We start from the raw sequence: 72,089 nt of genomic DNA, 5'->3' as shown, positions 1-72,089 counted from the left end.
AGAGAGAGAGAGAGAGAGAGAGAAAGAGAGAGAGAGAGAGAAGAGAGAGAAGAGAGAGAGAAGAAAACAAAGTGCCAAGTTTGTAAAAAGCGCCAATAATTGATAGATATTATTCATGGTGCGTGTGAGTTAAGGAAATGTCTCAGACATCTTAGTAAAAGGACTTTTCAAGGGCTCCTGCTGGCTCGGTGTTCAAGGGCTGCTCTTGCAGTGCTTTGAGGACTAGGAGGTGCTGGGAATGGAACAAACACAAAGCTTTCACATCCAGAACATTCACTTCGGCCCATCTGCCCTCTCCCTGGCCCTTGAGTTTCCCTTCTGCAGCAGGAAAGAGAAGGGATTCGACCGTTTGATGTCTTTTCTGAATTGTCAGTAGCTTCACTGCAACCTCTACTGTTTTGAGTTCATCTTTCCTGAGAAGTTCATAAATGGTTTTGTGGATACAATGACTACCCTGCAATTATCTCTGATGCATGAGTCAAGGGCTTTTCCAGAGTAATTTTAATTAAAGGCAATTTTTTCCTTTGAAGATGCCTCTGCCTCTGCCCTAGGATGGGACAATCATGGAATAACTGAAATAGGTGAGCAGGGGGTTAGAAGTAGACATGGGAGGAGTTGAAAATGGGGCACATGAGTTGAACAGGACTATAGCAAGCATTGAAGTAGAGAATACAGTATTAGTGTTTCTTAAACTTTATTTATTCATTGATTGATTGGTTGGTTGTTGGGCCACATCCAGTGGTGCTCGGGGGTTACTCCTGGCTCTGCACTCAGAAATCGCTCCTGGCAGGCTGGGGGACCATATGGGATGATGGGAATCGAACTGGGTCCCTCTTGGGTCAGCCACATGCAAGGCAAATGCCCTACCATTCTGCTATCTCGAGTACAGAGGAGAGAAGCGTGAAGAATACTTAGTAGATTAGTTGTAGGGAAATAGCACTAACTTGCAGGATTTTGTGGGGCATGGAAGACCCATCACCTATTTCTGCAGACTGGTCCATTGTGTTCTAGAAGACACAGAAATACAGAAATAGATATATACAGAAATATTTCTTTTCTTTTCTTTTTTTTTTTTTTTTTTGGTTTTTGGGCCACACCCGGCAGTGCTCAGGGGTCACTCCTGGCTGTCTGCTCAGAAATAGCTCCTGGCAGGCCATGGGGGACCATATGGGACACCGGGATTCGAACCAACCACCTTTGGTCCTGGATCAGTTGCTTGCAAGGCAAACACCGCTGTGCTATCTCTCCGGGCCCAATACAGAAATATTTCTATATAGAAATAGAAACAACCGATATCCTTAACTAACTTTTTTTTTCTTTTTTTGTCTTTGTTTTTGGGCCACACCCAGTGACACTAAGGTGTTACTCCTGGCTCTTCGCTCAGAAATTGCCCCTGCCTAGGGGGACCATATAGGACTCCGGGGATCGAACCCAGATTTGTCCTAGGTCAGCCACGTTCAAGGCAAATGCCCTACTGCTGCACCACTGCTCCAGCCCCCAACTAGCATTTATTTTTGAGGATACACAAATGATCCTGTTCTAAACCTCTGTAGCAGCTGTTTCTTTTACCTCTGGTTCTTGTTTTCTTTTACCTCTGGTTCTTGTTTTCTTTGAGTGGGGCTGGGGAGAGGGGACCTACCCCGGGTGCTCAGAGGTTACCCCTGACTCTGTGCTTAGGAGTCACTCCTAACAGACCAGATGGGGAGTCAAGGATTGAACCCTGATTCTTTGAGTGCCAAGGACGTGCCCTACCCACTGTACTATCTCTGGTTCTTACATTGAATGTATAGAAAAACATTTCTGAGCTTCTCCACTTCTGAACCTTTGGCCTTTGCCACACTGACACTTAGCATGTTTCTCTTGGGGGGTCTGACCACTCTTCAGTCTGCGAGTCTCATTATCAGTCCTCGTTCTCCCTCTGAAGCCAGTTCCTCTTCTGACATCCTTGTTTCTGGTCACAAACATTATTCTTGTCAGCGCGTGATAAAATCTTAGCTGATCTGGGATTATTTGCTGTTTAACTCTTTAAATGGATCTGTTACCAAATTGCTCTAAGAGTTTACTCTAAGAACAAAGTGACAGTACTGTGAATAGGGTGCTTGTCTTACATGCAGATGGAACCCAGATGGTCCCCCTAGGACTCCAGAAATGATTCTTCGGGCCAGAGCCAGGAGTAACCCCTGAGCATTGCTGGGTGTGGCCCAAAACTTAAAAATAAAAAAGCATGGGCCCAGAGTGATAGCACAGCGGCGTTTGCCTTGCAAGCAGCAGATCCAGGACCAAAGGTGGTTGGTTCAAATCCCGGTGTCCCATATGGTCCCCCATGCCTGCCAGGAGCTATTTCTGAGCAGACAGCCAGGAGTAACCCCTGAGCAAGGCCGGGTGTGGCCCAAAAACCCAAAAATAAATAAATAAATAAATAAATAAATAAATAAATAAATAAATAAATATAAAGAAGCATGTATGTACGTGTTTGTGTTGCCAGGAATCCAACCTAAGACCTTTCCCATGCCAGACAACTGCTCAATTCCTAGCTATACCCCCTGCCCATGCAATTTCTTATATCTCTTGTCTGAGTTGCTCTCTTCCATTTTATTACCACTATCTTTTTTTTTTTTTTTTTTTTTTGGTTTTTGGTTTTTGGGTCACACCCGGCAGTGCTCAGGGGTTACTCCTGGCTCGATGCTCAGAAATCACTCTTGGCAGGCTCAGGGGACCATATGGGATGCCAGTATTCAAACCGCCGTCCTTCTGCATACAAGGCAAGCGCCTTGCCTCCATGCTATCTCTCTGGCCCCTTAGTGCCACTATCTCAATTCACATATTTTGGCCTCATAACTGTATACTATTAAACTTTTCTTCCAAGTTTACTTACTCACCTTAAGCTCAAATCTTCCAAAAACTAACTGTATATATTAATATATATGTATATATATGGATGTATCTGTGTATATACATATACATATATGTATTTACATGTATGCATATATATTTGGTTTGGTTGGGAATATAAGTGCTAAGGGCTTATAACCCTGTGCTCAGAGATCCCTCTTGAAAGGGATAGGGTGAATATGGGGTGCCAGGAACCAAAATGAGGTCTGCTATGTGTAAGGCAATTGCCCTACTACTATTGTACAATTTCTCCAGCCCCCATTCTATGCATTTGTTATGATATACTTACCTGGTTAAAAATGTTTAGTATTGGGGCCGGAGAGATAGCACAGTGGTGTTTGCCTTGCAAGCAGCCTATCCAGGACCTAAGGTGGTTGGTTCGAATCCCGGCGTCCCACATGGTCCCCCGTGCCTGCCAGGAGCTATTTCTGAGCAGACAGCCAGGAGTAACCCCTGAGCAACGCCGGGTGTGGCCCAAAAAATCAAAAAAAAAATTTAGTATTGGAACTGGAGATATAGCATGGAGGTAAGGCGTTTGCCTTGCATGCAGAAGGACATCGGTTCGAATCCCGGCATTCCATATGGTCCCCTGAGCCTGCCAGGAGTGATTTCTGAGCATAGAGCCAGGAGTAACTTCTGAGGGCTGCCGGGTATGACCCAAAAACCAAAAAAAAAAAAAAAAAAAAGTTTAGTATTAGGGCCACAGAGATGATAAAGGGGTTAAAATCTAACTCCCATACCTAGCTTGACCCTGATTTGATCCTCAACTTTGCATATGGCTCTCTGAGCACTGCCAGGAATACAGAAATGATGGCCGGAGTAAGCCCTAAGTACTCTTGTTTGGCCAAAGTTGACTCATTTCTCATTTCCTAAAAGATAATGGCCATTTTTTGGCTGTAATTTAAATTACAGAATTTTTTTTTTTAGTTTCCTTCGAACTAGAGACTGCTATGTGCTGTTAAATCTAGTCGAAACAGAACATTTTGTCAGTAAGTTTGGTGTGTTTGTCAGAAGTAAGGTAAATATGCAGATAAGTTGATGTGATAGAATGTGATAACCAATTCTAGGTTGCAAATATATACATTGTGCATTTACTATCCTGTTAAAAAGTAATGGGTTTTAAGAAAACTCATTTTCAGTCATTAGAAATTAATACTCACTTGATTAAAAGCTGCAGCAATTAGAGGTCAGAGAGATAGCACAGCAGTAGGGCATTTGTCTTGCACGCGGCCAACCCAGGACAGACCTGGGTTTGATTCCTGTTATCCCATATGTCCCCCGAGCCAGGAGCAATTTCTGAACACAAAGCCAGGAGTAACCCCTGAGTGCTGCCAGGTGTGACCCAAAAAACAAAACAAAACCAACAAAAGCTGTAGCAATTGAATGGACACAGAGGACATATTTCATCCTAACACTGATACCCTTTACCCAAGTGGAATGCGGATATGATGGGCTCCCTAAGTTGGGTTTCCCAGTAAAGTGCCAAAACATTTCCTTAGAGCAGATCAACCACCACGAAGAAGTGGACTTGTTTTCTGAATGATAGGAATGAAGGAAAACACCATTATTTGCAGAAGAAACCAAATACTTCTCTAGAAACCAAAAATTAGAGAACTGACCAGTCATGACTCATGTAATACATTCCTCAGTATCCTTTTTTTTATTTTAAATTTTTAGACCACATCTGTCTGTGCTCAGGCAGGCTTGGGGTACCATATGGGATGCTGAGGATCAAAACCTGATCAGCTTTATGTAAGGCAAATGCCCTACCTGCTGTGCTATTGCTCTTACTCCTCAGTCTACAATTTTGGAGTGTTTATTGTGATCCTTGATGTATATATGAAGAATTTAAAACTCAAAAGTGGCAACACCAGAACTTAAGCTTGGATCTGTTTCACTTCATAAGCTTGTTCTACTTTACCTCCCTGGAGACTTTTTGTCCTTGAAAAACCTTGGAATAAAAATAATTCTTGGGGCCGGAGTGGTGGCACAAGGAGTAAGGCGTCTGCCTTCCGAGAGCTAGCCTAGGATGGACCTCGGTTCGATCCTCCAGCGTCCCATATGGTCCCCCAAGCCAGGAGCAATTTCTGAGCACATAGCCAGGAGTAACCCCTGAGCATCATCGGGTGTGGCCCAAAAACCAAAAAAAAAAAAAAAAAATTGCTTGATCTGTTTTGGTCACATTCAAACGATACCAAATTATTAAATTCCCCCCCCATCATATTTAGAAGACAAAATTAAGAAGACAAACTACAAGGTTTCTTTCTGAGCGTCATGGAAATAACACACACACAACACACACACACACACACACACACACACACACACACTTTCCTTCCCTTTGTTACTATTGCTGCAATTACTGCATGAATGCAAACCTCTGGGGAGTGAAACGATGGTGAAATGGTTCTAACATACTTGGCTATTGTGCTCCCCAAGGGTTACACACAATTTGTGGGAGTCTTCCATGCTCACTAGGGGTTGCATTCATTTTGTTGTGCTTGTTTACATTCTGGTTGTAGTGGTCACACAGATATATATTTTTCCCCTTAGAGCAGGTGGTGTTTCTTGGAGCACTTCCTGAGGCACTTTTTTTTTTTTGGGTCACACCCAACAGCTCAGGGGTTACTCCTGGCTCTATGCTCAGAAATCGCTTCTGGCAGGCTCGGGGGACCATATGGGATGCCGGAATTCAAACCACTGACCTTCTGCATGCAAGGCAAACGCTTTACCTTCATGCTATCTCTCTGGCCCCACTTTTATATATATATAATAATATATTATATATATATATTATTATATATATATATCTTCACCAGTGCAATATTGCCATCACCAATGTCCCAAATGCCCCTCCTCCCCTCCCCACCTCGGCCTGTGCTCTAGACAGGCTTTCTACTTCCCTCATGCATTCACCTCATGCATTCCCATTGTTAAGATAGTTCTCAGTGTAGTTATTTCTCTAACTGTACCCATCACTCTTTGTGGTGAGTTTCATGTCATGAGCTGGACCTTCCAGTCCTCCTCTCTTTGTCTCTGAGAATCATTGCACAAATGTCTTTTATTTTTCTCAAATCCCATAAATAAGTGAGACCATTCTGTGTCTTATCTCTCTCCCTCTGACTTATTTCACTCAGCATAATAGATTCCATGCCCATCCATGTATAGGAAAATTTCATGACTTCATCTCTTCTGATGGCTGCATAATATTCCATTGTATATATGTACCACAGTTCCTTTAGCCATTCATCTATTGAGGGGCATCTAGGCTGTTTCCAGAGTCTCGCTATTGTAAACATCGCTGCAATGAATATAGGTGTGTTCCTATGGTACTTAGCTAACTGGGCTGGACAGTTCTGTGTTCAAATGTGCAGACAGGGTGATGATGCTTCGAAGTGCTGGGACCCATGAGGTACATCATTTTAGTTACATTGCTTGCTAGTGGGCTGCATACTTGGTTGCAGTGATTGCAGATATCCATACAGGCATTGGGAGTTGCACAACCTTGTGGTACTAAGGGCTCCAGAGAGCGGATATATTGTGAGTGGCACTGGGATCAAACTCATGGCCTAATTCATAGAGCTCTTGTTAGGTGAGCCAAGAGCTAAGCCCCCTTTATGAATTTATGTTTCTGTTGTTCAGGATGAGTTAAGTTAGGAGCAAATAAAAACTAAAGACATTGGGGGGGGAGAAGGAGAGAGAGAGAGAGAGAGAGAGAGAGAGAGAGAGAGAGAGGCCAGAGTCTATTTGAGAGTCAAAGAAAACATGGTATCACAAAACCGTGATGTCCCAGAAAGTAGATTAGACTGGATCTTAGAAGACATAAATGTTAGACCTAATTTTATCATTTAACTGATTCTTCAACAATGCCCTTAATAATTCTGGCCACAGTTTTTATCTGTTAAAAAAAGAAAGGATGAATTAGATTATCTATATGGTCTAATTGTTTGAAGATTCTGCTGCCATACCAGACATTGTTTTCTGGGGTTGATGGTGGACAGGGCTTCATCCAGCATTAACACATGAAAGATTTTTGTTTGTTTGTTTTAGTTTTGGTTTTTGGGTCACACCCAGCAGCACTCAGGGGTTACTCTCCTGGCTCTAAGCTCAGAAATAGCTCCTGGCAGGACCATATGGGATGCCAGGGTTTGAACTACCATCCTTCTGCATACAGGGCAAACACCCTACCTCCATGCTATCTCTCTGGCCCCCACATGAAGGGTTTTGTAGTCAGGCTTCTTCTAAAATTATGGCACATAAATCATTTTACTGGAAATAAAGTCAGTCCACGTGTTTTTGTTCCTTCTTTGGAGTCATTGACAAATTATGGTGACAGTTATTTCAGAAAAGCCAAAATTTAGAGGAATGACAGTTAAGTGATACAGACAGACATTTCAGTGAGATACGTTATGATTTTATTGATATGAAAATAAGGCCAGTTAACAGATAAACTTGAAATGGTTCCTACTTCTGGTATTTTTTTGTTTTGTTTTTTTGGGTCACACCCGGCAGTGCTCAGGGGTTCCTCCTGGCTCTATGCTCAGAAATCGCACCTGGCAGGCTCGGGGGACCATATGGGATGCCGGGATTCAAACCACTGACCTTCTGCATGCAAGGCAAACTCTTTACCTCCATGTTATCTCTCCAGCCCCTCTTCTGGTATTTTCTATATTAAAAATTGGATGGATGGATGGATGGATGGATGGATGGATGGATGGATGGATGGATGGATGGATGGGTGCATGGGTGGGTGGGTGGGTGGGTAGGTGAGTTTATGGATGGATGGGTGGGTGGACATATGGAAGGATGGGTGGGTGGGTGGGTTGTTTGGCCATACTTGGCAGTACTCAGGGCTTATTCCTGGATCTATCCTGAGGGATCACTGCTGGTGGTTAGACCATAGTCAGGGCTGAAGACATATTGCACGGGATAAGGTGTTTACCTTACCCAAATCTGACCTAGGTTCAATCCCAGCACCCATATGATCCCAAGACACACACACCCAAGAGTCATCCATGAGCCCAGAGCCATAAGCCCTGAGCATAGCTGACTGTGTTCCAAAACAAAAATGTGTACATGTAAAAACTATTTATTAATGCTTTCATTGATGCTTATTTTAGTATTTTAACCAATGTAGTTCTTCTGTTTGTTTTTGTCTCTGGTGAGAATATGCAAAAGGGTGTAAACTGATAACCAGATAGACAGACCAATTTTATAATAGCGTTTGTGTTAAATTGCCCTCATTTGGTGAGGAGAAGGAGAGAGGGAGAGAGGGGGGGTGGGCCAGAGTCTATTTGAGAGTCAAACAAAGCATGGTATCACAAAACCGTGATGTCCCAGAAAGTAGATTAGACTGAATCTTAGAAGACATGAATGTTAGATCCTAAATTTTATCAATTAAACTGATTCTTCAACAATACCCTTAATAATTTCTGGCCACAAGTTTTTATCTGTTAAAAAAAAGAAAGGATGAATTAGATTATCTATATGGTCTTATGCAATGTTACGAAACATTTTATAATGTTTTTCCACCACACAGTTCCTAAGACTGATGAATAAAATTAGGGTTGATAAGGAAATCTTTGGAATCATATTACCTAGATATAAATCCAGTTTCAGCCAGAGATGCTGCCAGTGAGACTGAACGATAGTTAATGAGCCTCTCTACATTAGTTTTCCTATCTATAAATGGGAATGACGATAAGTCATTGGTGATGTCACCAAAAGTTGTGAGCTTGGGGCCGGAGAGATAGCATGGAGGTAAGGCGCTTGCCTTTCATGCAGAAGGTCATTGGTTCGAATCCCGGCATCCCATATGGTCCCCCATGGCTGCCAGGAGCGACTTCTGAGAGTAGAGCCAGGAGTAACCCCTGAGCACAGCTGGGTGTGACCCCAAAACAAAAAAAAAACAACAAAAACAAAAGTTGTGAGACTTCAGTATATCAGTTACTTCAAACTTGAAGCACTTTCAAAGTATGATTGGAATACTTCGATCTTTTTCTTTTTCTTTTTTCTTTTTTGGTTTTTGGGCCACACCCGGCGGTGCTCAGGGGTTACTCCTGGCTTCTGCTCAAAATAGCTCCTGGCAGGCACGGGGGACCATATGGGACACCGGGGGATTCCGGAACCTACCAACTCTTTGTTCCTAGATTAACTGCTTGCAAGGCAATTGCCGCTGTGCTATCTCTCCCGGGCCCGATATTTTCCTTTTTCGTTACTATTTTTTGCTTAACTTTTTCTTAGAAAACTGAGCTATAAAATTCTCAGGTGGGGATGGTTAATTTGATAAGATTTATTCTCATTTCTGTACTAAAATATAAATATAAATCCAGAAAAAGCTGGCAGCCTAGAATCTGCTTCAAATAGCAAGCATAATATTTTGAGTAGAGTATTGATTGTATTTTCAATGTTGGCTTTAAAAAATTATTAGCCTTATTATTAAAAACTGCTTTCCTCTTCTTCCTTCCTCTTTTTTACTTCCTTTTTCCTTCTTCCTTCCAACATCCTGAGTCCAGAGCTAGTTTCCTGAGGTCCTCTTCGAGTCTTTCTTGGTAGTTTTACATAGCAGGCATCTCCATCCCTTCGCATTGTCGTTTTCTCCTAAATATATTTATTCATATCATATTTCAGGAGACTGACTTTACAATCTCTAAAACTATTTCAAAACCTTTTTTTTGTTTCTATAATGGTGTCCTATATAGGTGTCTCCCAATTTTTTTTTTTTTATGGATGCCAGTCCTGTTAGACTAGGAACCACACTCCTGATTTCATACATAGATAATTGCCTCTTCAAAGACTGGTTTCTAAGTATAGTCACATTCTGAGATACAGTGGATTCAGTTAGGATTTTAGCACCCTGTATTTTAAAAGGGGAGGGGATACCATTTCTCCAGTAACTCATGGACACACAGGGATCCAAAGAGTCCAATCATATCCTTTCACCTAGAAAACCATTGATTTGGCCATTTTAGACAAGCTTATATTTCATAGAATTCAGTAAAATAAGAATCCTTTGTTGCCTTTTGTTTTGTTTTGGAGATCACACCCATAAGTACTAGTACTCAGGGCATTCTGGGTAGGCATTCAGAGATCATTCTTGGTGGGCTCAGGTGACCATATGGGACGCAGAAAATGGAATCTGGGTCGACTAGATGCAAGGCAAGTGCCCTTCCTGTTGTACTACCTCTCTGGCCCCGGGATTATTTTTGTACCTTGATTTTGAATCTTTTTAATAAATGTACAGCAGCTTTACTTTTGTGATATAAAATACTTTTCTGATAGTACCCTGACATGTTTTTAGTCTATAAACTAATTCTAACATGCCAGAATAACAGTGGAAAGTGGAGTTAGGAATGTTGACACTCTTAGCCCCAAATTCCTCAGTCATCCTTCTGAAAAACTTAAAGTGACAGAGTGCTGAAACTGGACTTGGGGTGGGGGGGTAGGGCCTGAATCAACATCTTCCAACTCCCTCCCCAGTAGGGCCTACCTTGGCTACAGTTTTTTTAATAGCTGTGCATTTTTGTCCATATTTAGATTTAGTATTTATAATGCGAGATCTTCATTTTTTTTTTTTTTTTTGGTTTTTGGGCCACACCCGGTGGTACTCAGGGGTTACTCCTGGCTGTCTGCTCAGAAATACCTCCTGGCAAGCACGGGGGGACCATATGGGACACCAGGATTCGAACCAATCACCTTTGGTCCTGGATCGGCTGCTTGCAAGGCAAACGCCACTGTGCTATCTCTCTGGGCCCGAGATCTTCATTTTATTTTTAAATTTCACACATGGTAAGTTGTGTGTAAGGAAGTTCTTTATCAACTGGAAAGCTGTCAAGAAATTCCCATTTTGTCTGTTAGTGCTGACTCTTTGAATCTTAATCATTATTTGGTCTCATTCATATTTTGGTTTTGCTTATGTGTCTGTGAAACAACCCTGATTTAATGGGGGGGCTTGCTGTATGTCTTTGTTCATATCATCAGTAATTCTTTTTTTTTTTTTTTTATTGTGGCCAAAGTGAATTTCAAATCTTTCAAAGTAATATTTAAGGTACAAAGTGACGAATCATCAGTAATTCTAAAATTTATTGATTGGCCTAAATCTCCATCTATTGTAGCCCTAGTAAATTTCTTATACACACACATAGATAGATAGATAGATAGATATACATGTAATTATATCATAGAAAAGTGATTGCTCTCTGAGTATTTTGTTTTATGAAAAGAGTAATTTTGACCCATTTTTGCAATGGTGATTCTCTTTGGTAATGATCTTTTTTATTGACAAAATTGATTTTGTTTTTCATTAAAAAATAGATCTATGTAGAGTTTTTGAGGTATTTCAATGTCAGGAAATAGTTCACACTTTTCTAAAAATGGTTTCCCTCTTCATGTTTCATGTCTCACACGCACTTAGAAAGCTTTTGGTTCCACATAAAGACACACAGACAAACTAGATAGACAAGCATCTTACTTAAACTCCACCCTGCCCTGCCCTGCTGCCGACATAGTGAAGAAACTGTTTTGGGGTGTTGCTTTTTCTGCCACCCAGTCTCTATGTGGCAAGTTGTCAACAAAGCCTGCTATTCTATAGAACTTCAAGTTCCGGAACAGATTCTGGGACTTTCTCAAGAAAGAAAAGGCAAAACGAGAGAGCATGGACCTTGGAGATTATCTGATTAGGGAAAAGGTTAGAATAGAATGAGCAGAGCCTAAACCACTGTTACACACCCAGATGAAATCAGCACTGCTGTTTAGGAGGTACAGTGTGGGGAATGCAGGAGGGTGGCTTCCATAATACTCATGACCATTGTTATAGGAAAATTTATATAGAAAGACTCATTCTCTGGGCCAGAGAGATACCAGAGTTGGTAGGGCATTTGCCTTGCACATAGCCAACTTGGATTTGATCCCTGGTATTATACATGGTCTCCTGAGCACTGCCAGGAGGGATTCCTGAGTGCTGAGCCAGGAGTAAACCCTGAGAACACAGGATATAGCGCAAAAACCAAGGGGGGAGAGAGAGAGAGAGAGAGAGAGAGAGAGAGAGAGAGAGAGAGAGAGAGAGAGAGAGAGAGAGAGAGAGAGATTCATTCTCTATTTATGGTTCTCTGTTGGTGTGTTGTAGCATGTGAATACAGCAGTGTCTCTCAACTCTTTTCTGACTTTATTTCCTTCCTCTGTCCTCCCTGGACTGCTTTTTGGTCCCCTAGTCTTATACCATGTCCCTCCCCCGCCTCACTTCCCCTCCCCACCCATGTATGTGATTTTTACCTGTATCCCTGTTGAAGTATCTTGGAGGCCAATGGGGATGGGGTGGGAAGCTTATGGCAATAGGCAAGTTCATTTGTGAAATTCCATGCTGGTAACAAGAATAAATTTCAGCCATAGCTGGTGTGGTTATTCTTAGCAGGGTATTAAAATATGCTAACTTTATCTTTTCAAATTTGTGTTTCTGAATGCATGTTTTGGTTGAGGAAAAATAGTGACCTGTGACATAGCTATGACTATCTCTACCAGAGTGTCGAAGAATGTATCCAGACAACTTGTCTGTGCACAAGTAGTTTTTACTTCCAATGTCTAAACTAGTTTCCTTAGACCAAAAATATCTGTGCCTAACCTCTGGGAAAAGTTGGGCCTGGGAGTCTTTTTAATGGATGAGGACACTGACAACTAACAACTCATTTAGAAAATAAGTAGAGAGTGAGACCGTACACTATAATATGGCCTGCCAGAAACCTGGCAGTCAATTCTGATAATGAATATAGAGCTCGAAACAGCCATTTTCTGAAAATCTGGGGCCACATAATTTATATATTGGCCAGAAATTGTGGCTCGAGCTAAGTTAGTGGTTTGCCTCTGTCGGTTCTTTCTTACCCAACTGTGCAGAAAACTCACACTCGTTTTCTTAAATGAAAAGATTCTTGACTAGTTTAATGACTTAATTCTTGATTGAATGAAGCAACCACTTACTGCTGCAGTATATCCTTCCTTTGACACTGTTTAAGTCCTGTTAAGTTTCGGCCACTCAAATAGGTTGTCAGACTTCAAGTCTTAAAATCCAAGACAAGACAGAAATGTAGCTCAGTAGAGAAAGTGCTTCCTGAAACTATCTACCAAAAAGAAAACCAAAACATTTTCTTAATCAAACACACACAAAAAAAATTATTTTAGCAAATATAAACAAATGTTTGTTTTGTTTATTTGGGGGAGTCTCACAATGATTAGGGCTTGCTCCTGGCTCTCTGCTCAGGGATTATGCCTGGTAGTGTTTAGGGTTCCATATGGGGATCCAACTGGTGTCAGCCATGTGCAAGTTAAGTGCCTTAACCCTGATCTGTCTCTCTATTAGTTCATGAGTCTCATATAATATTAGGGAAAATATAAACAAAATTTGCATAGAATTTACCTTTCAATATTTGAAAGTGAATAGGTAAATAGATAGACACACTAGAGCAGAAAAATGAACCTTGAAGACAATGTCAAGATGGTGATGGGATGATTGGTTTGTTTATTGATTGGCAGAGGGTGAAGGGATGAAAATTTGCCTTACATGAGGATAACAGTTTGAAAAGTCTATCTGTAATTATGTTCTTTTTCTGTATTGTGAGTCATTTGGAATAATTCGAGCAGATGGGTCAAGTGAGGGAAATAAAATTAACTTTATTAATTCTTAATTAATAAAAATAAATATTTTATTTATTTATTTATTTATTAAATAAAATAAATATTTATGTATTATTAAAATAAATATTGAGTATTTTATACTTATAAATCAGTTTCTGGAATGAACATCTTTGAGTAAAAAAAGCTTATTAAAGCCTTCACCATCCCTACCAAAAATTGCAAAAGAAAAGCCCAATTCTTGGTATTTTTCCTGTATTACTCAGTCTCAACTTGAAGAAATGGCTATTTTTTTTCCTTATTTATATCAACCTACATAACAAATGTCAGGATTCGTCAGCTGGGATGACAGTTGACATTTATGAAATTCGCCAAATTGTTTATAATGTGGCCACACGAATAATAAATTTCTTATTATTTTGCAGCATTTGGACACTTTTCCACCATGCTAGTGACATTTTAAGCACATCTGTTAATTTCCCCTGATTTTATCGAAGAAAACCGGAAGAGCTTCTGCTTGGGGATTGAAGTATTTATTTGCCAATTATCAGGTCAGTAGTGCCCTGATCCCCCAGGAATGTCATTGCCATCCTAAAATGCAATTGTTTTTCTTCCTTTCTTTTTTCCTTTCCCCTAGTTTTTTCAAAGCTTTCTTATCTCATTCAAAATTATGTTGCTATGCCCTGTATTTTGTTTAGATACAAATATCTACAATGGCAAAGAACGGTTACATTTTTTGTTTGTTTGATTGTTTGGGGGTCACAGCAGGTGGTGCTCAGGGCTTATTCCTGGCTCTGCACTCAGAAATCATTCCTGGCAGGGCTGGAGAGATAGCACAGAGATAGGGTGTTTGCCTTGCATGCAGCCAACCTGGGAGGGACCTGGTTCAATACCCGGCATCCCATATGGTCCCCCAGTCTGCCAGGGGTGATCTCTGAGTGCAGCCTGCCAGGGGTGATTTCTGAATGCAGGACCAGAAGTGACCCCTGAGCACCTCTGAGTGTGGCCCCCCAAAAAAACAATCAGGAAGGAAGGAAGGAGGAAGGAAGGAAGGAAGGAAGGAAGGAAGGAAGGAAGGAAGGAAGGAAGGAAGGAAGGAAGGAAGGGAGGGAGGGAGGGAGGGAGAAAGGGAGGGAGGGAGAAAGGGAGGGAGGGAGGGAGGGAAGAAGGAAGGAAGGAAGGAAGGAAGGAAGGAAGGAAGGAAGGAAGGAAGGAAGGAAGGAAGGAAGGAAGGAAGGAAGGAAGGAAGGGAGGGAGGGAGGGAGGGAGGGAGAAAGGAAGGGAGGGAGGGAGGGAAGAAGGAAGGAAGGAAGGAAGGAAGGGAGGGAGGGAGAAAGGGAGGGAGGGAGGGAGGGAGGGAAGAAGGAAGGAAGGGAGAAAGGGAGGGAGGGAGGACAGGAGGTGGGAGGGAGGAGGGAAGAAAAGAAGGAAGGGAGGGAGGAAGAAAGGGAGGAAGGAAGGAAGGAAGGAAGGAAGGAAGGAAGGAAGGAAGGAAGGAAGGAAGGAAGGAAGGAAGGGAGGGAGGGAGGAAGGGAGGGAGGGAGGGAGGGAGGAAGGAAGGGAGGGAGGGAGGGAGGAAGGGAGCGAGGGAGGCAGCAAAGAAGGGAGGCAGGTAGGAGGGAAGAAAAGAAGCAAGGGAGGGAGGACGAAAAGGAAGGGAGGGAGGACAGGAGGTGGGAGGGAGGAGGGAAGAAAAGAAGGAAGAGAGGGAGGAAGAAAGGAAGGGAGGGAGGGAAAGAATGAAGGAAGGAAGGAAGGAAGGAAGGAAGGAAGGAAGGAAGGAAGGAAGGAAGGAAGGAAGGAAGGAAGGAAGGAAGGAAGGAAATATTAAACAAAAAGTTGCTAGGTGGGCTCGCAGCATGCAAGGTAAATAAATGTTCTTCCCACTATACTATAACTCTGGCCCCAGAATGGTGGCGTTTTAATATCTTAAATATTTGTATATAAAAAAAGTTTATTAGAATACAGACAAAGAGGGCCCGGAGAGATAGCACAGAGGTGTTTGCCTTGCAAGCAGCCGATCCAGGACCTAAGGTGGTTGGTTCGAATCCCGGTGTCCCATATGGTCCCCCGTGCCTGCCAGGAGCTATTTCTGAGCACCGCTGGGTGTGGCCCCAAAAACCAAAAATAATACAGACAAAGAGATCTGTTTGGGATAGGGAAAAATTAAGGAGGTTCTTGCCTTGTGGTGTTTAGGGAACCCTATAGTGCCTGAATTGAACTTGGGGCTTCTATACGTGGCACATACACTTCAGCACTTTTTTGGGAGGTGGTGGAGAGAGGCCTAGGGGACCTGCCAAGTGACTATCCAGGAACCATAAAGCCAGCGGTTCAAGCAAAGACCTTGCAATGCCAGGGATTCCTTAGGCTATGCCAGTGGCATTTAGGGACCTCCAAGACTGTCCCTGGCAGTGCTTGGGGGAGCGTGTGCCAGGGATCCAGCCTAGGTCTTACTCATTTAAGGCTTGCACCATCACCCTGTTGTATCCCTCTTGGATTGAACTGCAGCCCTTAGAGCCATTTCCCAGCTGATCTGCTGGTTTCTGAATTGCGCAGTGTTGCTTTTCATGTCTTATTGTGTCATATTGATTATTATGTTCAACTCAAACCATCACTTAAGCAGAATGAGCTGATATTGAGTCAGATATTGTAGATATTAAAATTTGTTTGGAAGTGACTTGGAACTGTAGAAATAACAAAGAACAGAATTGTTTTTTTGCCTAGATCAGACTTTTAAAATTAGTGTGTTTTGCTCTCTTCTATGATTGTAGGTCACAATAGATCAAGGACTAACCCAGGCACAACTGATTTTAATCCTTTATGTATTTATTCTGTATTCCTCTTTTTGTTTTGGTTTGGTTTGGTTTGGTTTTGGGGCCACACCCGGCAATGCACAGGGGTTACTCCTGTCTCTGCTCAGAAATCACCCCTGGCTTTGGGGACCATATGGGACACAGAGGGAATCGAACCACCATCCTAGGTTAACGCATGTAAGGCAAACATCCTACCGCCTGTGCCACCGCTCTGGCCCCTGTATTTTATATCTTATGTTTTCATTTTCTTTCCTTTTTCATTTTGAAATATCACCCTGCAGTGTTCCGAGCTTACTCCTGGAATCAGTCAAGCACTCAGGAATCAGGCAAGTCAGGGCTTGTGAGACCATAAGGGGTGCCAGGAAGGGAACCCAGCTCTACTCCATGCAAGACAAGAGCTTTATCTGCTTTACTCTCTCTCCCACGCGGTTTTGTTTTCTTGATTTTTTTTTCCACAGAAGCTTAGCCTGAACAAGGAATCATAGCATTCGTTAGTCGTTTTTATTTTACCCATGAAGAAAATTGTTTCCAAATTAACTGTAATAGCTCATCAGGCCCATATAACTGTCAGTGACAGTCTACGTAAGCCTTAAATGCCACCTGCCAGTCTGTTCTGTGTCACTCGTGTCATCCTCCTCCCACCCCCCAGTCCCCACCACTTCCCTTTGTTATTTCAATGGCCAATAGCCATACACTTGGCATTGTGTTCTTTGGTTGCAGTGCTGGCACAAACTTGGCTGCGGCATGTCAAGATCACACTTGCTTAGATGTAGAGCCAAGGATCCAAGGGATTATTCTGGGCCAGGCAGTAGCTGGGACGCAAACTCTCTAAGCTTCATGGGTTCAAAGAAAGTTGCTCCAGCACTGAGTGTCATCCCCAGGACCTACTCTATTTCTGCCTATTTTGCAATATCAGGGCAATACCTGGCTGTGTTCAGGGGCTCTTCCCTACTCTGTGTCTCTTTGTGCTTGGGAGTCACTGTTGATTCTCAGGAGACTGGTGCCGGGTATTCAATTGGGCCTGTATGCAAAGCCCGAGTTCAACCCATTGAGCTCTCGTAGGAGCCACACTGTTTCTTTTAGCCTCCATTTTGGATTATTTTTTAACTTTGAATAAACATTTTTTTACAAAGTTGTTCATGATAGAGGTGTGTGTGTTTTTTTTTATAAATTCGTAACTGAATAACTGAGGTACACAGTTACATAGTTGTAATGATTGAGTTTTAGTCATACAATGTACAACACCTTTGACCAGTGTCCCCAGTTTCCCTCCTGCCTTTCCCCACCTGCCTCTGTGGCAGACATTCTCTCTCTCTCTCTCTCTCTCTCTCTCTCTCTCTCTCTCTCTCTCTCTCTCTCTCTCTCTCTCTCTCTCTCAGGCACTCTTCTTTTTTTTTTCCATTTAGTCACCGTGGTTTGCAGTATTTTTACTGAGGGGTTATCATGCATATCAGGTTATCTTCTTTCAGCACCCAGATCTTGTCCAGAGTGATCGTTTCTAACTGTCACTGTCCTAGTGGTCCCTTCTCTGCCCTAACTACAATTCTTCTGCTATTTGTGGCAAACTTTCTTCCACAGACTGGTCCTCCAGGCCCTCTTCTCTATTTAGTCTCTAAATAAATAATACCATGCTTTTATATATATGTGTATATAATATATATTTATATTATATATGCATGGTATTATATATACACACATATATATATCCAACAAATGAATGTGATCATTCTATGTTTATCCCTCTCCTGATTCATTTTGTTCAACATAATACTTTCCATATCTATCCATGTATAAGCAAATTTCATGGCTTCATTTTTCCAAACAGCTGTATAGTATTTCATTGTGTAGATAGTCCATGGTTTCTTTATCCACTCATCTGTGTAGATAGCTGTATAGTATTTCATTGTGTAGATAGTCCATGGTTTCTTTATCCACTCATCTGTTCTTAGGCACTTGAATAGTTTCACCCATTCAGTGTATCTGGCATCTGAGACAGTCAGTGTATCCTGGTCATCATTTCTTCTTTGGTGCAGATGCTTCTTGGTTGTTTCTAGAGTCTGGCTATTGTGAATAGTGCTGCAGTGAATGTAGAAATTCATAGGGCCTTTCTGTATTTCTGTGTTTGGGGGACCACAGGATATATTTTCAAGAGTGGTATTGCTGGGTCTTATAGGAGCTCAATTTCTAGCTTTTTGAGGAATATTGAATTTGTTTTCCAAAAAAAAGGCTGAACCAGTCGAAATGTTCACCAGTATTGAATGAGGGTCCCTTTCTTTCTATATCTGTGCCAGCACTGGTTGTTCTAGGTTGGTTTTTTGTTGTTTTTTTTTTTTTATGTGTACCAGTTTCTGTGGTGTGAGATGATATCTCATTGTTGTTATGGTTTGCAACTCCCTAATGATTATGTGGAGCAATTTTTTTATGTGCCTTTTGGCCATCTGTACTTCTTCTTTGAGGAAATATCTGTTCATCTCTTCTTCCCATTTTGGATGGGATTAGTATTTTCCCCCTTGTTAAACTCTACAAGTCAGTGCCTTATATGCCTTGGATATTAATCCCTTATCAGATGGGAATTGGTAAAAGTTTCTCCTATTTATTGGGCAGTCTTTGTGTCCAGGTCACTATTTCCTCTGAGGTGTAGAAGCTTCTTAGTTTAATGTTCTTTCATTTGTTTATCTTTGCTTCCACTTGCTTGGTCAGTGGTGTTTCCTCCTTGAAGATGCCTTTAGCATCAATGTCATGGAGAGTTCTGCTTACATTTTTGTTTGTGTACCTTATGGTTTCTGGTCTGATATCAAAGTCTTTAATTCATTTTGATTTGACTTTTGTGCATGAAGTTAAAGAAAGGTCTGAGTTTCCTTTTCCCAAAACTGTAGTTGACCCATTTTCTCAATATAACTTGTTAAAGAGTTTTTCCTTTCTCCCCTTTGTATTTCTTGCCCCTTTATCAAAGATTAATTGATCATATACCTGAGGGTCAATCTCAGGATACTCAAGTCATTCCATCGATCTGAGGGTCTGCTTTATTTCAATACCGTGCTGTTTTGATGACTACTGCTTTATAGTATGTTTTGAAGTTAGAGAAAGTGATACCTCCCACCATCTTTTTCCCAAGTATTGCTTTAGCAATACTTGGGAAATACTAGGTTTATTGTTCCCCGTATTTTTCAGGAGTGTTTGATGTATTAAAAAAAAGGGGGGGCTGGGCAGTGGCGCTAGAGGTAAGGTGCCTGCCTTGCCTGCGCTAGCCTTGGACGGACCGCTCTTCGATCCCCCAGCGTCCCATATGGTCCCCCAAGCCAGGAGCAACTTGTGAGCGCATAGCCAGGAGTAACCCCTGAGTGTCACCGGGTGTGGCCCAAAAACCAAAAAAAAAAAAAAAAAAACTGGGGCCAGAGAAATAGCACAGTGGTGTTTGCCTTGCAAGCAGCTGATCCAAGGCCTAAGGTGATTGATTCAAATCCCTGTGTCCCATATGGTTCCCCGTGCCTGCCAGGAGCAATTTTTGAGCAGAAAGCCAGGAGTAACCCCTGAGCACAGCTGAGTGTGGCCCAAAAACAAAACAAAACAAAAAAACCTAAAACTAAAACAAACAAACAAAAAAACCATATCATGGGTAGCCATACATTTTAATGATGTTAAACCTCCCAATCCATAAGCAGGGGATGTATTTCCATTTCTTGTGTCTTCTTATTTCCTGAAGTAGTCTTTCGTAGTTTTCTTTGTATAAGTCTTTCACCCCTTTAGTTAATAAGTTGATTTTAAGGTACTTGATTTCCTGAGGCAGAATTATGATTGAGATCTTCTTGATCTTCTCAGGATGCACTGATTTTGGTATGAAAATGCCTTTTCTGATTCATAAAGAGGACTCCACTGCCGGTCTGTCTAACTGCCTCAATTTCTTTCTTGGTGCTTAGATACCTAATGAATTTATTCAGTACAGTTGGTATTTATGGACTATCTTTATTACATGTCTATTATTTGTATACCATCATGGGAAATGTAAGGAAGAGCATAAAATATTAGCATTTATCTTCTATTTCTCTGAGAGAGATTAGATATTTAAAACAAGGATCCAGGAAATGGTACAATAGTTTTAGGTTCACCACATGGTCTTTGAACATCTCTCTCTCTTTTTTTTTTTTTTTTTTTTTTGGTTTTTGAGTCACACCCAGCAGTGCTCAGGGGTTACTCCTGGCTCTGCACTCAGAAGTCGCTCCTGGCAGGCTTGGGGGACCATATGGGATGCAGGGAATCGAACCACTGTCTGTCCTGAGTTGACCGTGTGCAAGGCAAACACCCTAATGCTGTGCTATCTCTCCAGCCCCATCTCTGAACACCTCTAAGTGCAGCCCTGGAGGCCTACTGAGCATCACTGGTGTGACTCTGGGAGTATTCTTGCACTGCAGGGTCGTAACAACATTACATCCAGGGACCCTTGCATCGAACCAAGAGCCTAGTTGGCCACGGTTGGACCTCCAGACCTCCTGAGCATCGCTTGGAAGGCCACCTCTCAAAACTACAGAACTTGGGGTTGGAATGGTGGTGCGAGCGGTAGGGCGCTTGCCTTGCACTCGCTAACCTAGGACAGACTGAGGTTCGATCCCCTGGCATCCCATATGGTCCCCCAAGCCAGGAGCAATTTCTGAGCACATAGCCAGGAGTAACCCCTGACTGTCACAGGGTGTGGCCCAAAAACAAACAAACAAAACTGCAACACTTGAAACAAGAGTGGGAATAGGATTTCATCTGAGAAATTGGAATAACTAAACAGATAATTTTATACTCCTCCATGTGCTGTTCTCCAGCTGGCTAGCTCCATTCTCTATTTACGCATCTCAACTACACAGGAACCCAAAAGGGGCCTCTATCATCACTGATGCCACTTCCCCAGACCTGGTAATACTTTCCCCATAATTCCTTTGAAAATTTAAAGCAGCTAGGAGCCATTAGTCATGCACTTTTTGCTCAAGTTGTATCAGGAACTGGGTTCAGCCTTTTGCCTTGACTAACTCAATCTCTGTAGAAGCCTTATCAAGGCAGAGATCATAGACCTCCCTTCACAGGTAAGGAAATTGTCTGCATCTTTTCTCTCCAGATCTGCATTCAGTTTCTTGCCACAATAGAGCTGTCGTCCTCCCCACTGCGGCCAGGTGCTCTTTCCAACATACCCTCTTAGGTCAAGTCTAATTGGATGAGGTTTGTGGAGTTGTGATTCTTGCTTATTTGGTTGGTTGTTTTGGGCCATACCTGGTGGTCCTCAGGGCTTACTCCTGACTGCACTCAGGGATCACTTCTGGCAGGCTCAGGACATCATATAAGAGTATCAGGAATTGAATCCAAGTCAGCTGTGTGCAAGACAAGTACCCTGTTACCTAATAGCCACTAATAGTTCTTATTTTTTTCTTTTCTTTCTCTTTCTTCTTCTTTCCTGCCTTCCTTCCTTCCCTCCTTCCCTCCCTCCATCCCTACCTTCCTTCCCTCCTACCATCCCTTCCTTCCCTCCATCCCTACTTCCTCCCCTCCCTCCCACACCTCCCTTCCTTCCCTCCCACCATCCCTTCCTTCCCTTCTTCCCTTTCCTCCTTCTTCCCTCCTTCCTTTCCTCCCTCCCTTTCTTCCTTCTCATCTTCCCTTCTTCCTTCCCTCCTTTTTCCATCTTTCCTTCCTCCTTCCCTCCCTTCCCTCCCTCCTTCCCTTCTTTCTTCCATCTTTCCTTTCATCCTTCCTTCCTCCTTCCCTCCCTCCCTCCTTTCCTCCTTTTCCCTCCCTTCCCTCCTTCCTTGACAGCTTAGGGGCTATTTCAGACTCTGTGCTCAGGAGGCTATAGGCAGCACCAGAGCTTAAACTACAGTCAACCACTTGCAAAACAAGTACCTTAACGCTTATACCGTCTCTCCAGGCTTCGTTCTTATTTTTCAAAGTGCTTTGAGATATCGAATTACCACTAAGTGAGAAACCATTTATTAGTTGCTTAAAAGAAATCAATTAGGTGGGCCAGGAGTTCTGAGACTAATTTATGTAGTAAAAAAAAAAAAAAAAGTTTGTACAACACATCCTGGAATATAATCTCCCAAAAGAGTGAAGTATGCATTTTCTACATGTGCTCTTTTACTTACCGGTGGCATAAGTGCTGGGAGGAAATCAATGAGTTTATTGTGTGCCTTCTAAAATTGAATGTGCTCAGAGGAGTAGGGTGTGTAACACTAGTCGTGTTGTGATTTGTATCAGAGTGGCAGTTGAAAAGTACAAAATAGGAAGGGGGAAATAGTATTTTTCTATTTTGAGATGTTATAAAAGGCCTATTACTTTATACCCTGGTCATAAGACCTTCAAAGATTGAATAGCAGCTCCCGTGTATACCTTGGTGTGATTGTAAGAAATTGATCTTGTGTAAATTGTACGAGGCAGTTTGCCCGTAAACAGATTTCACAAGATGCAAGACCTTGTAGAAATATGAACTTGTTAAGTCAAATTCAGTTTATAATAGCCTGGCCAATTAACTTGTCTAAACATTAAGTTTTAAGAGGTTGAGGATGTATTTCGAGTGTTAGAGCAAGCTCTGGATTCAACGCTTAGCTCCAGAATCCTGATTACACCCCCAGTATTTCTGGGTTGAACACTGCCAGGTATACCCCCCAAAAGTCTCATTTCAAGGTGTATTTGCATATGACTGCCTGTGAATATGTCATATTCTATAAATACAGCATTAAGGGCCAGAACGATAGTATAGGCAGGAAGGGAATTTACCTTGCACAAGGCTGGCCCAGTTTAGATTCCCAGCATCCCATATGTTTTTCTGAGCATTAATGGTATAGCGGTTAGTATACCTACCTTTCATATGATCCCCAGAATCCTAACAGAGGTCATTTCTGAATACAGAGCTATGACTAACCCCTGAGCCCCGCTGGGTGTGGCCCATCTAAAGAAAAATTAAATTATAGCATTATAAGTCCTTTTCATATTTATAGGACATATAAATATTACATTTATACAATATAATACATAAATACTAAAATATTTTATATAAATATTATTATAATAATAATATAGAAATACTCCAGTGGGTATGGCACTTGCCTTGCATGCTGCCAATCCAGACTATCTCCAGCACCCCATGTGTCCACATCAGTGGTGCTCAGTGCTTTCTCCTGGGTTTGTACCCAGGGAGATTGGAAGGATTCGGGGGAACATATTTTTTTTTCTCTATTTTTTTTATTAATTTTAATTATGACAACAAAGATGCAAAGAAAGAGGTCATGGTAAAGTTACAGTGGAAGCCCAATCACCCATAAGCAGAATTCTCGGTAGTCCCAACGATGATATCCCAGCCTTGATCTTTCAACCAAAGAAAATTAAGAAAAACAAAACTGAACCCATGCACAATACAATTAATTTGTCCCTCAAATTCCCAGTTGTATTACATACTATTTCTTAGCAGCACACAATATAATCCAAAGAGATTAGACTTATGTAACTCCTTAAACATTGAGGGCAAAGTACATTTATCTAGTTCCATGCACATGCTTACTAGTTTAAGTTAACCTCAAAAGTTTTAGTGGGTTGTTTTTCTTAAGGATTGGAGTCAAGGGAAAATAGTAAAAAATGGTGTTAGAGTGGCATTTGTTTGCATAGGCCCACCAAAATATAAGGGACATGGAAAGAAAAATTATGGTCTAAATACAAGGAGACCCTACCCCTGAAGTTTCCCGGCACAGGACTGACTCTAGGCTCCAGGCAAACTAGTTTGTCCAATTCAAGTCATCGTCTGTAGTGGCAATACACCTTCATTCCTCACATAGTCTCTGTTGTTGGTATCATGTTTCTGTATTAAAGGTCCTGGAGTCTGCATATCCCATATTGCAGTCAGGATGGTGCAGAGCATCCTCTCGTTTCACCTCACACTTAAGGGGCACTAGAGAGAACCATGTCCTGTAGAGCAGGTCATTGTTGTTGTCAAGTCTTCTCAGTGTAAACGGAAGTCTCTTTTTAGGAGGTCGATGTCAGACCCTTGGTAGTGTCTTTCCTGGTAGAGGACTGCTTCCTCTTCTTCTCAGTGTAAACGGAAGTCTCTTTTTAGGAAGTCGATGTCAGACCCTTGGTAGTGTCTTTCCTGGTAGAGGACTGCTTCCTCTTCTTCTCAGTGTAAACGGAAGTTTCTTTTTAGGAGGTCGATGTCAGACCCTTGGTAGTGTCTTTCCTGGTAGAGGACTGCTTCCTCTTCTTCTCAGTGTAAACGAAAGTCTCTTTTTAGGAGGTCTATGTCAGACCCTTGGTAGTGTCTTTCCTGGTAGAGGACTGCTTCCAGCTGTTGCTATAAAAGACCTTGGATGTTTCGTAGATAGCTTGCCTGGTTCTGGCGTGAATGGAGGATGCCCATTCTTCTGAGGCCTGTGCCAGGGCATTATATCAATGTTCAGGGTGTAAGGTACATTGTACTGAGATTTATTAGATAAGAACTTATCTGTAGGTATAGTGTTTCCTATTTTAATGTGTCTATGCAAAGAAGGATCAATGCCATGAAGCGTTATTGGTGCATCTGGAGGCAATAGGAACAAGACCAGCAATTTCCATGACATAGTTCAATCATAGGCATTAAACTGAGGGACAGTTCCACCAACAATCCTTATTGAACAGCTTACAAAGAAAAGAAAAGATGAAAAGTGGATAGAAACACCATGGTAGAAGAATATAGAGAGAGTTACAGCCGTTAAAGAAAATATACATAAAATATTCAAAAGATATATGTGTGCAATTTATGTCCTTCTAAATAGTTCTGGGATTGTTAGATCCACTGTATGTCTTTGGTCTGAGATTAGAACTGTGTATTATTGAAGTTAAGAAGGGTAAATCGGGGGTACTGATGGTTGGGAGGAGAATACGTTCGCGCGGGGGCGCTAGCCCCCGTGCGGTTTGCATCATGTAGACTAGTATGAAATTGCCAGTGATAGCCTGAGTATAACTGAACAACTATCTGCCACCCCACAGATCAAACACCACCCCCCAAGCCAATCACAGGAGCTCAAGCACCACCCTAGGCCAATCTCCGCAGCTGGCCTGGGAGTGGGGAAAACCCAGGGTGCCCCATCAGGTCCTCCCAGAAACCCACCTGGATATCCGGAGGAAAGGGGGAGGGGGGGTCGGGTAACCCAGGTCCGGGCCCCCCTACCCTAGGCCGGGCCAAGTGGCCCCTGGCACATACGGAGGTCTGCAGGAGCCAGCCCGTGCCGGCTGAAAATTCTGCCCCAGGAAGGGAGGAAAGCCCTCCCAGGCCCCAAGGACCAGAGCTCAAGACCCACCCTAGGCCAATATCCGCAGCTGGCCTGGGAGTGGGGAAAACCCAGGGTGCCCCATCAGGTCCTCCCAGAAACGCACCTGGACATCTGGAGGAAAGGGGGAGAGGGGGGTCGGGATACCCAGGTCAGGGCCCCCCTACCCTAGGCCGGGCCAAGTGGCCCCTGGCACATACGGAGGTCTGCCAGGAGCCAGCCCGTGCCGGCTGAAAATTCTGCCCCAGGAAGGGAGGAAAGCCCTCCCAGGCCCCAAGGACCAGAGCTCAAGACCCACCCTAGGCCAATATCCGCAGCTGGCCTGGGAGTGGGGAAAACCCAGGGTGCCCCATCAGGTCCTCCCAGAAACCCACCTGGAGATCCGGAGGAAAGGGGGAGAGGGGGGTCGGGTGACCCAGGTCCGGGCCCTCGGGGGAACATATTTAATGCATAGATTGAACCCAGATTGGCTGCATACAGGGCAAGAGCCATACCTGCAATACTCTCATTTTTTTTTTTTACAGATCATAACTTTTTAAAAAATTGAGTTTCTGGGGCCGGAGAGATAGCGTAGAGGTAAGGCATTTGCCTTGCGTGCAGAAGGTCGGTGGTTCAAATCCCGGCATCCCATATGGTCCCCTGAGCCTGCCAGGAGCGATTTCTGAGCATAGAGCCAGGAGTAACCCCTGGGCGCTGCCAGGTGTGACCCAAAAAACAAAAACAAAAACAAAAAAAATTGAGTTTCTGTGATTTACATAGAGGTTAAAAATGGTCTCCCGTGCATATCATTCCAACAGTGTAGCCCTCCCCAACAGAGACCCTTTCTTAATTATCATTAAGAATAATTATATCTTACCATAATTAATACCTTACCATAATTACCTTACCAATGGGACACCAGAGTGATACTACAGTGAAATAGGGCGCTTACCTTGTGTGCAGCCAACTAGGGTTCCATTCCTAGCATCCCATGTAGTCTCCCTAGCACTGCCAGGAGTAATTCTGAGTGCAGAGCCAGGTGTAATATAAAATAGATAAATAATGATAGGTATTCTCAGTGAAGGTGACATTTTTTGGGTTTGGTTTTCAGGTTATCTGTGATGCTGGAAATTTAATCCAGGGCCTCATACATTCAAGACAATGTACTCTACCACAGAGTTATATTTCTGGTGCCAAGAGGAGAGAGTTTACAAAAAAAAAAAAAAAACCAAGTTTCCCTATCTTCCCACTAAACACTGTCCTGACTTTGCTCAGATTTCATTTCAGGCAGTTTTCAGGATACCAGAAAATTTCTGTACAGTTTAGGAGTTCAGTTATCTAAAACTTGGAAATCTTTTCAGAGTTTATTGTTTTTTTAATTTTTTGGATGAAACAGAAGTCACTGTACTATCATTTTACCCAAACTTCTAGTGAACAAATTCATCAGTGAATCTTTCTGAGACTTCAGCAGGTTTGTAATTAATTTGCCTAGAGGAAAAATGGTGGAAAATTGATCTCAATAATGAAAGTGAATTTTATTCCCTAAATGCTCAATTATTTGTTAACATTAAAAGGCTCTCTCTTTTCCATTTATCTTTGCTTTTATAGAGTATTTTTGTGCTATAACCGCTGCTCTTTCTTTTTTTTTTTTTGGCCTATTTTTTATGAATAATATCATATTTCTTGTGAAGATCGTCTGATCACTGTCTTTGTTTTAGGCCTGCAGGATGAATCTGGAAAAACTTAGCAAGCCGGAGCTCCTCACACTGTTTAGTATTCTTGAAGGGGAGCTTGAAGCCAGGGACCTTGTGATCGAAGCTTTAAAGGTATGTTAAAAGGCAAGCCAACTCTTTGTGGAGTCCTTTCATTAATGACTCTGAAATTAGAATCGCAATGCGACTAAAATCCTGTTGCTGTGGTGTGCGTTGCTTCTGTGTTCTGTTTATATTCAAAGGAACATCGTAATTGGTGTTTTTCAAGGGAGACTGCAAAAGAGTGACAGTCCTAGCTAATGAAATAGGCCTTGCTCGTTTGTTTTCCCTTATTTCTTTATAGTATGCTATAAGTAATTTCCAGTGGGTTTATTTCTCCAGCGCTTAAGACATTTCTCTTCTGATCCGGCAGATGAGATCTGTCTAGCTTTCTTCATGTGGTTGTTTTTTTTTTTTTTTATGTGGTATCTCTGGGAATCATGCTTATGACTTTGACAATTGCCTCATGTATGTGACGTACATCAATAGCGCACCAAGTTTATTGGCTGAGACTCCCAGAAAAACAGAACTCTGTGACCTCAGTGAAGTTACTCGGTCTGTCTGGAGCAAAACTTCCTGGTCTGTTGTAAGAATAAGTAGTTAGTGTTTGTGTGTAACGCCTTACAGTTTGCCTGGCATTGTGAATAGTGACCCAGTGATGTGGAGTTCATTTTCTCTGATCCTCTATTCCTGTCCTGTCCATTCATATCATGTACGCCATATGTAGAGTACTCAGTGTTAGCTAATCGTCTGAATGAATGTCTCTATTGTGCCCTCAATATTGCCTAAATCTTGAATGATGCTTCTGCCAATATGTATTACATATCGACTTTCCTTTAATGACTCATTTCTGCCACACCCACAGACCTTCCCCTTTGTCATTACTTGGTGGTTTCTGTCTTTATATTCCCTTGAAAACTCTGTTTCTCAAAATTATATTCCATGTTTTTTTTTCTTTTTTGGGGGGCCACACCAGGTGGTTACTCCTGGCTATGTGCACAGGACCATATGGGTTTGGGGACCATATGGGACGCTGGGGGATCGAACCACTATCCATCCTGGGTCAGAGGCATGCAAGGCAGACGCCCTACCGTCTGTGTCACCACTCCAGCCCCAAAATTCCATCCCATCTTTACCAATAGTCCTAGCATGTTGAGATTCGAAACAGCTTTCTGTTTCCTTTTGGGGGGGGGCTTTAAGGACATGGATTTGAGCAACACCTAGCCATTTTCAGGGGCTAATCTTAAATCTGTGCTCTAGAGTGAGCCCTGGCCAGATTTGGGGGACCATACATACATGATGTTGGGGTAAATCACGGTCATTGCCGCTGCAGCCTCATGCAAGGCAAGTGTCTTACCTCCTGCACTCTCTCCAGTCCCTTTCCATTTCTCATCTCATGTTTATATATCAATAAAGAGGGGAGAAGAAGGACTGGAATATATTTTAGCTTGTCCCTCATTCTCAACCCTCAGCCTGTATTTCTCTCAGTCTATATGGGAGCTCCCTGTCTCCTCAGCATTCTCAGCATTTCATTGCTTTTGCTGAGTCAAGAAGAACTTCTCTCAGTAACCCCTTTCAGGACTCAAGAAAACAGTTTCCAGGAGGAGGAGCAGCATTTTAACAGCCATCCAATTAGATAAAACACCCATAATCGATAACGTATATGCCCAGCATATACCTTTACTTGAAGAGATCAAATGTTTGTGATATTGTTGTGTGTCTCCTCAAAAGATTGTCATCATTTTGCAAGGAGATGCTGTAAACCATTACATTGTACAGCTGGTTTTTATTGTGTTGGGATACACTGCCTCTGATTTCTGGTTTGAGATGGTGGTTGTTTTTGATTTGAGAGTGCCTTCTTGTTGCTTTGTTAACAGATGCTTAGTGCTTAGAGCACATGTTTTCCTAAAATATATATAGATATATATTTTTTTTCCCTGCATGAATCCAATTTTAGTGACTTTAAGCAGCTTCTGGCAAGTTGAAAGAACAGCTTGAGAAGTAAGAGCTATAATTACAGGAGCATTTTGATATAAGATACCAGTCAGAATCAGGCGCAACTGTTGTATTTAGTCTCTGTATACAGCCTGTAGGTGATAAAGTCGTCTTCTAAGTCTTCAGCTATATGTAGTTCAGGCGAAATGAATAGCTTCACCAGAAGTGATATGTCTTTAAACAGTCTATTGTTAGATAAAATAAGTAGCAGCTGGGGTGAAGTTTTTCAGTCCTGTGAGAAATGGCAACTGCCACGCCAAATTCTTCAAGTTAAAATGAAATCTCATTTTTATTTGTGGAGCAATATACTTATTGATTTGGTACTTTAGAATTTTACAGTATTATTTCTAAAGACCTTGCTTTACTACGAACAGTGAACCCCATGATGATGGCTTGTTAATTTTTTTCCTTTTAGTATTCTTTCCTTTTTTTTAAATAAAGTCTTTCGTTGAAGCACTGTGCAATATACAATTACAAAGTTGTTCATGACTGAGTTTTAGTCAGACAGTGTACAATGCCCTTCACCAATGCACATTTCCTAACGTCAGTGTCCCCAGTTTTCTTCCTGCCCTTTGCCATCTTCCTTGCTTGCCTCTGTTGCAGACATTTTTCTTTTCTTTTTCTCTCTATCTCTCACTGTGGTTTGCAGTATTATTACTGAAGCAATATTATGCATCACTTGATCACCTTTCAGCACCCAGTTCTTATCCAGGACGATCATTTCCAACTATCATTGCCATAGTGGTCCCTCCTCTGCCAAAACTCACTCCCTTGATGTTTATGGTGCAAGCTTCTGACCATGGACTGATTCTGCTGAAAAGCCCTCTACACTCCTATGTTCACTGCAAATTATTCATAATCTGGAAACAACCCAAATGCCTGAGACCAGATGAGTAGATAAAGAAATTATGGTACATACACAGTGGAATACTATGCAATTGTTTGGAAGAAGGAAATCATGGATGGCTATGGAGAGTATTTTGCTGAGTGAAATGAGTGAGAGAGAGAGGGATAGACATAGAAGGATCTCACAGATTTGTGGTATATATTAAAAAATATGATATTTTTTTTAAAATTTTAGGTGATATTTAAGGATTACTCCTCGCCCTGCACTCAGGGATTACTCTGGCAAGGCTTTGAGGACTATATGTGGTTCTGGGTATCAAACACAGGTCAGCAGCATGCAAGGCAAATATCCTATTTTACTGTTGGTGCAGCCCATAATAGTCTTTCATAGAGGGTTGAAAAGGTTTTGGTCTTTGTCGTAAGTAATTGCTGTTTATTTCCTTTCTGTTGATGTAAAAAAAATAAAATGCATACATACGCACACGACATTTTTTTGCCCTGCTTACTTTTGAAAATAATGTTTTCCCCCTTTCAACTTTATTTTATCTTCCATCTCTGAATGAAACCACCTGCTTCTGTATCACTGCTAAATAAGTAGAAAACCATATTGGAGTGGGCTGGGTTTATATTTGTAAAGTTATACAATCCGTAAGCTGATTCTCCTATAGACTCAGAACTGTAAAAGCTGTATTCATTTCACAGCATTCTGCAAAATGTCAGATTCCAACTCTTGATTTCCTTGAGCCCCAACATTTATGTTCTTTCTCTCTTCCAAATATGAAAATCTTTTCAAGGTTCTGACATAGCCAAGACTTATTTGGCCTAAAATGAGGGAATCCAATGGAAAATAGTGTCATATTCAGCTCCTATATTTGAGTCTCATTGTTCCCGAAGTTATTTGTACTGTATTTGGTCCTATTTGAACTTTCTAATAAAGTCACTTTCTGTTTTAGAAGAAATTACATCAGAAAGAAACACATTCTTTACGAATGCCTTTCCCTTTAGCCACATTATTTGCATGAATGAGAACACTGTGGGAATCCCCACAATGAAAACAAATCACATTGCTCATGCCCCGTCATTGGGGGGCTTTGAGTGGATTAACACCGTTTAGCATGAGAGCTTGGGCTGATTAACTTTGAGCAAACTGATGCAGTGATTTTCATTGAGTACTTTAGAGAAAGCTCAGAGAAAGCTGAAGGAACCTTTATGGTCTTTTATAAAATATTGTTAGTAAAAGTTTAATAGTTAATGTTTGGGTCCTCCACACTGGGATCTTTTTTATTGTTTTTGGGGCCTCAGCCAGCTGTACTCAGGGCTTATTCCTGGCTCTGCATAGGTATTATTCAGATCATTTATTTGTGGTGCAGGAGATTGAACCCAGGTCACACTGTGTGCAAGACAGACTCCCTACCCACTGTATGATCTCTGCAGCTTCCATAGGTGTTTCCTACCTGTACATCTTAGATCTGATGCAAAGCTACACTTGGCTATGACTAAATAGAATATGTCCTATATATTTATTAGTAGCATTTTATTTTGAAACATTGTTTTAAATTGCTTCATAAGAATGTATGGTAAGGGGCCAGAGAAATAGCACAGTGGTAGGGTGTTTGCCTTGCACACAGCCGATCCAGGACAGATGGTAGTTCGAATCCCAGCATCCCATCTGGTCCCCAGCCTGCCAGGAGCAATCTCTGAGTGCAAAGCCAGGAGTAACCCCGAGCACCCCTGGGTGTGTCCAAAAAAACCCAAAACAAAACAAAAATAAAAGAATGTATGTTAATATATAGATCCGTGAGCCTACCAGGAGTGATTTCTGAGTAACCCCTGAGCGCTGCCAGGTATGGCCCAAAAAACAACCAATAAATGAATAAATAAATAAATAAATAACAGTATTTTAAATATTTTTTAAAATAATATATGGTAATATATTGCAATTTTTATGTGGAATTAGCTTAGGCTGTCTTGAATTCCTTTCCTCTGATGTCTTAGTCATGAAACAGGTATGACTTTTCAAGTCTAGAATAGAATGTTGTTTTTGGCCAAAGGCCATAATAGAATTCCCAATCAAGAAACTCACAGACAAAAATGCTGTTGATAAAACACAGTTGGGGGGCCCGGAGAGTTAGCACAGTGGCGTTTGCCTTGCAAGCAGCCGATCCAGGACCAAAGGTGGTTGATTCGAATCCCCGTGTCCCATATGGTCCCCCGTGCCTGCCAGGAACTATTTCTGAGCAGACAGCCAGGAGTAATCCCTGAGCACCTCCGGGTGTGACCCCCCCCAAAAAAAAAAACCCAAACAACAACAACAAAAAACCACAGTTGGAATATGTTTGGGCATGAAACTATAATATATTGCTTTATTGATTTAACTAACTAGTAGATTTTGTCAGCAACCAGGGTTTAAAAAAGCAGAAAATCTAAAATGTTTGTGTGGAAACAATAAATGTGATTTAGAGCCCAAGAGACAGCACGGGAGTTAAGGAATTTGGGGTTTCATCCTGAGACTCTAAATGATCTTTGAGCACTGCCAGTATGACTCCAACCTCCAAGTATGACTTTAATGCCCCCAACCTAAATGATTTATTACAACTGAAAATATTCTCCTTTTTTGCCAGCTGAGAATGAAACCCAGGGCTTTATCATCAAGATCAATAAGTGCTGTTACCAAGTTACAACCCCAGTCCTGCTGAATTTATCCTAAAATAATAATAAGTTAAAAGCTCTTATGAGTGCCAAATATATAGAGCAAAGCAAAATTTATATTGGGAGGTAGTAGGCCTCGAAAGTATCACAAATACAAGTTTACTGTACATCAGATCTGACTTCTGCTTTTGATCACCTTCTGCCTATGATGGAAGCAGATTCTTATAAAGGCTAGTTTGAACCTTATTGATTGGTTGATTGATTGGTTTTTTGGGCTACACCCAATGATGCTCAGGGGTTACTCCTGACTCTGCTCTCAGAAATCGCCCCTGGCAGGCTGGGGGACCATATGGGATGCCGAGAATTGAACCAGGTCCCTCCTGGGTCAGCTGCATGCAAGGCAAATGCCCCACCACTGTGCTATCTCTCTGGCCCCCAAGGCTAGTTTAAGATGAGAAAGAAAAAAATTGAATTTAGTAAGCACTAATCATTACCCTATACTGGTAAGGTAGTCAAAAGTGTTTGAATAGATTTGAAAACCAGGTTGCTTGTTTACTTAACAGGTCAGACAAGTGACTATATTTCATGGACTCAGACATTGAACCATTCTGTTATTTTGTTTCTCAGGCCATACTCGATGGTGCTCAGGGCTTACTCCTGGCTCTTTGTTCAGGGATCACTCCTGGTGGGTTGGGGACCACATGGAATGCTAGACATCAAAATTGGGTCAGCGCATGCAAGGCAAACATCCTACCTGCTGTTCTTTTCTCTGACCCCCATTAAAGAATTCTTTGGTGCATATAGACTCAGCATTTTCTTTAGCCAAAACTGATTTCGTTTTGATAATTTTCAAAATTGGTATAAATATTGGATTCTAGATAACTACTACAGAAATTGTACCCTCTAACTAGGTGAGATCAAAAGTATTAAGTAATAAGAGGGGCTAGAGAGATAACATGGAGGTAGGGCGTTTGCCTTGAATGCAGGACGGTGGTTCAAATCCCGGCATTCCATATGGTCCCCCGAACCTACCAGGAGCGATTTCTGAGCGTAGAGCCAGGAGTAACCCCTGAGCGCTGCCAGGTGTGACCTCCCCCACCAAAAAAAATTCTTGAAAGCATCTTGGCTACAGTAGGAAAAAATTAAAAAAAAAAGAAGGAAGTAATAAGAGCTTTACTTGGAAGTTGAATTACACAGCTTTTAGTTTATTCACAACCTTTATTGTGAAACAAATTCCTTTAGAAAGGAATTTCCTTTAAATTTCCTTTAAAATGTGACCTTTGGGGGGACACATTTGTGTGTGTGTTGTGTGTTTGTGTGTGTAGGTGGAAGAGCTAATATTATGTATTCTCCTTTTTGCCAAAACAGACAAGAATCATTACCAGATACACTACAAAAACCTTTCAACTAGAACTTAACAATTTAAGTGTAGCAGTCAAGGGCATACATTTTCAAATGAAACAGATCTAGGTTTGAGCTCTGACATGTAAATTTTTGCATTATCTCAATTCAGTTATTTACCCTGTAAACTTGATCTCTAAAATATAGTTGATGTACAGATTAACGAGATAGCAAGTCTTCACTGTTATTAGAACATGAAATTTTTTTGTTTGCTTGTTTTTGGGCCACACCCAGTGATGCTCAGGAGTTACTCCTGGTTCTGCATTCAGAGATCATTCCTGGCTTGGGGGACCATATGGGATGCAGGGAAGGTTTGAACTGAGGTCCGTCCTAGGTTAGTCCTAGGTTAGCCGTGTGCAAGGCAAACGACCTACCACTTGCACCACCACTCTGGCTCCTCAAACATGACATTTTTTTAATAATAATTTTTATCCTGACCAAAAAGTGAGTAACAAATCTTTCACAGTAGTATTTAAGATACATAATGACAATAAATCAGGGCCATTCCCACCACCAGGGTTGTCCTCCTCCCTCCACCTCTTTTCCCAGCATGTGTCCCATATCTCCTCTTTGTCCCCCAGAGTGCTAGTGAAACTGTTCTCCTCTGTGTATAGCTTGTAGATAGGGTATCGATTCTATTGTTGACTTTAGGTTTGATGTTTATGTCAGATTCTTTTTTAATTCCACTCAATATTCATATGGCTGTTTGATCCTGTAACTGTTCATTTTTATTTTCCCCCTCAATTCATGAGGCAAAACAGAAAGAAAAGGGAAAAAAAAGATAGCAACTACCAAAAAAAAATAAAAGAATAAAATAAAAAGCACCCAACAGCAAAAGAATCACCAAATAATGACCACAAGAATGAAAAAGAAGGAAAAGAAAGAAAAAAATGAAGAAAGAAGAGAAGTTAAAAAAAAAGGAGTGCTGGTGTGGCAAGGTTTTGTGCCCCCTCCCCCCCCCCCTTTTTTTTGCATAGGCACAGTAAGTATTGGGGAAGTAAGAAAGGGAATTTCCTTGGCTTAAGAGATTCGGGGTTTCTCCGCCCTTGAAGCATACTGTCATGGGAACAACTACTGGCTACGTATGTGCTCATTACCACACCCCAGGGTCTTTTTTGTGGTGCCAGGAAACTTTTCGCTCAGTTGTGGATGATAAAATCAGGCCTCTGTAGCTAGAGATCTTGGTGGTTGGACTGGTCTTAGGACAAGGTCTAGGATAGTGTCTTTATGGTTCTAGAAATTCTGTTCCATCTTTTTTGTTGTAATCAGATCCTAGGCTGAAGCCTAGGATAGTCTTCCTTATGGTTCCCAAAGTTCTGCTCAGTCTTGTCAAAGTCGAGCCTCTGTAATTAGAGATCTTGATTTTTGTACACTTATTGATCCCAGAATAAGTTCTGCCCAGTCATAATTGTCAAAGTCAGTCTTCTGTAGTTAGAGCTCTTGGTTCTTGCACAGATCAAAGGACGCCATGTCTTCTGATTTCCTCTTACCATTAGGTGATGTGATAGAACAACCTGCTCTTAGCTCAAGTTGTCATTTCCTCGTTGTCGGGATGTAATATCAGAACTGGGGCAAGTTGGTGTCAGAGCGGTGTTAGAAATTTCCCAGTGGAGGTTGGTTCCTGGTGTTGTTGCAGGGAGTAGAACATGACTTTTTAAGGGTATCCATTAGAAACGAGTCATACGATAAAGCAAGAACTCTTCCATTGTAAGAAAACTAAGGCAAGACCAGAGTGAGAAAGAGTACTTGCTTTGTATCAGGCTGATTCTGGTTTGATCCCTAATATTCTTTGTGGTATCAAACCCTAAGTACTTCCAGCTGTGGCTGGAAAACAAAGCAAGACAAAAGAATCTTTCAATTAAATCATCATTTTAGCTCATGATGATGATGATGATGATGATGATGATGATGATGGAAATTGATGGTTTTGAAATGATCTATCCCTGTTTCCTGAACAAAAGCATGCATTCTGAGAGGACTCAATGAGGTGAAGGGTAGTTTCTGGGCCATAGAACACATGGTTTGCAGTATTTCTCCTTTTCTCTTTATAATGAAAACAGGAAACACAAAGACAATGTGGAAGCTTTTAAAGCACAGCTGATTTTTTTTTCCCCTTTGATTCCTTGTTTATTGTTTGACTTGGCATATTGTTTTACGTTTTCTAAGAGCTAATTGTGACATAGTTGGCATGCAATAGGCTGGATGTGTTAACGAGGACAGAGTTCTGATGTCTATATCCCCACCTGTTTGTTGTCAAGGGGGTGGGTGAGGAGTCACAATACAAACGAGTGTGGCCACCACACCACACCCCGACTTTGGTGTGTGACCTTGCCACAAGGTCACCAGGGAGGTCAGGATTTGTCAAAATTCACACAAGCATCTGCATAGCACAGACACAGGTGTCCTGTTATCCTTATTAGCAGTCTTCCTACTGTAGCCAAGATGCTTTCAAACTATGCGACCTGTCCCCCACAAATTTTCAGGCAGAAGTGATGTTTAGCTCTTCACAGGAAAAAGAAAAGTTTGTCCCAGGATTTTATGTGTGAATAGATATCTTACAGAAAGGAATTTCAGGGGAAGACTAATAATTAAGAGAATTGTTTTATTTAAGAAACATGAGAGGAGAGAGGAGAAAATTCTTTAAAGTAAAGGAAGAAATCATTAAAAAAATGTTTTTGAAGAAATCATGCAAATCTGGGGCCAGAGCAGTGGTGCAGCAGTAGGGTGTTGGTCTTACATGGGGCTGACCCAAGACAGACCTGGGTTTGATCCCCAGCGTTCCATATGGTCCCCCAAGCCAGGAGTGATTTCTGAGCGCATAGCTAGGAAGTAACCCCTGAGTGTTGGCCACTGGGTGTGACCCAAAAACAAAACAAAAAAGAAAGAAAGAAAGAAATCATGCAACTCAACTTGGGAAATATTATGGGGTCACTCCTGAATGGAGTCCTCATGGGTGCAGAAGACTCTGGAAAAGAGTGTCCATACAGTGAAAGTCACAGCCCTATTAGATGATGCCCAAATGGAAACCACTCACCCCAAGCTGGGGTTCAGGGAGTCACCAGCATAGGGACACAGTTGCTTCTAGAAACTGATTGACCTATCCAAGCAGTTTAGTCCGGGATCTCAGTGAAAATCAGATTTCTTTGTCAGGGTGCTCTCACCAACTTTGAATTCTGGTGGTCTTCTTTTAGAATCTTGTTTTGGTCAGTGTACAACCTTCAGATTTGGGCCAGGTCATCTCAAAAGTCTTTTGTTTGTTGCCTTTTTTTCCTTTGTCTTTTGGAGAGCATCCCTGATCCTCAGGGACTATTTCTGACACTGTGCTCAGGAGTGAGCCCTGGCTGTGCTCGGGGACCATATTGCAGTGATAGAGATCTATCAGTTTGGGCCAAATTACAAGGCCTTACCCCTATACTATTTCCAGCTTTTTCTAGTGAAGCATTTGGTCAAGATTTTAGCCTATTTTTATTTATTTTAGTTTGGGGACCACCTGAAGCTCTACACTCAGGGATCCAGATGGGGCTCAGGAGACTATCTGGGGTTCTGGGGATTGAACAGAGTCAGTTGCCTGCAAAGAAAACACTACCTTCTGTACTATCTCTCTGGCTCCAAAGTTTTAGCCCTTTTTTCTCTCAGTATTTTTCTTTTTTTTTTTTTCCTAAATAAAATCTTTATTTAAGCACCATGATTACAAGCATGACTGTAGTTGGGTTTCAGTCATAAACAGAACACCCCCCCCCCCCGTTCACCAGTGCAACATTCCCACCACCAATGCTCCCCCTCCTTCCCAAGTCCTGCCTGTATTTGCGACAGGCATTCTACTTCTCATTTAGATGGTCATGATAGGGGGCCGGTGAGGTGGCGCTAGAGGTAAGGTGTCTGCCTTGCAAGCGCTAGCCAAGGAAAGACCGCGGTTCGATCCCTCGGCATCCTATATGGTCCCCCCAAGCCAGGGGCAATTTCTGAGCGCTTAGCCAGGAGTAACCCCTGAGCATCAAACGGGTGTGGCCAAAAAAAAAAAAAAAGAAAAGAAAAGATTGTCATGATAGTTGTTAGTGTAGTTATTTCCCTAACTGCACTCAGCATTCATTGTGGTGAGCTTCATACTCTGCGCTGGTACTTCTGGCCCTCATCTCTATTGTCTCATTATTACAATAATGTCCTTAATTTATTTTTGATTTGCAAATTTATTTATAGTATAGTCGTGTGAGGCATTAAATGTGACCTTCCCTTCACCAATGTCCCTAATCTCCCATTCATTACCATAGCCTTCCTCCATGAAGGCCCAAACAAATTTACTTCATATTGTTTGTTATAACACAAAGATAAATGGAAGGATCAAAACTCAGGATCAATTCAAAATGATTGTTCTCTCTCCCTGGTGTTAGTAAAGTCATTGTCTAAGGATTTACTGGGCTTTGGTTGGTTCTGGGCTATTACTACTATCAAATATTAAGGTGTCCAGAATTTATAAATCTGAAACAAATTTAGTGGGTTGGAAGTATGATAAGGTTAAATCACAGAGCTGGGCCATTTCTGTCAGAGGATATAAAGGCTGGCATTCGGCTGCTGAGTTCATGCCAAACTCCTGAGTTACCCTGACTTACTGCAAATGCTATAGAACAGTTATTTTCTTCTGGACCATGATGTAGGGACTAGACAGGTTTTTCTGCCTGGAATATGGTAGCAGTGGACTGGGGCTCCTGGATTTTCCAGTGATGGGGTGGGTGCAGGGGCCACTCTACCCAATCTACTTCCAAAACAGAAGACCCAAAGCTTTCAGCCCTATAGTCCTATCTCATTTTGCCTATTTTAAAAACTTGTGCCGGAACAGTGGCGCAAGCGGTAAGGCAACTACCTTGCCCATGCAAGTCTAGGATGGACAGTGGTTTGATCCCCCAGCATCCCATATGGTCCCCCAAGCCAGAAACGATTTCTGAGCACATAGCCAGTAGTAACTCCTGAGCATCACCAAGTGTGGCCCAAAAACAAAACAAAACAAAAAAGCAAAAAAACCTGAGCTTTCTCATTATTGAGTTTTGCATTCTATTTTTAATAATAATTTTTATTTTGACCAAAGTGGATTACATATCTTTCACAGTAATATTTTTAGGTACATATTGACATTGAATCAGGGGATTCCCATCACCAAAGTTGTCCTTCTTCTACCCCCGTTCCCATATCCCCCTCCCTTACCCCCAAGGCTGCTAGTATAAGTGGTCCTCTCTGTCTAGCTTGTTGTAGATTGGGTATCGATTCTTTTGTTGTTTTTGCATTCTTTATAGAGCTGGATATGTGTCTTTTATTAGATTATGCTTTGTAAATAACTTTATCTGCAGTCTGTGCTTACCTTTTCATTCTCTTAACAAATAGTGCTTTCACCTTCAGTAGGGGAGATGGCTGGAAGGGTTGATGAAGTAGTTTGCATGGGAGAGACCAAGTTGCATAGGCCTCCCCCTGGGTACCACTTGGTACCCTTGAGCACTGCTAGCCATGCCCCCCCAAAAATAACAAACCTTTAACATTCAACTTAGGTGAATTTATTTGGGTTTGGTAGGTTTTGTTTGGTTGGCTTGTGAGAGGAGGTGAGCAGGGAGTATTCCTCAGAGCATCTCTTTCCCCAGTGATATTCAGCCTTATGTGGCCCCAAAAGATCTGTATGAAGGCTGGAGCTGTGCTGCTCAAGGGCTACCTGGGCTACACCCAACTGATGCTGAGGCTCAGAGTTTAGACTGATTACTGATTGCATGAATTAAATGGTGATTAACCTGCATGTTAGACTATTAGAGAACTATTTTCAAATTTGAGTTATATGAAGAACTTTGAATTATATACTAGTGTTCTTATGTTATAATGTTAAATTTACAATACTGGCCATAATATCCAGCATATATATTCACGTAACTGTATATGTATAGATTTGTTTGAGCAAAATATCAAATCAACATTTGTGCTTTGAACATTAATAATGGAATCACTTGGGCATTACATTTTTTCTTGGAACTGAACTAGTCTATGTTCTAGATTCACTAATGTCTGAAAAAAATGGGTCAAAATTATGTATTTTAATAAATTTTATGTTTATTTAATCCTAATGATTAAATAATCCTATGATCATGCAATAAAACATTACACAACCATTACAAAGAATGAAAAATAGATGTCCATGTACGAGATTCTCCAAGCTATTTTGTAAGTGGGGAGAAGCTAATTGCGGATAAAATGCCTAGTAAGACAAAAAAAGAAGAAGCAGTCTTGAGTTACAACTGGTGAAGCCAGAAATACATCTCACAAAGCCTCTTCCTTCCCCTTGGTTTGTTTCCCTGAAAAATGGTAGAAGCTTAAAAATTGATCTGTCTGGGCCAGAGAGATAGCATGGAGGTATAAGGCATTTGCCTTTCATGCAGAAGGTCAATGGTTCAAATCTCGGCATCCCATATGGTCCCCCAAGCCTGCCAGGAGCAATTTCTAAGCATGGAGCCAGGAGTAACCCCTGAGCACTGCTGGGTGTGACCCAAAAACCAAAAAAAAAAAAAATTGTTCTGTCTGGGGCCTAAGAGATAGCATGGAGGTAAGGCATTTGCCATGCATGCAGCAGGTCGGTGGTTCAAATTCCAGCATCCCATATGGTCCCCTATTCCTGCCAGGAGCGATTTCTGAGCATAGAGTCAGGAATAACTCCTAAGAGCTGTGGGGTATGACCCAAAAAAGCCAAAGCAAAAAAAAAAATTTTATTTTTGTTCTAAGAAAGGAATGGAATTAGTGAAAGGGATATATCAGTTTCAGTACTGGGATGCTTTGACAAAAAGAGTCAGAAGAAGCAAGAATACCAGTCATCTCTATCAACTGCTTTCAAGTTGGGTATTGCATTAAAAACCAAATGAACAAAAAAGCTAGGCTCTAGAGAGATTGTACAGCAAGTAGAGTGCTTGCCTTGCACATGGCCTACTTGAGTTTTACTCCTGGCATCCCATATGGTCCCCTGAGCATTGACAGCTGTGGCCCAAAAAAAACAAACAAAAAAATTCCAAAAATGATGGTATTCTTAAGTGATTAAACATCTTTATTTTATTCTGAAAAGCACTGTTACTCTTTTTTTAATTTTGGTTTTAGGGTCATACCTAGGAGCGCTCAGGACTTACTCCTGGCTCTACGCTCAGAAATTGCTCCTGGCAGGTTCAGGGGACCATATGGGATGCCAAGGTTTGAACCACCATGCTTCTGCATGCAAGGCAAATGCCCTCCTACCTCCATGCTATCTCTCCGACCCCCTGTTTTTCTTTTTAAAAGAAGAAAAGGGGGGGTTCAGCTTATAAAATTCTACCTATTTAAAGAATGTATAGTTTTCTGGTAGTTGGGGTGGCACTTCAGAAAAGATGACAGCACAGGGGAATTTCACAGCATCTATTCAGCCTGAAACTAAAACAAATTAAAAAGGGAAACAGCTTATTCCTGTTATTTTGACTTCCTCTTATTGTGTCTGCCTTGGCATGAGTCGGCCTTGTGATTTGGGATTAATCAGAGTTTATTTCTATCTGCACCCATGGAGAAGAGAAAGGAAACCAAGAGTGCTTCAAAAATTAAAGCCATTTGTATTGTATGTAGTTCAACAGTTACAAGGATAAGATACAATAATAAGAACTGGAGAGAAAAGTGAGATTAGGTTATGTTAAGAAAGAACTTCAGGGGGCCAGAGAGATAGTACAGTGATAGGGTGTTTGCCTTGCACAAAGCTAATCCCCAGGAGACGGTGGTTCGATTCCCGGCATCCCATATGATCCCCTGAGTGCTACCAGGTGTGCCCCCCCTCGCAAAAATAAATAAATAAATAAATAAATAAATAAATAAATAAAACAGACCAAAAGAACTTCAGCTTTATTTAGTCAAATTTTGAGCAAACATTCATATATTAATGGCCTAATTAAAAGACTTGTAATCTTAAGAAATGCAGACAATCTCTTCTCAGACCCCCCTCCTCCCTCCTCCTCTCCTTAGCACCTCTCCCCCATCTCCTCCTCCTCCTGCCCCCCAAATCTTTCCCCCCACTCTGAGGAAAAAAAATAGAGAAAAAAAAGAAATACAGTGTGAGTGGTGGACGGTGAAGACCTGAGAAAACGTTTACTTTCCCTTCTTCCTGCCCCTTTGTTATTCCTCATGTTGCGAAGTCCAGAGCTCTTATTTACAGTGCCAGGAATCACCACAGCAGTGCTGTTACACTGAGGGCCCCACTCCTACTAGGCAGTCCCGAGGCCCACATATTCTTTGTTTTGTTACTGTGTTAAGCTATACCTGGTAATGCATGGAGGCTAATCAATCCTACTGTTGCTCAGGGGGATGTCCAGTAACCAGATAGAGCTCAAGCCATTCCCAGACACAACACATGTATTCAACCTGCTGGGCTATCTGTTTAAAACCTTGTGGAAATCTGTCTATTCTAAACACAGTTAGGGAAGTGGAGAAACAAAATGTAGTGTGAATTTGAGCTTTGTTACCTTCACATCCCTGACTTTCTCCCAAAGATCAGTGAGTCAATTCTCACTACTTTTCAGTTTCTCTTCTTTTTCTGTTTTGTTTTGGTTTGGGGTCACACCTGGTGGCGCTCAGGGGTTATTCCTGGCTCCGCGCTCAGAAATCGCTCCTGGCAGGCTTGGGGGAACCATATGGGATGCCGGAATTTGAACCACCATCCATCCTGGATCGGCTGCGTGCAAGGCAAATGCTCTTCCACTGTGCTAGCCCTCTCTGAGCCATCATTCCCAACTTTCATTGTTTTCTGCCCTGACTGCATTCTCCCGTTATTTGTGGCATGCTTCCTGCCATGGACTGGCCCTCCTGGCCCTTGTCTCTAGATATTACCATGCAATTTATAAATATATATATATATATATATCCCACAAATGAGTGCAATCGTTTTATGTCTATCCCTGACCCGCTGGCTCATTTTGCTCAACATAATATTCTCCATACTCCCTCCATGTATAAGTAAATGTCATGACTTTATTTCTTCCTAACAGTTGTGTCGTATTCCATTATTCCATTGTGTAGACTTTCCATAATTTCTCCATCCATTCATTTGTTCAGTTGAATCATTTCTTAATGTGATTTCTCTTTTTCTGTACAGGATTAATAGTAATAGTAGAATTTGTCTCTTCATGTTGAAAGTATAGCTAGTTGTAGGGATTTTTTTTCTCTTATTTTCTTTAACTTTTATTTTTTATTTGTTAGTTTGTTTTGGGGCCACAGCCAGTAGTGCTCAGGTAACTCCTTGCTCTGCGCTCAGAAATCACTCCTGGCAGGCTTAGGGGACCATATAAGATAAAAGGGATTGAACCCAGGTCGGCAGCATGCAAGGCATATGCCCTACACTGTGCTATCGCTCTGAATAGTTGGAAATGATCCGTCTAGATATGGTGCTAAAAGGAGACATATGCATGATACCTTCAGTAATAATATTACCAACCACAGTGTGTGTGTGTGTGTGTGTGTGTGAGAGAGAGAGAGAGAGAGAGAGAGAGAGGCACAGGGAACTTGAGGGAGACATTGGTGGTGGGAAATAAGCATTAATGAAGGGTGTTATACATTGTATGACTGAAACTCAAAAATCTCTCTTATTTTCTCTAACTTCCCTCCTCCCACTAAACAAAAGTTCCATGATGGACAGGCACTTAATCCATTTTAATATTTCATCCAGGAATCTTGAACCTAACAGGTTCTTCAGAAATATTTGTCATAGGAAAGAATAAGGTCACAGACACACACCCTTTAACTTGATTGTATTCAAGATTGAAAAGAGCTGGCTACTTATTATCTCATATTTTGTGAAGAGTAACTATAATCAAGTGTTTCGGAACTTTTACTGTTGTTATTTCTCACTCAGAGACAGTATTTACAGTTCTCCCTACATATAAAAACAATTTGTTCTTTTGACAGGAAATCACGACTTCGTTTCCGTATGTGTAGTCAACGATGCTAAATCATGGGTATATGTGCATGTCTTCCCTGCATATTTGTTTTCATCTAAAAACCTTCGAAGAGTAGATATTATTTTTCAACTGATATTTTGCTTCATGTCTGTTCCTGCATATCAGGATACGGTCATTTGCATTCCACCTGGTTAGTAATTAAAGAATGTTCTAGATTATGTTGTGCTGGGGATTAAACCTAGGTTGGACTTTTGTTTTTTTGTTTCTTGGTTTTACTTTTTGGTTTTTGAGTCACACCCGGCAATGCTCAGGGGTTTCTCCTGGCTCTACTCTCAGAAATCGCTCCTGGCAGGCTCGGGGGACCATATGGGGTACCGGGATTTGAACGACCGACCTTCTGCATGCAAGGCAAACGCCTTACCTCCATGCTGTTTCTCTGGCCCCATAAGTTGGACTTTTTTTTGCAAGGCACCTCCTGAACCTGTACTGTATCTCCCTTCCTGTTTTGTTTTTAGAGACTAAAGCATTGTTTGCTTTTCTTTTCTTTTCTTTTCTTTTTTTTTTGGGGGGGGGGGTTTGGTTTTTGTTTTTTTTTTTGTTTTTGGGCCACACCCAGTGTTGCTCAGGGATTACTCCTGGCTGTCTGCTCAGAAATAGCTCCTGGCAGGCATGGGGGACCATATAGGACACTGGGATTCGAACCAACCACCTTTGGTCCTGGATCGGCTGCTTGCAAGGCAAACGCTGCTGTGCTATCTCTCCGGGCCCATTGTTTGCTTTTCTTTATCTGTTAGATTGATTTCAAAATGCATTTTTTCAACCAATAACTTTTCTTAGTTTTTTCTGTCTAAAGTCTGTATGTCCCATCTCTGTCTTCCAGGATGCAGCTATTATTATCCTGTTTCTTGAGTCCTTTGATCTTGTTTTTTGACTTTCACAAAATCTCTCTCATCCCTTTCTCTGCTTTGCAAACGTCGCAAACTTTTCGTTACTTTGATAACGTCCAGCTCTTTTCTCCTTGAAATCTTCCCTTCCATTTCTTACAATGGCTTCCGTCCATGGGACAAAGGACTTTTCTCCATGTCAGATCTACAAAGTGATTGAGAAAGAATGTCTTAACAAAGTCTTAGGGGCTTCACTGGAGCCCCTTTTCCTGTTCTTGGTGAGGTTCCAGTGGGAACAGGAATCTAGTTATTTCCTCTCATCTGGCAACCTCCCATTTCCCAATGGTTTTGCTTTCCTTAAACCTGAAAAGGGGGGAGGGGCGGAGAGATAGCATGGAGGTAGAGTGTTTGCCTTACATGCAGAAGGACAGTGGTTCGAATCCCGGCATCCCATATGGTCCCCCAAGCCTGCCAGGAGCAATTTCTGAGCATAGAGCCAGGAGTAACCCCTGAGCGCTGCCGGTTGTGACCCAAAAACCAAAAACAATAACAAAAACAAAACAAAACAAAAAAAAACTGAAAAAGGAACACCTCTCTTATCCCCAAAGAGAAGTCCTATTCTGGCCTGTATGTTCTCTGGTTTGTCCCCTTTCCACTGACTTCATAGGCTGTAATCTACTTCAGCAGCCTGATTATTTCCAGAAGCCAGTTCAGATATTTTTTTAAATTTTATTTATTAATTGATTGGTTTTTGGGGCCACACCCAGCAGCTCTCAGGCATTACTCCTGGCTCTGCGCTCAGAAATCGCTCCTGGCAGGCTGGGGGGGGGGACGACCATATGGGAGGCTGTGAATCAAACCTGGTCCCTCCCGGGTCGGCCACATGCAAGACAAATACCTTACCGCTGTGCTATCTCTCCTGTACCATCTTCTCTCGCAGAAATATTTTTTTTTCTCAAGGGAACAGACTAGAGAGAGGAATAAAGATGTTAAGACTGAAAAGCAAAAAGTGGGTTGTGGATGTGTCAGATGCAGTCAAAGATCACTTGGTTAGTAATTCAAGAATGTTCTGGATCAAGACCTTAAGTTGTGCTGGGGATTAAACCTTGGTTGGACTCTTGCAAGGCAACTCTTGAATCTGTACTCTCTCTCCTTTCTGGCTCTGGAGAGATAGCTTCAGCAGCACTTAGGTTTGCTCGCCCTGATAGTCTGTTAATATTGTGGCCTTCAAACCCTGTTGTAATATCTTCATTCTACCCTGCTTTTGCATTCCCATGAATAGCCTCTTGTATTAACGCCGCCCCAAATTTATTCTGTATTTTAAGAATCTATTTTATTTGCCTTTTTTTTTTTATTTGGGGACTACACCTGGCAATGTTTCCTGGTTACATTACGCCTGGCTCTGCACTCAAAAATTACTCCCAGTGGGTTCAGGGGACTACCCTATGAGATACCAGGGCCCAGGTTGGCCATGTGTAAGGCAAATAGGCTCCTAGAGTACTAATAGAATACTATTGCTCTGGCAATAGTATTTAAGAATACTATTTAGTATGTAAGAATAGTATTTAAGAATCTTGTTTCAAACAGATTTGCAAAGGCCATACCCATCCCATAATTTTAGAGCTTCCTACGCTCTCTCCATAAAATCTCCTGATTGGAAGAAAAACAAAAGATTGCCTTTCATGTTAATGTTTAGTGTGACTTTTTTAAAGATTTTTTTTGGGGGGCGGCCATACCTGGTGACTCTCAGGAGTTACTCCTGGCTATGAGCTCAGAAATTGCTCCTGGCTTGGGGGACCATATGGGACGCTGGGAGATCGAACCACGGTCCATCCTAGGATTAGCACGTGCAAGACAAACACCCTAAGGCTTCCGCCACCGCTCCAGCCCCTTAAAAGAATATTTTTTAATTTTGCAATTGATTGCCACCTGTATACTCATCATGGAAAAGCCTTAATACACATCTAATAAGTTTTTTCAGTTCCTAGAGACATTTTTGGGGTCTTGATTGTAATCATGGGGTAGTCCTCTGTTTGGAGAACTCAGACAGGTTTTAGATTGTGTGCCCCCTAACACACACACACACACACACACACACACACACACACACACACACACACATACTTCATGGCTTTTCCTGCGATTCTTTAAACTAGTCCCATTTATCTGCCAGCTCCACCCACTTCCAGGGTTTGCCTTTTCCTTCCTCTTCCTTAGGAGCAGAAGGTCTGGATCTTAAAATTTCTGATCAAATAAACTGTACTGAGTGTTCCTGTAAATATACTGATACTGTTTGAAAAACATTTCAACAAGCCAAAGGCTGCTTGTTCATTATGACTGGGGACCTTAAACTTTTCCAGCAGATGTTTCAGCTGCTTAAGACCAAAGAGCTCGATGTTATTGAGTCAAGTCTATCTTCCTAGATTTTATCCCATATCTCTTAGCTTATGGGATTGTCCATCAAATATTAAGTGTCAGTTTAAAGCACTCCTGAGTGTTGACTTCAGTCAGTTTTACAAATGCACAAATGTTCTAGACACAGAACAGTCTCCTCACCCAGAAAATGATGTTCTTTCCTCCTGGTTTTCTCCCTGTATCCATCTCCCTGTCCCTACTGTTTCACTAGATTGTTTTTACTAGAGATTAGTTCTGATCATTCATTTTAGCCATGCCTATAGCTAATATCTAGTAGCTTCTAGTAGCTGTAGTGTGATATCTTGTTCAGATTTACACCTCCCTGATTACCAATGATTTGAGCAGCTGTTTACATGCTCTGGGACCATTTGTATCTCATCTTTGGGTCTTTGATCACCCCTGGTTTATTTGGGAAGTATAGCGAAGTAGATGTCAGCTCATATATTTTTTTAAACTTCATTAATTGATTAATTGATTTTTGGGCCACACCCAACGGAGCTCAGAGGTCACTCCTGGCTCTGCACTCAGAAATCACTGCTGGAAAGCTGGGGGACCATATAGGATGCTGGGAATCAAACCAGGTTCCTCCCAGGTCGGCTGCATGTAAGGCAAAAGCCCTACCACTGTACTATCTCTCTGGCCCCCCAGCTGATATTTTAAAAGGTGTATTTTAAAAAGGTCTTCCTGGAGGTGGAGGAGAGAACTTAGTCTAATGCATCATTTAAAATCTTTCATTTAGGGGCCAGAGCTATAGCACAGTGGCAGGGCATTTGCCTTGTATGCCGCCAACCTGGGTTCGATTCCCGGCATCCCATATGGTCCCCCAAGCCAGAAGTGATTTCTGAGCGAAGAGCCAAGAGTAAATTCTGAGTGCCTCCAGGTGTGGTCCAAAAACAAAAAACAAACAAACAAAAATCTTTCATTTATGTGTAGGGCACTGTGTTCCCCAATATTTCTTGAATTCCTCTTGTAATTTGTAATATTTGTAATTTGTAATATGTAATTTCTTCCCTACCTCAAGAAGTCACTCTAAAGGTCAAAGGCCTAAATGTATTTGTAACTTGTTTCAACCACATAATAGACTTTTATTTTTACAAAGGCAGAACAAAAAAGAAGAAAAAAGTTCAATACATTTTATTTTATTTTCATCTGGAGTTTTTACCTATGTGTGGAATTCTGTATAAGGAATCTGAATGTCAAAATGTCTACATCATACTGTTTACCCATAATTTTATTTTTTTAAACTTGATTATTGATTTGTTGGTTGGTTGGTTGGTTTCTGGGCCACATCCAGCGGTGCTCAGGGGTTATTCCTGGCTCTGCACTCAGAAATCGCCCCTGGCCATTTAGGGGACCATATGGGATGCTGGTAATGGAACCCAGTCCCTCCTGAGTCAGCCATATGTAAGGCAAACGCTCTATCTCTGTGCTATCTCTCTGCGCCCCCCCCCCCCCATCATTTTATTCTATCAACAAAGCAGTCTACTAACTGGAAGTACCATACTTGTACTAAATTTATCATTTTTAGCCTTTAATAGACATTAGAGTACTTTAGTCAAATGATTATCATTATGAATGGTTGTCTGTCCTTAAGTAAATAATTACTTTTCAAATATCTGTGGTTTCAAAAGAATCCCAGAGAACTTCTTTGAAACTTATTCTACTTCAAAATCAGTTTGCTGAATGTATGAAGTAATAATGCCTGGACCAGAGTAATGGTACAGTGGGTAAAGTAGTTCCTTGCTCATGAACTACCTGGGTTCTATTTCTGGCACCATAGACGGTTCGCTGGCCACAGCCAAAAGTCATCCCTGAGCACAGAGCCAGGAGTAAGCCTTGAGCACTGCCAGATGTCATCCCCAAGCCCAAAGTTTTACCAAAAGTAAAGAAAAAGAAATGTTAAAAAAAAAAAATTAGGGCCAAAGAGATAGCATGGAGGTAGGGTGTTTGCCTTGCATGCAGAAGGATGGTGGTTTGAATCCGGGCATCCTATATGGTCCTTGGAGCCTGCCAGGAGTGATTTCTGAGCATAGAGCTAGGAGTCACCCCTGAGTACTGTTGGATGTGACCCCCCCAAAAAATTTAAGTGATTATACTAAGAAAATTGTAGGAGTTTTTTGAGGAGTGGGGATTGTGTTGTCCAGAATTGATCCCAAGAGCATCTTTCCCACACATATATGCACTTTATTACACTTTTACCTATAAATTCAGATACGTACATATTTCCTATGTTTTTCTAACCTGAACTCAGTATTCCCTTTTTGAGACAAAATTCCCTTTTATTCTTTCATAGGCTTATTCAGATTTTCTCCTAAATCTTTTTGATTCTCCCCATCCTCGTGTTTTATTTCCTAATTTTTTATCATGAATCCATGATTTATCAAGTTGTTCATGATGAAGTCATTTCAGGGATTCAGTGTCCAAGAACCGATCCCCCACCAGTGTGACCTTCACTTCATTGGGTCACCAACTTCCTACCACCGCCGTAGCCTGCCTCCGTGCAAGCACAAATTTACTTCCTATTATTACAACACAAATGCAGATGGGATTATCCAAACTTAAATCAGCAGGTCAATTTGAAATCATTGTTCTCTCTCTATGGTGTTCTTTTTTTTTCTAGCTTTAAAAAATAATGAACTTTATTTCAGCACCGTAGTTACAAAATTTGTTCATGGTTGAGTTTCAATCAGGGAATGTACACCACACCTCACCAATGCATACTTTCCACCACCTTTGTCCTGTTTCCCTCTTGGCTTCTGCCTTTGATCCTCCCTGCCCTGTCCCATAGCTGCCTTTGTGGCAGACATACCCTCTCTCTGTCTCTTCTTTTTCACTGTGATTTGCACTATTGCTAATGAAGGGGTACCATACCTAGCACTTTATCCCCTTTTGACACCCAGTTCTTGTCCAGAGTGATCAGTTCCAACTATTATTGTCGCAATGAACCATCCACTACCCTAACTGCATTCGCCATTCTTTGTGGCAAGCTTCCTATCAACTCCATGTAACTTTCCATCAAACTGCCTGTGATATTACTGTGATGTTTGAGGTGTCCATGACCTCTAGATCTGAAACGAATTTAGTAGTGTGGTAGTTTGAAGGCTAATTTGTGGAGCTGGGCCATTTCTGTCAGAAGGTGGAGGGTGTGGTGCTGGGCTGTTGTAGTTCATGCAAAAAGAGGAATCATCCTTTTCCCCTTCCTGCAAATGCCACAGAATCAGCCCCAGATCTGACTACCTGGGAGTATTGGCAGCCATTTTCTTTCGAATCTTAATAGAATTGGGCTGTTTTTCTCCTCCTTATTAAATATGTGTATATAGAATGTATTAGCATAGAATTATAAATACTATCAGTTTTTTTTTCATTTTTATCCCTTTAAAAAAGAGAAAGATAAATAGATCTTGAAAAAATATTAATTTGCTGATTTACAATTTTATGAAATTTCAGGAGTTTATGTTTCTTCATCTGTACATGTGTGAGTATTACCCTCTTCACAAAAAATAAACTTTTTTGTTGTTTTTTTTTTTTTTTTTTTTTTTTTTTTGAGGGGAGGTCACACCCAGCAGCACTCAGGGCTTACTCCTGGCTCTACACTCAGAAATCGCTCCTGGCTGGCTCAGGGGACCATATGGAATGCTGGGATTTGAACCACTGTCCTGCATGCAAGGCAAATGCACTACCTCCATGCTATCTCTCTGGCCCCCCACAAAAATTTTTAAGATTTATCTCATGTGGGATATAAAAAAAAAACTATTCTTTTGGATTGCAAGTTGTTAGGGTTTTTATAATATTTTAACTCACATCTTTGTACTAAAACTGAATAAGTACCTCAGAAATACCTCTGCGTCACCATCCTGTGGTGATCTGGAAAGCTGAGTTCCAGATTTTTTTCAGAAAATGAAAAGGACTTCTAGGACAAATGGCATGCCTAAAAATGTGGCACTTATTATCCATAATGGTTGTTTTATTTTCAGTTGCTCAAATATAGAGATATTTTAAAATTACTCCAGAATGGGGCCGGAGAGATAGCATGGAGGTAGGGCATTTACCTTGCATGCAGGACAGTGGTTCAAATCCCGGCATCCATATGGTCCCCCGAGCCTGCCAGGAGTGATGATTTCTGAGCGTAGAGCCAGGAGTAACCCCTGAGCGCTGCCGGGTGTGACCCAAAAACAAACAAACAAAACAAAATAAAATGACTTTAGAATGTAAATTATTTGAATTGATAGACTCAACTATGTGTAGAGGGTTCTTTTTAACATGCTCTTGGTAGCATTAATAATATATCATTTTAGACTCAATTATATTCTTTATGATTTCTGGCCTAGAGGTATTTAATCATTTTTAAGGCATTAGTATTTGTGCTAAGTACTTTTACTAATAAAAGTAATCACTTTGGGGATGGGAAGAGTACAGCGGCAGGTTGTTTACATGGCACAGGCTGATGCAGGCTTGAGGTTTGATCTCCATCTCAAGGCAGTGGGGTGGGTTCAATACCCAGCACTTCAAAATAAAAAAGTTAAAACTAAATATTAAAACCGTCACTCTATAATGGAGAGTAAATGGCAAAGATGCATTCTGATAGTGATGGTGCCAGCCTTGAAAATAAGATCTTGGGGGGCCGGAGAGATAGCATGGAGGTAAGGCATTTGCCTTTCATGCAGGAGGTCATCGGTTCGAATTCCGGCGCCCCATATGGTCCCCTGTGCCTGCCAGGAGCAATTTCTGAGCCTGGAGCCAGAAATAACCCCTGAGCACTGCCGGGTATGACCCAAAAACCACAAAAAAAAAAAAAGAAAATAAGATCTTGGGCCCAGAGAGATAGCACAGCAGCGTTTTGTCTTGCAAGCAGCTGATCCAGGACCAAAGGTGGTTGGTTCGAATCCTGGTGTCCCATATGGTCCCCCGTGCCTGCCAGGAGCTATTTCTGAGCAGACAGCCAGGAGTGACCCCTGAGCACAGTCGAGTGTGGCCCAAAAACCAAAAAAAAAAAAAAAAAGAAAAAGAAAAGAAAAGAAGATCTTGAACATAAACCTTCAATTAATTAAGCCTTAGATGTGGAACCATATTTCACATTGGTGATTATCATCCCAAAAAATACAGATTAGTTTCCTATTCTTAAGCTTGAAGTAAATTTCTGGACGCTGCATTGCCAGGCCAAATTGTCCAGTTGTAAGTATCAATGAAGTGCTCCCCCCAACAATGCTTGGCAGGTCCCCAAAATAAAAAAGTATGGGCTATATATGACTATTTCATTATATTATTTATGCATATAATTCATAATAGTGAGCCCCCTTAAAAAGGTGACTTTTTTAGGCTTTTTTTTTTGTTTTTTTTTTTTTGCTTTTGGATCACAGTTGGTTACTTCTGGCTCTGTGCTCAGAAATTGCTCTGGGCAGGCCCCAGGAACCATGTGGGAAGCTGGGATTTGAACCACCGTTCATTCTGGATCGGCTGCTGGCAATCTCTCCGACCCCTAGGCATTTTTTTTTTTTTTTTTTTTGTGGTTTTTGGGTCACACCCGGCAGTGCTCAGGGGTTATTCCTGGCTCCAGGCTCAGAAATTGCTCCTGGCAGGCACGGGAGGACCATATATGGGACGCCGGGATTCGAACCGATGACCTCCTGCATGAGAGGCAAACGCCTTACCTCCATGCTATCTCTCCGGCCCCGGCATTTTTTTTTTTAAAGTTAATCATAACAACGGAAATTTAGGGAATAAGCAGGACAAATTCTAAGGATATTATGTGGTTTTCTTTTACAGTTTTTTTTTTTTTTGTATTAAGACACTGATTTACAAAGGTCTTCATAGTTGAGTTTTAGACAAACCATGTTGCAGCTTCAGTCCCACCACCAGTACTTCTGGTACTTCCGTTATTCAGCCTGTGATAGTGAGAATGAGTAAGAGATGACTAGTCTGTTTTGTCTGAAGTTGTAAGAGCCTCTCATTGCCTCTGTCTAGCCAGTCAATTATTTGCCTGCTGTCTGAAAGACTATCATGCTTTCTGATAATGGGTGGGAGTTTCTGTTAAATATTGTTAACCTGAAGTGAAAATAATGAAATTGGAGAGGACTTAAAGATGAATTTTGGCTATATGTCTGAACCAAACCATTTTGAAAATGTCATATGGAATATCTGACCTATCAAGAAAGGATTAGATTCGATCTTGACAAGTTTTTCCATCTCTGATTTGGGGTCTCTACATTTTTTGAGGTCTTTGAGATGGACATGCATATCTAGACTTGCTACTTTATTTTATTTTTGGTTTTTGGGTTACACCGGTGGCGCTCAGGGGTTACTCCTGGCTCTGTGCTCAGAAGTTGCTTCTCGTAGGCTTAGGGGACCATATGGGATGCCGGGAATTGAACCAGGGTCCATCCAGTTTGGACACGTGCAAGGCAAACGCCCTACTGCTGTGCTATCACTCTGGCCCTAGACTCGCTTCTTATGGGATACCACCTCCAAGATCACTCTCCAAGCTTATCCTTATTTCACATTCTGGCTCTTCCCATGTTGCTTGGGGTTGTTTTTTCTTATGTGGGTCCTTTTTTAAGTGGGTCTAGAGAGAGAGTACAGCTTGCATGCCACCAAACTTGGTCCCACCCCAAGCACTGCCAGGAGCCATTTCAAAGCATAGGATGAGTAATAACCCCTCTGAGTATAGCCAGGTATGGCCTTCTCCTATTTGTTAGTGCTTTGGGCTCGAGAAACAGTCCTGATAACTGAGGGAGGGAGGATGGGGGTCACCAGGGTTACACCCTATGGAGTGTGGCAGAGCTTGGGATATGTGAGACATGAACTCCACCACTTTGAGCCATATCCCCAGGTCTTGGGCTTGGATGAGGGTGGCCTTCAGATGGTACAGCCCTGGGTTGTGGCTTAACTCGGAGCCAGAACCCTCAGCCAGAAGCTCTAGGATTCCTGACCCTCAAAAACTGTGAGATAGAAAAATATTTACTGGGCTGAAGTGGTAGCACAGTAGTAGGGCGTTTGCCTTGCACGCAGCTGACCAGGACAGACCTGGGTTCAATTCCTGGCATCCCATATGGTCTCCTGAACCAGGAGCAATTTCTGAGTGCAGAGCCAGGAGTAACCCCTGAGCATTGCTGGGTATAGCCAAAAAAAAAAAAGAGAGAGAGAGAGAGAGGAGGAGGGAGGGAGGGAGGGAGGGAGGGAGGGAGGGAGGGAGGGAGGAAGGAAGGAAGGAAGGAAGGAAGGAAGGAAGGAAGGAAGGAAGGAAGGAAGGAAGGAAGGAAGGAAGGAAGGAAGGAAGGAAGGAAGGAAGGAAGGAAGGAAGATGTTTACTGTTAAAACTGCAACATTTGGGGATCATTTGTCATGCAGGAATAGACAACTGGCATATACACCTTCCTTTTAGTTCTTTCATTTAAGCTCCATTTAAGCTCCTCTTTCCTTCAGAACTTTATATATGTTTGGATATTGTTGTCTGCACTGTGAAATAACTCAAGATTGTTCTAAGTGTTTTCCAAGCTAGGGTTTGGTATAATAAATATAGACTCAGAATGTGCTTACCCATGTTTGGGTCTTCTCTTAGAATCTACTTAAAAGAATTATTTTGCGACGAGGTGCCTTCTCTTAATTATTTCAGATCCTTTTCATTTGTGTGTACAGCCACCAATTCTGTATAACTTGTAATTACTTCCCAAATGATTGTGGAATTACTGGGAAGTACTTCAAGAAAAAAAACAGGGGACCCGGAGAGATAGCACAGCGGCGTTTGCCTTGCAAGCAGCTGATCCAGGACCAAAGGTGGTTGGTTCAAATCCCAGTGTCCCATATGGTCCCCCCCTGCCTGCCAGGAGCTGTTTCTGAGCAGACAGCCAGGAGTAACCCCTGAGCAATGCCTGGTGTGGCCAAAAAAAACAAAAAAAAAAAAAAAAAAGAAAGAAAAAAAAACAGACTTCTTAACCACTGTTCTTAGAGACGGCTGAGACCTCACCAGATAAGCTTTTTATCCATGACTTGTCAGCTCTGTGTGGTACTTATTAATTATACCGGATAATCATAGTATGAGTTTTTTAAGTCATCTTTTTAAGGATTAGTTAATTCTATACTTAAACCTAAGAGATACCTCAGCAGATCCAAAGTCGAGGTGAGAAATTACATTCCCTGTTCGTGCTTTGATAACTCGCGTTCATCAAGATGTTCTGAAAGAAATAATGATCAAAATATTTGGGTTCACACAGAACTTGAGTCGTCTCTTTCTGCCTCATAAATTAAGGGGGAAAAGAAAAGAAAGTGGATGGTAGCAAGAGCAAACAGTCACACGAACATTGAGTGGAAATAAAAAATGATCAGGCCTAAATACCAAACCCAAAAGTCAACGACAACGGAATCAAGATCTACTACAAAGGGGACCAGTTACATTAGCAGTCCAGGGGATAAAGGGGGAAGTATGGGATGCATGCTGGGAACAGGGGCGAAGGGAGGTCAACACTGGTGGTGGGAATGGCCCTAATTCACTGTCACTATGTACCTTAAATATAACTGTGAAAGACTTGGAGTTCACATGGGTCTCCATAAAAATTATTTAAAATAAAAAGAATTTAAAATGATTGAAAAAGAAAAAAGATTAAATTTAAAGCATTTTAAAAATATTTGGGTTCATAGACTATAGTAATAGTACCATCAGTCAGACTTTGCATGCGACCAACTAGGGTTCAGTCATATGCACCCCCATATGACCTCCCAGGCATCACCAACACTGACCCACAGACACAATCTGAGCAGACTATAACATGCATCACTGGGTGTGGACCAAAAACAACAGATTTTAGATTCAGTAGAACTGAGTTTACTTGGAAAGAGAGTGTCAGGGGTCCTCAAACTTTTTTTTTTTTTTCGTTTTTGGGCCACACCCGGCATTGCTCAGGGGTTACTCCTGGCTGTCTGCTCAGAAATAGCTCCTGGCTGGCACGGGGGACCATATGGGACACCGGGATTTGAACCAACCACCTTTGGTCCTGGATCGGCTGCTTGCAAGGCAAACGCCGCTGTGCTATCTCTCCGGGCCCAGGGGTCCTCAAACTTTTTAAACAAGGGGCCAGTTCACTGTCCCTCAGACCATTGGAGAGTCTGACTATAGTAAAAACAAAACTTATGAACGAATTCTAATGCACACTGCATATATCTTATTTTGCAATGAAGAAACAAAATAGATACAAATACAATATGTGGCCCACGGGCCATAGTTTGAGGACCACTGGTCGATGGTCGGGGACTCTTATAGAGAAGTAGTATTGGAACATTGTATGCATGAACCCTATTATCATGAGCAGTATTGTAAATCACAAAACAACAAGATGTTTAAAAGTGAAAATAAATTCAAAGAAATAAATGGGAAAAAAACAGTAATGAAGAAAAATTTCAAGTTCACCTTTTTTTTTTCCTGTGCTACACTGATTTCTGTTCTCGTAATTGTTTTGTCCCCATTACTAAATAGAAAGAAATGGCTACTGTGAAAAAGAAATAGCACAGTAAAGCGGAATTTCAATTTAAAGAGTTTTTGTTTTTAGGGGCCGGAGAGATAACATGGAGGTAGGGCATTTGCCTTGCACGCAAGACGATGGCAGTTCGAATCCCGGCATCCCATGTGGTCCCCCAAGCCTGCCAGGAGCAATTTCTGAGTGTAGAGCCAGGAGTAACTCCTGAGTGCTGCTGGATGTGACCCCCCCCCCAAAAAAAAAGAGTTTTTGTTTTTAGTAAGCCCTGAGTATTGTTAGGTGTGGCCCCAAAACAAAACCAAAAAAAGATTTTTTTCTCTTGCTTCGATTGTTTTTCACTGTTTAAGGATTTTTCTAAACATGTTTTGCTATTAATAACTGCAAAACTTCCATTGAATACTAGGTTATTAATTTGGGTGGGGCTTTTTGTTTTTTGGGGGGGGTTACTTGTTTGGTTTTTTTGTTTGGTTTTTGAGGGTGGAAGGAATACTTGGGCCATATACTGTGCTTCTTAGAGGCTAAATCTGATTTTGTTCTCAGGGTTTGCTCCAGGCAGTACTCAGGGAACTTTATAAAAAACTCGAATAGGGACCTGAGAGATAGCATAGTGGTAGAGTTTGCCTTGCATGAGACCGACCCAGGAGGGACCCAGCTCGATTCCCAGCATCCCATATGGTCTCCCAGCCTGCCAGGGGCGATTGCTGAGTGCAGAGCTAGGAGTAGCCCCTGAACATCTCCAGGTGTGACCCAAGAACCAATCAATCAATTAATAATAAATAAATAAATAGTTTAAAAACAATAACTCAGATAGAACCAGAATTTGCCCCAATAAAGCAAACACTATAATAACCCCTATATTATCTCTCTAGTACAATTTCAGTGTTTTTAATAACTAAGCAGAGGTTCTTTTTATTTATTTGGGTGGGTTGAGTCCACACCCAGCTGGACTCAGATCTTATTTCTGGTTTTGCTCTCACAAATCTCACCTACTGGTGCTTGGGGGACCATATTGATGCTTGACATAAAACCTGGCTGGCAGCTTGCAGGGAAATGCATTGCATCTGGACTGTTTCTGGCCAGTGATTTGGTTTGTTCATTTGTTTTGGGGTCAGACCCTATGATGCTCATGGGTTACTCCTGGTTCTTTACTCAGGAATTACTCCTGGTGGTATTTTGGGGTCTATATGGGATGACATGGGATGACAGGCATCAAACCCGGGTTGATTACATGCCCAGCAAATGCCTTACCTATTGTACTATTTACTGTAACCCCCAAAGGAAAACTTTGAAAACATGTTTGAGTCTCATGTTTGAGACTTTTGCTCTGAATAATAATGCCATTTGTTTTTATCTTAATATGACTTTTTTTTAAGGAGGGTATTTTTTCTTTCCTTTTTATTTATTTTTTTTGGAGGGGGTCACACCCGGCAGTGCTCAGGGGCTACTCCTGGCTCTGCGCTCAGAAGTCTTTCCTGGCAGGCTTAGGGGGATGCTGGAATTTGAACCATTGTTGGTCCTGGATAGGTTGCATGCAAGGCAAACGCCCTACCGCTGTGCTATCTCTCCAGCTCTCAGGAAGCAGTTTAATGATTATATATATAGTAAATCCTCCATGAATGTCACTCTATTCACCTGTATGTCATACAAGGGTGATCAAATGAAGAAAACTCCACGACCTCTCTAATTCAGAATCTCTGTCTATTCCTTCTCATCCTTCTACTCGACTTGGCCCCCTTGCCTAGAAATACTAGGCTGAACACCAAACACTTGATCATCTTTTATTCATTCCACAACTCCCTAAAACAGAAATCAAGAAGGGAGCCAGTAGCTGAGCAGATTAGCAGAGTGACGGGCTTGGCAGCAGGTCGAATTGATTTCTCTTTACTTCTAGCAGGCTTTGACTCTTCATGCTTGGCCCACCAACCCGTGAGTGGGATGTTATGTCTCTTCAAATCCCAAGGAATTCAAGGTTATGGGAAAATAGTTCTCTTTCATTGTCCTTTGCTTATTCTGGCCACTTTATATTAGGCTCTCCAAATAGGAAGCTCATAATTACCATGCTAACCATATTTTACAGTGTAAAGGCAACAGAAAGAGAAGATAAGAAGATAGCTATTGCTGCTGAGAGTTAGTGCAAAGGAATGAAGAACATGCTTTGCATTCCGAGGCTAGTTTTGATCCCTGAGCACTGGTAGGAGTGGTCCCCAGCGTCAGAGCTAGAACCAACTCCCAGCATCCCCTGGTGTGGCCCCAAATCACCTCTCCTCCCCATCCCCAAAACAAATACACCTATTGCTAATGATACATTTGTTGTTCTTGTTGTTGTTATTTGAACTTTACCTAAGGGTAAAGCCCTCAAAAATGTTGGCATACAAAAAAAAAAAAAACCTTTTGGGAGTTTCTGTTCAATATCTCTAATCTTATTTTATTATCAGAAATTTTGAGCAGAAAATAATTTTCATGACAAGAATATAGTTTTTTAAGCAGAAACATAGTTAGTCATAATTGTGACAGATTTTTAGAGCCAGATTTACTGGGTTTAAATCACAGTCTTAGGGGCCTAAGCAATAGTACCGCAGTAGGGCATTTGCCTTGCACACAGCTGACCTAGGATAGACCCAGGTTCAATTCCCTGCATCCTATAAGGTCCCCTGATTCTGCCAGGAGCAATGATTTCTGAGCACAGACCAGGAGTAACCCCTGAGCGCCACCAGGTGTGGCCCAAAATGTAATAAATAAATAAAATTTTAAAAAATAAATCATAATTTAGCATTTGCAGATGAACAATCTGGAAAAAGTTACTTGACCTTTGTGTAAATGGACATGATAGCACTGTTATAAATTTTTATAATAAAATAGTTATATGTATATAAATGCTAAAATAATGTCTACTACTTGGTCAGCTCCATCTAAATGTATTTGTTCTTTATATTGTTTATATGTTATGATACCTTTTTGATGTTGTATGATTTGGGGTGGGGTGGTCTCCCACACGAGCAATGCTCAGGGGTCCCAGTGATCTTGGCCTTAGAAAGTCTGGTGGGGTCAGAGAGATAGCATGGAGGTAAGGCATTCGCCTTGCATGCATAAGGACGGTAGTTCAAATCCTGGCATCTCATATGGTCCCCCGTGCCTGCCAGGAACAATTTCTGAGATTCGAGCCAGAAGTAACCCCTGAGTGCTGCTGGGTGTGACCCAAAAACCAAAAAAAAGAAAACAAAAGAAAGTCTGGTGGTGCCATGCTACACCCTGGTGGTGTTGGGGTGGTTGAGTTCTGCAGTATTAGGACTCAGACTCAGGGACTTGGGCAGGAATTCTGGCCCTACAATGTGCTTTTCTCCATTTTGATGGCCTGGTGTGATTTGTAATCAGCAGATTACATTATCCCCACCCTTTGGTTTTCAAAACTGTGGGCCAGAGAGTTAGTACAGTGGGTAGGGCTGCTTGCCTTGCACCCAGCCAACCTGGCTTCAATCCCCAATATCCCATATGTCCCCTGATCCCCTGCCAAAAGTGATTCCTGAGCACAGTGCCAGAAGTAACCCCTGAGTATTGCCGACTGTGACTAAAAATAAGTATATGAATAGTTTTCAAAGTTAAATGCTTATGTTTTCTCCCTTGTAGGCTCAGCACCGAGACACTTTCATTGAAGAACGCTATGGCAAGTACAACATCAGTGACCCTTTAATGGCACTCCAGAGAGACTTTGAAACTCTGAAAGAACATAATGACGAAGACAAGCAGCCGGTCTGCACAAACCCGCTCTCGGTTCTGAAGGCAGTGATGAAGCAGTGTAAGAACATGCAAGAACGCATGTTGTCCCAGCTGGCTGCTGCCGAAAGCCGACATCGAAAGGTATGGCACCTTTTGCCACTGGGGAAATGTCACTCAAGGATGCCAAACATCCTTGTCAGCTGCTGCTTTCATAATTATCCAGCTGAGAAGTCTCATGGGATAAGAACCCCCTTCCTTACCCGGAATCCTGAGACAGGACAAAAAAAAAATACACAAGTTGTTCCGACATTAAATTTAGGGTGTGTGGTGTGCCAGAAATGGAACTGAAGGGGCCATTCCTTTTGCTATGACACTCTAAAGTGGTCAGTATGTTTTTCCAGCTCTTGATCCTCCAGACTTTGGCAACAGAGCAGGGTTTGACCAAGCTTACAGCTTAACAAAAACTTCTTTATTTGCTAACTGATGTGATAAATAGATTAACAGGTATTTGGGGAATGTCCCATCCTAGTGAAAGAGAATTTACCTGACTATAAATATATAGACCAACAGACTGTTTTTGTTTATTCCTAGTTTTGCGTTTTAGTGCATAAGCATAAGCAGTCTCTCAGCTTGTACTAACCTATGAAAGGCTGTTTGTGTGTGTGTATGTGTGTGTGTGTTTATTTTATTTAAATATTAGTGTTTGTGATTTTATTTCTTTTTTTTTGGGGGGGGAGGGTCACACCCAGCAGTGCTCAGGGGTTACTCCTGGCTCTGTGCTCAGAAATTGCTCCTGGCAGGTACAGGGGACCATATGGGACGCTGGGATTTGAACCAATGACCTTCTGCATGAAAGGCAAACGCCTTACCTTCATGCTATCTCTCTGGCCCTGTGATTTTATTTCGTGGCCTGATTCTCAAAAAACATAAGTAATGAGGCCGGAGAAATAGCATGGAGGTAAGGTATTTGCCTTACATGCAGAATGATGGTGGTTCGAATCCTGGCATCCCATATGGTCCCCTGTGCCTGCCAGGGGCGATTTCTGAATGCAGAGCCAGGAGTAACCCCTGAGCAAATCTGTGTGTGACCCAAAACAAAAAACAAAAAACAAACAAAAAAAATTTATACCTTGTGTAAGGAGAAGGTGGGGAGATTATTTCTTTGGAATATTAGTGCTGGTGATTTTATTTTATGGACCACCATTTATTTTTCATCCTTGGCCTATAAAACAGACTAGTTTCATATGTTCTTTGATTCTTCTAGAAAATATACAGAGTTGATCTTTTTGTGGAATATTATATCTTCCCTCCTCATCTTTACTTGAATTCTCAAAATTATTCAAGAGCAAGAAAAGTTCACCATCAGACCTAGAAAGAAGTCATGTGAAAACACATGTGCCCTGATTTAAAAGGTGTTTATGGGCAGAGAATTAGTTACCTAAATTTTGGAAGCTTTTACTTAATTCTCCAGGAATATCTTCATAGCCTCCTCTGTTACAAACAAGCTTGTAACCTTCCTACAGGCTAGAGTAGAGGTGGGGTGGAGGAACAGGCTGGCTCATCATAGAATAGTGTTTATAAAGATAATAAATGGTGCTAGGTAGTTCAAGAGTTGAAATTGAGAATGATTCCCAATTTCCCCATGCCATACTTCTTTTGGTGGGGGAAAAGGATGATGGGGGCTCAACCCCAGGCCTGCCACATAAGAAAGATACACTACCAATCTGAATTCTAGCTCCAGCCCTGACTCTCTTTGAATGTTCCAGTCTCTAAAGAACCACCTAGCTAGCTATTCTTGTGTTTCTATCTAAATAGAACCCTGACTTTGTTAGAACTTAGATTGTATCCACGGCCTATGATTAGGCCTACCTAATCCTACCTAACCCTGTCCTACCTAGCCCTCATTTACCTACAAGAGCCCCAGTTCATGCCTTGCACCTTGATCTAGGTATTCAATCTACCTCCTTTGACTCAGAAGTGCTTTGGTACCAGAGCAATAGTACAGGAGGTAGCACACTTGCTTTGCATGTACTGACCTGGTTTGATCCTTACATCCCATATGGCCCCTCAATCCCATCAGGAGTGATTCCTGAATACAAAGCTGAGAACAACCAGGTGTGACCAAAATATAACAAAACAAACAAACATAAAGCAGGGCTTTGAACAGTAAGTCACATGGTTATTACAAAAATGGGGTTCTCTAGTTCACCTCTTCCTAGTCCTTCTTCTCCCCAGTAGTCAGGGATAATCACTTCTTGTTATGTATTGTAGTAACTAATTTGTGGGGGTAGCAGGGTTGGGCCACACCCACCCCAGTGGCGCTCATAGGCTACTCTTGGAATGGATATCCTTCTATTATCACTTCAGTCTTCTTCCTTTTCTATTTTCCCAACTCATAGCTTCCCTTGTTACCTGCACCTTTCCCAAGGACATACCAAACAGCTGCACTTTCCAGAACCTTCTATTAATTCTCTAAACCCTCTTCTACTTCCTGATCCCTTTGGGCATAGCTCTGGGGAAACTTCGCTCTGACTCTGTACCAGCATATAACTGGTGTCTTCCACCCTGCTACCCGGGGTCTCCCTAATGGCCCCTCTATCGTCCTCTCTACTTGCTTGTTTGACTTTTGAGGCCAAACCCAGTGGTGCTCTGGGGTTACTCCCAGATCTATACTCAGTGATCACTTCTGGCAAGCTCAGGGTGATCATATGGGTGCAGGGGATCAAACCTGGGTCAGCTGCATTGTATAGCAAGTTCCCTACCCACTGTACTATTACTATAGTTCTGCTTCATTATTTTTATATTTATTTCTGTTTTGCTTTTTTTTTTTTTTGGTGGTTTTTGGGTCACACCCGGCAGTGTCAGGGGAAACTCCTAGCTCCATGCTCATAAATTGCTCCTGGCAAGCACGGGGGACCATATGGGAAGCCGGATTCGAACTGATGACCTTCTGCATGAAAGGCAAATGCCTTACCTCCATGCTATCTCTCCGGCCCCTTTATATTTATTTCTTTATGGAACATGCACCTAGCATTTAAATATATTGTAAATATTTCTTAGTATTTATAAATGACTTTTTGTTGTAGTTTTTTTAACTTGATTGATTGATTGGTTTCTGTGCCACACCCAGCAGTGCTCAGATTACTCCTGGCTCTGTACTCAGAAATCACCCCTGGAGGCTGGGGGATCATATGCGGTGTCAGGAATCAAACCAGGTCCCTCCCAGGTCGTCCACGTGCAAGGCAAATGCCCTACCGCTGTGCTATCTTTCTGGCTTCCTTGTTGTTGTATTGAGCTTACTCCTGACTTAAGGCACAGAAATCTCACAGGGCTCTGCAGTGCCGGATTGAGTCCTAGTCACAATGCAAGCACCTTGCCCGCTGTGTTTTCTTTCTAGATCAGAACTGACTATTTTCCTTGAAATCCATTTAAGGTGATCCTAGACCTGGAGGAAGAAAGGCAGAGGCACGCTCAAGACACAGCAGAAGGGGATGATGTCACCTACATGCTGGAGAAGGAGAGGGAGCGACTAACTCAGCAGGTACTGGGCTCACAGTGACCCTCAGTCTATAATAGCATTTTTCAAAGAAGGTTCTAGAAGGAGGGTAGGGTTTGCTTTGCTTCAAAATTCAATTCAAGTAAGTTTGCAAATGACTGGGTAAAACAGAGTCCATTAGATTTCTCACTTCAGTTGTTGGATCCCACATTACAACTCTTCAAGAACAAGTAGGGGGGGACAGAGAGTTGGCACAGTGGTAGGGCATTTGCCTTGCACGCAGCAGACACAAGATGGATGGTTATTCAAATCCTGGTGTCCCATATGGTCCCCTGAGCCTGTTAGGAGCAATTTCTGAGCGCAGAGCTAGGAGTAACCCTTGAGCGGCTCGGGGTGTTGACTCAAAAACAAAAAACAAAAAAACAAAAAAAATAAAAACAGTCAAAAACAAGTAGGGCCAGAGATTATATAGATCTATCCTGGGTTGTCCGCGTGCAAGACAAGCACCTTACCTGTTGCACTATCTCTTTGACCCCTCTCAAAGTTTTCTTAGTTTAGAATGCCCAGCTAGGAGCCTGAGAGATAGCACAGTGGTAGGGCATTTTCCTTGCACACAGGACTGATGGTGATTTGATTCCCGGCATCCCATATGGTCCCTGGAGTCTGCCAGGAGCGATTTCTGAACTCAGAGCAAGGAGTAACCCTTGAGTGTCACCGGGTGTGACCCCTCCCCAGAAATAAAAAGAATGCCCTGTTAGACCTATCTTTTTTTTTTTTTATTTAAACACCTTGATTACATACATGATTGTGTTTGGGTTTCAGTCATGTAAAGAACACCCCCCATCACCAGTGCAACATTCCCATCACCAATTAGACCTATCTTAAAGCAGAAGCCAGTCTATAAACATGCACGCATGTCTCAATGAATATGAATTTGCTGCATATAGCTTTCTCTTCTCTATTTTGAATTGGTTCTGATCTTGTTTCTTTCCAATGAGGTATTTTAGTTCCACTAATAACCCTGAAACAGCTTAATGACTAGAGGTGATCCCCAAATTCTCAAGAAAAGATTATGTCCTATATAGTGCATGTAATTTTATGTTAGATGCCCCCAAGACATCAGAAATATTTGCCCATGTCACCAGAACAATAAGATGAATTGCCTTACACACAGCCAACTCAGGTTCAATTCTTCCAAACCCCATCAGGAATGATCCCTGAGCACAGAGCCAGGAATAACTCCTAAGTAACATTGGGTAAGGCCCAAAAACAAAAAAATACTTGCCTTAAGCACCACAACCTCCATAGTACTCCCATGTGCTAGGCAAATTAGGTAGGACAAGTTAAAAACCTTTTTGTTTGTTCTGTGTATTTATTTATGTAATTATTGGTTTTGGGGCCACACCCGGCAGCACTCAGGGGTTACTCCTGGCTCTGCATTCAAAAATTGCTCCTGGCAGGCGAGGGGACCATATAGGATGCCAGGAATCAAACCCAAGTCCGTCCTTGTTCAGCTGCATACAAGGCAAACATCCCACCGCAGCTATCTCTCTGACCCCAAGTTAGAGTTGTTTGGTCTGTCTCTTTGTTTTCTTATTCTAATAGAGATTTGTGGCGGTGTTTTTTTGTCCTAGTTGGAGTTTGAAAAATCCCAAGTGAAAAAGTTTGAAAAGGAGCAGAAGAAACTGTCAAGTCAGCTGGAAGAAGAGCGTGCCCGCCACAAGCAACTCTCCTCCATGCTGGTGATCGAGTGCAAGAAAGCCACCAACAAGGCGGCCGAAGAGGGCCAGAAAGCTGGAGAGCTGAGCCTGAAACTAGAGAAGGAGAAGAGTCGTGTGAGTAAGCTGGAGGAAGAGCTCGCAGCCGAAAAGAAGAGGGGCTTGCAGATTGAGGCCCAGGTGGAGAAGCAGTTGTCTGAGTTTGACATCGAACGAGAGCAACTGAGAGCCAAGCTGAACCGAGAAGAGAACCGGACCAGAACCCTGAAGGAGGAGATGGAGAGTTTGAAGAAGACGGTGAAGGAGCTGGAAGCTTCTCCCCAGCAGAGCGGTGCGCAGTCACCAGCCCTGAAAGTTGGAGCCACATCCAAAGGCACTGGCACCGAGTCTCCCATGCTGGTATCTGTGTGCTGCCAGACAGAAAGTTTCCCAGCAGAAAGAACCCACGGGAGTGGGATCCCCAAGGGGGCCACCACGACACCACCTAGTTCCACCACCTCCACTTGCTCTTATGCAAAAGCTAATGGCCACTTGGAACCTGAACTACAAACAGCCAAGGAGCCAGTGGCTGGAAACAGTGGAGATAGCCCAGCTCTTCGCGTGGGATTGGCCCAAGAGAAAGCTGTTGAGAATGGGGGGTGTGCCGTGGGTGTGGACGCTCCAGGCCCCACACCCAGTCACCTCCCATCCAGTGGGAGCTCCCTGTCTCCTAGCAGTACAGCTTCCTCCTCCCTCACCTCCTCACCCTGCTCCTCCCCAGTTCTGACCAAGCGTCTCCTGGGCTCCTCAGCTGGCAGCCCCGGTTATCACTCCTCCTACCAAGTGGGGATCAACCAGCGGTTCCACGCAGCAAGGCACAAATTCCAGTCCCAAGCAGATCAAGACCAGCAAGCCAGCGGCCTGCAGAGTCCACCATCTCGGGATCTGTCCCCTACCCTCCTAGACAACTCTGCCGCCAAGCAGCTGGCCCGTAACACGGTCACTCAGGTGCTCTCTAGATTCACCAGCCAGCAGGGCCCCATCAAGCCCGTGTCACCCAATAGCTCCCCCTTTGGCACAGACTATCGGAACCTGGCCCCCTCGGCCAACTCCAGAAGTGACACCAGCCATTCACCCACTCCTGGGAAAGTGTCCAGTCCTCTGAGTCCCCTTTCTCCAGGGATCAAGTCTCCTACCATCCCCAGGGCTGAGAGAGGCAATCCTCCTCCTATCCCCCCCAAAAAACCAGGCCTCGCCCCTTCTCCCTCTGCTACCACACCACTGACCAAAACTCTTCCCCAGGCCTCAGGCCTGACCACCTCCGAGGACCTCACCAGCAGCTGTTCCACTAACCCGGTTGTGGCCAATGGCAAGGATGTGGAAATCCTCTTGCCCACCAGCAGCTAGTGGCCTAGGGGACCAATTTGCCACCTCTGACATTCCTTCCGACTTCAGCCCAGAGCTCAGAGTCACACCATCCAACGAGGGCATGTTATTTATTTTGGTAGTAGCCAGAACCAGATATCTGTGTAATACAGTTTGTGTAGCCCACCTTTTTTTTTTTTGTATTCTTTAGTCGTACCCGGGTCATTTGGAATTTTACGACTCACGTCTCTGGGCTGAAGCTGAATGGGCCCCTCACACCGTCTCCAGCTTGGCCATCATCCTCCTGATCACAATCAGGAAAGTTGAATCCAGGGGTGACGAGCCTGTCTAGATTGAGGACTAGAATTCCTCTCTTCTCATTTTGACGTATGCAGAAGTGGTTCATGCAGATTTTTATTCCAGATGAATATGTTTTCAAAGTGCCTGAAATCAGACTGCCATCTGAATGTGATTCTGCAGCGAAAACACGAAAACAGAGCATCGAAATGGGAGACCATGAGATCCTCTGTGAATTCTGAATGTTATTAAAAAACAAAAACAAAAAAAAAACACACACACAACACTGCTTTTGAATCCTCTTTTACTCTTTTTTTTAAATGCAAGCACTGTGAGCAGAACAAAGAAGGGACCCCCCCCCCAACCTCAAGGTGGGGGCGAGCTCATCACAGGCAGGACCCAAAACCCTGCAGAGTGACCTTCCAGCCCCCCACGGGAAGTGGTCAGGTGCTGACTTGCTTGTATATTTGAGAAATGAAGTCGCTCCCAGTCTCCTGCACACATTCTTGAATAGAACAAAAAAATCGCCTCTCCATTCGAACTGCGTCTTCAGGCATCTACTGTTGAGGAATTTCTGATATCAGTTGCTATTACTTGAATAGGAAATGGTAACTCATTCTGTATGGAAGAGCAGCAGAATGATCTCTATATTCTGTAATCCAAAAGCAATAACTTGGAAGTCGTTCCCTTTGTAATATTATAGGTTTTACCAAATGGTTACCCTTAACTCTCCAAGCTGCCAGCACTCGTGTCTGTATCTGTGGAACCAAATTAACTTTTGCCTAAATGAAAGGACACCTCTATCTGTATAGAGACACGCCCCTTTACATGTCATACCTAAACATGCACACACATAAATAGTAGTGTGATTCTATCTTTGGAGTTTGCAATATAGCATAAAGGATGGATCGAAATGCACGTTAAGTTTACCTACCAAAGCAATCCAATGTGACTGGGACCCATTTATTCCAAGAAGAAAATGTCCCCAAGGAAGTGGTGGCATCCAGTAAAGCCTAGTTCTTTAGACTCATAAAAAGGCAGAGCAAAGGGCTAGCAAATTGTCTAAAAGGCTGGAGCAGACGCTTTATCATGCAGGAGCCAAGTTTAGCCCCCTAGCACTTTAACAGGAGTAACCCAGAACATCACTGTATGGGGTCCTAAAACAAAAAATAACAGTGACAACAGGCCAAAGAGATAGTGCAACAGGTACAGTGCTTGCCTTATACCCAGCTGACCCGGGTTCAATCCCTAGCACCCCATATGGTCCCCCAAGCACTGTTAGTAATTCCTGAGTGCAAAGCCAGAGATTCTCAGAGCCCCTGAGAATTTCCAGGTATGGGCCCAAAACAAAATAAATGAAAAAGGCAGAGCAAAAACCAGTCCAGTGTCATAGAACTCCACAGGTGAAACCTGTTTGCAGCCAGTCTTGTGACACCACATGAGCTAAGCCACACAGAAGTGCCTGAACCCCCATGAAAAGGCCCCCCCAGTTTAGCTCCAGATGCTCCTGCAAAGCCAGCATCAAGACCAGGTGAGCAGCTCAACTGTCTGTGCCATATAAGTTAGGAGAGCATCTCATTTTTAGTGTCAAAATTTCAAAATAAAAAGCTGCTTCAGCAAGCATTATGCCTCCACATCCAGCTCACACATTGCAAGCTCCTTCAGTCTAGAAACTTGCCTCATTTCCATCATTATGAGTCTCTGGGACAAAAAAAAAAAAAACCTCCAGACTTTCCAAATTGTAAGCTGGAATAGCTGACCAATTCCTAGCGTACTATTTTCCCCCCTCTTCTAAGCACACTGCTTTCAACGTAGCTCAGACATAGCGGTGAAGTGATTTTTGTATCCACAGAGTTGGAGAAAGATTCCGTTCACTTTGCCTACATCCTTCTCATTGACAGCAGCAGCGCCAGACCTGCTCAACTATAAATTTACGTCCCCTTGATCCAGTGTGAATTGGTGGAGGAAAGACAGGTGGTGATAATTATCCTATAAAAGACAAGATAATGGTTTCTCCACAGCTTATGACTGATGTTCATATTTTTAAAAAATAAATCCTAATAATGTACTAACTTGTACACCAGAGGTATCTCCCAAAAGTATAATGATGGTATCTCAAGTTACCCGATCATGCTTTCATTCACCCTGTTTCCCACTCACAGCCAACTGAATTGTGCTGATAAAACACGACCCTTTTAGCAAAAGTGAATCTAGTCCCAGACTGAGTATGATTACCTCTCTTGCTGTAACTGGTAGTCTTAAAAGTTGCATTGTATTCTTCCTTTGGGCATAGATATATATAGAAAGAGAGAGAGAGAAAGAGAGACTATAAGGAAGTTTATTTCTTAGCAAATGCACTGAATAATGTATTTCTTTTTACCGTGTACTATGGGGCTGGGGAAAATGCGAAAGAAAATGTGTATTTTTGCTAGTTGCCTATCTTCTGAGATAAACAAGCACAATACTGCTATGGATCCAATAATCCAGTTAGGTAATAGAGATTAGTATTTAAGTTTGCTGTAGATTGTGTGCTAAGTCAAAGTTCCAGGACTCAATTTTGGTATTAACCCAGGTTGCAGAAGGTATGTTACTAGTTAACAGGTTCTTAATGATGTGCAACTTAACACAAGCATTAACTAGCCGACATTTGTAAAGCCAAAAGCCCCATGCAGAAATCTTCATCCATTTTTGTAACAGTACATTAAAAAAGATTAAATCACATGTGGAGTAAAACTAGTCTGATTTATCCAAAGTGAAAATGGTTACATCTGTTTTTTGGGGGGAGGCCACACCCAGTGATGCTCAGGGGTTACTCCTGGCTATGCACTCAGAAATCACTCCTGGCTTGGGGGACTATATGGGACGCCAGGGGATCGAACCACAGTCCGTCCTAAGCTAGCGCTGGCAAGGTAGATGCCTTACTGCTAGCGCCACCACTCCAGCCCCCAAAAGATGAATTCTTATGTTTACTTTAGTACTAGAACAATAGCTAGGATACAAAAGCAACCCACATGTTTATTTTTATTTATGTATTTGGTTTTTGGGCCACATCCAGTGATGCTCAGGGGTTACTCCTGGCTATGCACTCAGAAATCACTCCTGGCTTGGGGGACTATATGGGATGCCTTGGGATTGAACCCCCGGTCTGTCCTAGGCTAGCACTGGCAAGGCAGACGCCTTACCACTCTGCGCACAACTCTGGCCCCTGGTTGCATCTCTTTTCATGAGACAACAGAAGGTGTCCTAGAAGAGCCCTTTGTTTCTGCTTCTGGCTTTGAAAAAAACCACCAAGGGGTTGGAATACAGCAGACAGGTTGCTTGCCTTGCACGCAGCGGACCAAAATTTGGTCCCTGGCACCTCTGTATGTAATCAGGAGTAATCTCTGAGCTCAGATCCAGGAGTAAATCCACCAGCAACAAGATGTGGAGATGTAAAAACAAACAAACAAACAAAACCAGAAACTTCTGTTTAAGTGAATGGCCTGTCCAGGTAAGGTTCCTGAAGTTACTCTGGGATACTGGTTTTTCTTAAAGCTTTAGTGCTGGAAAGGGCCTTAAAATAGTTCAGTCTGGGGTCCAGAGTGATAGCACAGCAGTAAGGCATTTGCCTTGCATGCAGCCATCACAGGATGGACTCCGGTTTGAATCCCAGCATGCTGTATGGTCTCCCAAGCCTGCCAGGAGTAACTCCTGAGCACTGCTGAGTATAACCCAAAAAACACAAACAAACAAAAAGTTCAGTCTGTTCTCTTTTTATTTCTTTATTTTTATATTATTTTTATTTTGGTTTTTGGGTCACACCGGCAGTGCTCGGGTTACTCCTGGCTCTACACTCAGAAATCGCTCCTGGCAGGCTCAGGGGACCATATGGGATGCCGGGATTCGAATCACCGTCCTTCTGCATGCAAGGCAAATGCCCTTCTTCCATGCTATCTCTCCAGCCTCAGTCTGTTCTCTTTAAAAAGTGTTGAAAACGGGGGCCGGAGAGATAGCATGGAGGTAAAGCGTTTGCCTTTCATGCAGGAGGTCATCGGTTCGAATCCCGGCGCTCCGTATGGTCCCCTGTGCCTGCCAGGAGCAATTTCTGAGCCTGGAGCCAGGAATAGCCCCTGAGCACTGCCGGGTGTGACCCAAAAACCAGAAAAAAAAAATTGTTGAAAACATTTATGAGCTGTGGACCTGTTGAGAATCTAGAAAAGAAAAGCTAGACTGACTTCCCCAAAATAGAAAGGCCCATATGTAAAGTGAATGGCTCAGTAGACTCCAAAGACTCTGAAGTCATCTGTGACTCACGCTCCGGCTAAAGAATGCCCAGCCTGTCTGCCCTCTCATTCGACACATGAGTCACCCACCCCAGGTCTCCTCATCCAGGGATATTGCTGCTACTCTCTTAGATGCTGGAGCCAGACGAAGGCACTTGAAAACCCTTTGATGCACAGAGGTTCAAACAGTGGTGTGTGTTTACAGATTCCAAGTTTCCAGCCTTGAAGCCAATTAGTAAGCATTTCAGCAAACACTGGGTCTCGGTTTTTCTTCTCATGCCCTAGTCAGTGATGTTATCATGTCCATTTGAATGTATGACTGGTAAGAAATGTTGGTACTCTGGCCTTGAAACACAG

General features: G+C 42.3%; 1 protein-coding gene across 1 annotated transcript; it reads left to right on the top strand.

The window, feature by feature from the left end:
- Positions 1-27,284: 27,284 nt before the first annotated feature.
- Positions 27,285-67,684, top strand: CTTNBP2NL (CTTNBP2 N-terminal like). The gene is made up of 4 exons (XM_049765707.1): positions 27,285-27,399; positions 60,526-60,756; positions 64,049-64,156; positions 65,746-67,684. Exons 1-4 carry the CDS (start codon positions 27,301-27,303, stop codon positions 67,213-67,215), a joined length of 1,908 nt encoding a protein of 635 aa, XP_049621664.1. The 5' UTR covers positions 27,285-27,300; the 3' UTR covers positions 67,216-67,684.
- Positions 67,685-72,089: the final 4,405 nt, after the last annotated feature.

Source organism: Suncus etruscus, chromosome 19 (assembly GCF_024139225.1).
Source record: "Suncus etruscus isolate mSunEtr1 chromosome 19, mSunEtr1.pri.cur, whole genome shotgun sequence".
Lineage (NCBI taxonomy): Eukaryota > Metazoa > Chordata > Mammalia > Eulipotyphla > Soricidae > Suncus > Suncus etruscus.
This window is presented reverse-complemented; position numbering and strand designations above follow the sequence as displayed.

Bases quoted from the DNA above. Each gene is read 5' to 3' on its own strand.
- CTTNBP2NL (XM_049765707.1), top strand. From the start codon at position 27,301: ATGAATCTGGAAAAACTTAGCAAGCCGGAGCTCCTCACACTGTTTAGT. The intron at 27,400-60,525 runs GTATGTTAAAAG...TCTCCCTTGTAG, and splicing joins TTGTGATCGAAGCTTTAAAG to GCTCAGCACCGAGACACTTT. The intron at 60,757-64,048 runs GTATGGCACCTT...AATCCATTTAAG, and splicing joins CCGAAAGCCGACATCGAAAG to GTGATCCTAGACCTGGAGGA.